General features: G+C 39.3%; 1 protein-coding gene across 1 annotated transcript; it reads right to left on the bottom strand.

The window, feature by feature from the left end:
• Positions 1-35,120: 35,120 nt before the first annotated feature.
• Positions 35,121-69,821, bottom strand: LOC149284810 (ectonucleotide pyrophosphatase/phosphodiesterase family member 1-like). The gene is made up of 25 exons (XM_089496222.1): positions 69,663-69,821; positions 68,275-68,347; positions 64,373-64,489; positions 61,378-61,503; positions 60,995-61,058; positions 58,851-58,948; positions 58,258-58,337; positions 55,503-55,622; positions 52,876-52,985; positions 52,357-52,422; positions 50,596-50,668; positions 49,308-49,416; positions 48,384-48,518; positions 47,767-47,798; positions 46,924-47,051; positions 44,863-44,932; positions 42,588-42,675; positions 42,319-42,491; positions 41,865-41,916; positions 40,569-40,741; positions 39,733-39,853; positions 38,184-38,270; positions 37,586-37,718; positions 35,831-35,987; positions 35,121-35,282 (listed from the first exon to the last, which is right to left on the bottom strand). The coding sequence occupies exons 1-25, from the start codon at positions 69,819-69,821 to the stop codon at positions 35,121-35,123; spliced, it is 2,706 nt and encodes a 901-aa protein (XP_089352348.1).
• Positions 69,822-72,089: the final 2,268 nt, after the last annotated feature.

Genomic DNA, 72,089 nt, shown 5'->3' with positions numbered 1-72,089 from the left:
GCCAAATACTCTAGGTGCGCCCCAGAACAGTGGTGCTTGTTATAGTAGGACCGATGAGATGTTATGGTAACACCCTGAGACTAAAGACACATGAGGGTAGGTTTAAATTTGGAGGGGTGCCTTGACAGATTCATGGGGAAACTCCTTCTCTGCTTGCCCAGTCCCCTCTTAGGTCTAAGTCATTCTGTGTTCAGTAGGTGGCACAGGGTGACCAGTAAACACAGTCTGGTCTGCCCTTATGAGACCTACTTCTACTAGGCAGTTATGGGGAGTCTTCATGGCCAGAAGCACTCTGTGCACCTGACTGGGATAAACAAAGAGAGTCTGTGGAACTCCTGAGCGGATTGGAAGTGTGCCACAACCCGCTGGAACTTTAACCAGATCACTCCGGATCACGGCGCTTTGTGGACAGTTAACAGAGGGGGTCCAGAGCTTTCGGGTGACACTTGGCTTGTGGAGGAGCTACACAGGGAACCCCAGGAATTGTACCTTTTTTTGGCCCAGGGTTCAATTGCCCTGGACCTCCTCATTGGGTGCTTCTCCATCTGCACCTGGTAAATCTTTAAAGAGGTGTCGTTCAGGACTCCAACGCCCAATTAGAGGTAAACCACTTGTGTCTCTATTGACAGCCATGACTACCACTATCAGCAGAAGCAGGCATTCCTGACTTCCTGCCGACTAATCGTATAAAATGGCATAAGGAATCGCAAGATCAGGCATTCCTTTCCAGAAGGCGCCCACTAGAAGGTCACTGGTGTACAGGAGAGACCCTACTGCTCCCCCTGCTGGCTGATCATTTGCATCTTGGAGACCTGCTTGCTGATAACTGTGTAATCAGTGCAGGGGAGATTGGAGGGAAGAGAGTATGGAAAAAGTAAAAATATGTTTTTAAAACATTTAAACAAACAAAAAAAAAATTGAAGAAATAAACAAACAATACAGTGAGCTCAGTGATGTCATTGTGACATAAATAAGATCTATGAGAGCTCCCTAAAGGACTCTCTATCCATATTGGGCTGATAACTGTGCAAATTAATTAAACACATAAAAGTCCTGACATCCCAGCACTACATGTAAAAAAGTATGTACCACCATTTATTAGCCCCAAACCCAAGAAGTGTTAAAAATACTACCCTAAAAAGTTACCAAAAACAATCACCCCAATTCCCCGGTGACCTGGGATTGTGCTAGACTTACATTTTTCGTCATAGCTAAGTCGTTCTTAGGCGGCTTTAATATGATTGTTTGCCAAATCTGCTTTTCATGCCAACAGATCATAAGATATCTGCAGCTTACAAATTCAGTTACGATTATAACTGAGTTTTCTTCTTGTTAGTGTTTTTGGGGTCTATTCTCTAAAAGCAGAGTTTGGATTTCAACTCACTGACTTCACAATACTTCATGAGTCCAACCCCAGTGAGCTTTTGCTGCAGAAATAACTTGGATGGCTCTTTATAACACAAACCAGAACTGATTTGAATTCTTCCAGAGAGTACCAATAATCAAATCATGGCAATCGCCCCATAATTGTTTTGAACTGTTATTGTTTTATCCTGTTCTATATAAAATGTATGAGTATATGTCAGGTCCAGATCTGGTACATCCGGCAAATGCCGGGTGGGCCACTGGCTAACGGAACCATACACTCACACTCCAGTGGCAAATTGGGTGCTGCAGTATGTGGCCAGCAGCTGGATATGCCCAGTAGAACGCTATGTGGGCATATAAGCATAGCATGCAACAGTGCATACCCAGCCGTCCGCTGCACTTATGCCATCAGACGGCCCTAGTCCGGCTCTGGTATATATGGGCCACAGCTGTTTCACAACACACAGGATATTGTACATGATGTACAAAATATTCAAAGGTGCCAATTATGTTGACTATAACTGTAGTTCAACCAGTGAATTATGCAAAGCCAACTTTGTATCATGAAATATCTTCATAATTTCCCTCTTCCCCCGGTTGCCTCTTCTTAAATCAGGAAAGATACAACTCATGCTTAATAGCACTAACATTGAAGTTAGTGGGAGCTGAGCTCTCAATGAAATCAATGATATTCAACTAGCATACATGTAGAATTAACCTCCCCCGGGTTAGCCCCCCCATATTAAATTTTTTTACAAAAGATCATGGCATTTGTTAGATCATTGTTAGATCAGGTTTGATCAACTGTTTTTTTCGTTAGATCTACTCTAAAATAGGCAATATTAACAATCTTTTTCAGGGGGGGCTAACCCGTAGCCAGCCCCCCCTCAACAAAAATTTCAACAAAATGTTACTGATTATGATAGCTCTACGTTAGATCAGGTTTGATCAGACAAAATTTTTGTTAGATCTAGTCTAATTACTGAGATATTGCATATTTAATGAGGGGGGGCTGGCCCCCCCTCAACTGAAATTTTGATTTTTTTTAATGGATCTTGGTAGATATTCGTTAGATCAGGTTAGATCAACAGTTTTTTTCGTTAGATCTACCACGCAGGAGGCGGTATTCACAATCCTATTTTGTGTGCGGGGGATGGGTACACATACGGTCTGGCCCCCCCTCAACTGAAATTTGGATTTTTTTTAATGGATCTTGGTAGATATTCGTTAGATCAGGTTAGATCAACTGTTTTTTTCGTTAGATCTACCACGCAGGAGGCGGTATTCACAATCCTATTTTGTGTGCGGGGGATGGGTATACATACGGTCTGGCCCCCCCTCAACTGAAATTTGGATTTTTTTTAATGGATCTTGGTAGATATTCGTTAGATCAGGTTAGATCAACTGTTTTTTTCGTTAGATCTACCACGCAGGAGGCGGTATTCACAATCCTATTTTGTGTGCGGGGGATGGGTACACATACGGTCTGGCCCCCCCTCAACTGAAATTTGGATTTTTTTTAATGGATCTTGGTAGATATTCGTTAGATCAGGTTAGATCAACAGTTTTTTTCGTTAGATCTACCACGCAGGAGGCGGTATTCACAATCCTATTTTGTGTGCGGGGGATGGGTACACATACGGTCTGGCCCCCCCTCAACTGAAATTTGGATTTTTTTTAATGGATCTTGGTAGATATTCGTTAGATCAGGTTAGATCAACAGTTTTTTTCGTTAGATCTACCACGCAGGAGGCGGTATTCACAATCCTATTTTGTGTGCGGGGGATGGGTATACATACGGTCTGGCCCCCCCTCAACTGAAATTTGGATTTTTTTTAATGGATCTTGGTAGATATTCGTTAGATCAGGTTAGATCAACTGTTTTTTTCGTTAGATCTACCACGCAGGAGGCGGTATTCACAATCCTATTTTGTGTGCGGGGGATGGGTACACATACGGTCTGGCCCCCCCTCAACTGAAATTTTGATTTTTTTTAATGGATCTTGGTAGATATTCGTTAGATCAGGTTAGATCAACTGTTTTTTTCGTTAGATCTACCACGCAGGAGGCGGTATTCACAATCCTATTTTGTGTGCGGGGGGTGGGTACACATACGGTCTGGCCCCCCCTCAACTGAAATTTTGATTTTTTTTTTAATGGATCTTGGTAGATATTCGTTAGATCAGGTTAGATCAACAGTTTTTTTCGTTAGATCTATCACACAGGAGGCGATATTCACAATCCTATTTTGTGTGCGGGGGATGGGTATACATAGGGGCTGGCCCCCCCTCAACTGAAATTTGGATTTTTTTTAATGGATCTTGGTAGATATTCGTTAGATCAGGTTAGATCAACAGTTTTTTTCGTTAGATCTACCACGCAGGAGGCGGTATTCACAATCCTATTTTGTGTACGGGGGATGGGTATACATACGAGTTGGCCCCCCCAACTGAAATTTGGATTTTTTTTAATGGATTTTGGTAGATATTCGTTAGATCCGGTTAGATCAACTGTTTTTTTCGTTAGATCTATCACACAGGAGGCGGTAATTACAATCCTATTTTATGTGCAGGGGATGGGTATACATACGGGCTGGCCCCCCCTTAACTGAAATTTGGAAAAACAATTATGGATTTTGGTAGATATTCGTTAGATCTGGTTAGATCAACAGTTTGTTTCGGTTGGAGGGACAACCCATATGTATTCCCATCCCCCCGCACACTATATAGGATTGTCAATACCCCCTCTTGTGTGATAGATCTAACAAAAAAAACAGTTGATCTAACCGGATCTAATGAATATCTACCAAAATACATGAAAAAAATTCCAAATTTCAGTTGAGGGGGGGCCAACCCGTATGTATACCCACCCCCCGCACAAAAAATAGGATTGTGAATATCGCCTCCTGTGTGATAGATCTAACGAAAAAAACTGTTGATCTAACCTGATCTAACGAATATCTACCAAGATCCATTAAAAAAAAAATCCAAATTTCAGTTGAGGGGGGGCCAGACCGTATGTGTACCCATCCCCCGCACACAAAATAGGATTGTGAATACCGCCTCCTGCGTGGTAGATCTAACGAAAAAAACAGTTGATCTAACCTGATCTAACGAATATCTACCAAGATCCATTAAAAAAAATCAAAATTTCAGTTGAGGGGGGGCCAGACCGTATGTGTACCCATCCCCCGCACACAAAATAGGATTGTGAATACCGCCTCCTGCGTGGTAGATCTAACGAAAAAAACAGTTGATCTAACCTGATCTAACGAATATCTACCAAGATCCATTAAAAAAAATCCAAATTTCAGTTGAGGGGGGGCCAGACCGTATGTATACCCATCCCCCGCACACAAAATAGGATTGTGAATACCGCCTCCTGCGTGGTAGATCTAACGAAAAAAACAGTTGATCTAACCTGATCTAACGAATATCTACCAAGATCCATTAAAAAAAATCCAAATTTCAGTTGAGGGGGGGCCAGACCGTATGTGTACCCATCCCCCGCACACAAAATAGGATTGTGAATACCGCCTCCTGCGTGGTAGATCTAACGAAAAAAACTGTTGATCTAACCTGATCTAACGAATATCTACCAAGATCCATTAAAAAAAATCCAAATTTCAGTTGAGGGGGGGCCAGCCCCCCCTCATTAAATATGCAATATCTCAGTAATTAGACTAGATCTAACAAAAATTTTGTCTGATCAAACCTGATCTAACGTAGAGCTATCATAATCAGTAACATTTTGTTGAAATTTTTGTTGAGGGGGGGCTGGCTACGGGTTAGCCCCCCCTGAAAAAGATTGTTAATATTGCCTATTTTAGAGTAGATCTAACGAAAAAAACTGTTGATCAAACCTGATCTAACAATGATCTAACAAATGCCATGATCTTTTGTAAAAAAATTTAATATGGGGGGGCTAACCCGGGGGAGGTGTAGAATTACATGTGCTGCCTGCTTTTAGAGATATGAGGCAGACGTTTCATTTTGTAACGTCGTTAATTTAAGAATGCAGGCACTAATTTGCATGCAGTAAAACACATGGAGTCCATGCAATCTTTGCAATCTCATTCTTTGTTGTCATCTACCGTAAACAATCTATTTGTATGTAATAGGTTAATAGTAGATAAAGTACCAAAAGTATTCTTCTATATAGTACCAATGTATTGGTACAGATTTACAGATGCAGTTAGTCAATACAACTTTTGCATCTGTATGAACTGAAGAATCACAAAAAAAGATTGAATACTGCAGAACCTGGCCCATTACATTGACACTTTTAGTTGGAAACTACAATATTATATTTGTGATGATTAATGATTATGAAGCTGGGGTTGTTGTGATGGAACTATCCGAAAGTCAGTCACGTATGAGTTTTTTTGACACATACACATTTATATAAATATATTTATTTTGAAAATTGAAAAAAATCAGACACATGAACACTTGTGGACTACTAACCCTGTGACCCTCTGTCAACTGGACCAATCAAGCCAAGACACTAATTGCAATGAGCTTATGGAATTAATTTGCAATTGTTATTGTATTAGGAATAATAATAAATAGGAGTACATCTCCTTTGATCATCATTGTGGCTAGATTACATTCCTGTGGTATAATTATGACCCCCATCCTATGTGTGTGATGTAAAGTATCTACATGGGCTTTGTGTGAAATCCAACTGTATGTAGAAATATGTATATTTAATAGATTTACTAAGGGACTCTGGGTTTTTGAGGATAATATTTCGTTTTTGTTACTTATTTCACTATTGAGTTTAGCATATATTGGAGAAATACAGTGAATGTTTTATGGTCATTTGTATTGTTGTTGCATTTGTATTATTATATAAAGCAATGTAAGATTGCCCCTACTTAAATTTAGGCTGGGGGTGCTATCCGTAACCAACCTACCAGCCATTTGCCTGCTACACCTGGCAGCCATTATGTACCAGTGTTCATCTCAGAAATGTCATAGAGTACTTTGGGAAAAGAAAATGAAATGTAATTATAAATATGTTGTTTGGTTTGGTTTAACAAATGTGTCCAAAAATCATAGCTCATTACTTGTTTACTCTGTGGCAAGATGAAGGTTTAATCTGTCACTATTATAGCAATGAGCAAGAAAACAATATAGGATTATTACACAGCAAGTAAGAAGTGTGAAGTGCTTAATGGTTTGCTTACGCATTTTGATGAAAGCAGCAACTGTATTAGGCTTGCTATTTGGCTGTCAAAAGGTTAAAACCAGCTCAGACACAGCTTAACTTGTTCTGTAAGACTGGTATGTACTGACGTAAACATCGAAAAAGCTATATAACACTAACCTGAAACTTAATTCAGAAATAATCACGTCAACCCATGGGCAGGAATAGCTAACACTGAATTGAAATCTTATGTGCATAACTCTTAAGCAGTAAAACAGGACATAATATAGTGACTGTTGACTTGAATGGGGTCCAAAGACTTAAATGGGGCTCATTCAAGTCAATAAAGGATTCAATGGATGGTCCCTTTCTTTTGGCCATGATGGGAACACAAGGGATTGCTGGATGGAGCCTGAAAAGGTGAGTAAATTCAGTGTTGCCCACAGATAGACAGATAAGGGGATAGACAGTGATCTTCTGATGCTCCCAAAGGTTTATAAAATTATTTTTAACCTCCTCGTTCCACCCAGAATGGGATGGGGATGAGGGGAAGGCTCAGGATGGGGACCCTGCCTCATATAGAGTAATTATCATTAAATCTTACTGAGTATAAAACATAACTATCCATACCTGCATAGCAGTTAAGAAATTAATAGCCAAAGAGTGGAAACAAAATAGATATTTTAATCTGTCCCAAGTGGTAAACCAAATTAGGGCTGCAACTAACGATTATTTTCATAATCGATTAGTTGGCCGATTATTTTTTCGATTAATCGATTAATCGGGTAAAAAAAAAAATATGCAAATATGTAATATGTAAATAAAAAAAAAACACAAATGCACATAATTAATAGATCCCGCAAAAATTCTACCTGCCCCACCAGGGGTTAATATATCAACAGAAGAAACACAGGGCAAATGAGCATAAAAATAAAGATAATACTTACCCAGTGCTGCTTACTTGTCCTGTTTTTCTTCTGTTGATATATTAACCCCTGGTGGGGCAGGTGGAAGTGGCAGCGAGATGAAGTACCGGAGGTTGCGCACATCGCCCACTTAAATCCAAATCCCCTGCAGGCGCTGCAGCGGGACCTGGATCCTCTCCAGCAGCCGGTAGGGGTCTGTGTGATGCGCGCAGACAGCCGCTTCTCCCCTCCGCTTCCGTTGGGGCTGCCGTCGGGGCTTCCATGATGGAAGCCGCACCGGAAGGTCACATGACGCCGGGTTCAGTAATAGAAGCCCCGGCGGAAGTGGAGGGGAGAAGCGGAAGGGGAGAAGCGGAGGATGTCTGTGTGTTTTGCACAGACCCTCACCGGGTGGCAGAGAGGATCCAGGTCTCCTGCAGCTTTGCGGGGGGTCTGGATTCTACAGTTATAATCCGATCTCTGTTTGAGATCGGATTATAGAAGGACGGGAGTTTTTCAGAGCGTTTGCTCTGAAAAACATAATTTTATAAATCGATAAAAATCGATTCAACTAATCGATTATGAAAATCGTTGACAACGATTTTCATAATCGATTATTATCGATTTTATCGATTCGTTGTTGCAGCCCTAAACCAAATTAAGTTCCAGATCACAATGGAGAGGGAAGTATCTCGTATAAATCATATGTCTTTCAAAAAAACACAAATATGGGAAACAATATAAGTTTACTTAGCAGTAATAACCAGTGAGTCCCGTCTCGTAATACCTTCCTCCCCAGCTCCATCTCGGATTCTATGATGTTTTATGTAGATTATGTATTTTTTTGGGGGGGGGGGGTTTCCTTTCTTTTTGTCTAACGCCTACTATATGAGGAAAGCAAGAAATATATGAAATTGATTATTTTCTGCTGTATTGTAGAACTCATATATGTTGAATATCTACTTATTTATTTTTATTGTTGTGTCGATATAATGTTCATACGTAATATTAATGTTTGTCTAATGAAAACGTAAATAAAGATTATATAAAAAAAAAATAAATCTTACTGAGTATCAGGTGCAGGTTATACTTGAGCCTTATAAACCATTGATTTTACCACCCCTTCCCACTACCACACAGAGACAAGGAGAAGGGGCGATCATCAACCCACTTTTTTACTATGGCGTTCTAGGGATCTCCAGTTTAATTTGTTTAACAATTTATTAGTCAAGACATATTTATATGGAGGGAGGAACTAGGGGGTTTTGCATGCCACATTTGCATTTTCTTGGGTTCCTACCAAAAGTTCCAACTTACGTTGGCAACAGATCAATTTGACTGCAGTCAAGTGTATGAGAGCGATTTTTGCAGGTGTGAGTTGGCTTTAGTTAATGATTTTGAGTTTTGTCCAACTTGTACAAATTTGCTGCTCCATACTCACTTTTTTGCCATTCGCGTGTATTTCCTGTTTATTGAACAGACCAACCTAATTGAAAGATTTACAAAATGAATCATGTATCTTATTTACACAATTTATACTTATTCACTATTTATTTACACAATTTAAACATCTTTACTGTATTGTGACTTTTGGGGCTACAGAAGAATGCAAATCAATTATACACAGCAAACATGACTGCTTAGGCCCAGAATCCTATTTCTCAACCCCTTATCCCAACCACAATAAATAAACACAGGAGCCATCAATATTGGTAAGGGAGTTGGCCACAGCTTTATTAACTCACCATGCCAGCACAGCTATAAAATGACACATTAACCAATAATAGCCCACCAGTTATTAGACCTAGGCCCAACAACCGGTTCTAAAACCATTAACACCAATAGTTCTGGCCCAGCGTCTGTCATCAGCTGCCCGCTAAGCGCTCCTTCCCAAGCCAGTACAGTCACTGCATCTAGGTACCATCACTTCTCCACTGGTCAAAGTGGGGAATTTTCCACCCCTATGACTATAAAAACCATAGCAATCATATTCCCCTTTTCCTAAAGTCCAGGTGGGCCTTTCTGAGCTCCTAGAAAAGATGAACTGAGGTATTTAAAATGTCACTTTTAAACAGGGACATGTGGGAGATATGTATGTTTGTAAGGAGAGGAAAGGGCCTTGAGGTTCCTGATATATACATTCAGCCCTAGTAAAAATTTAACATGCAACTTCCACCATTCATGCCCCCCCACACTTTAAAACTGCATAGCTTCTATAGTTAGGCAAACATTGACAGGGGTACAGCATAACTGTTATCATTATATACTGAAGCATACATTGACGTGGTACAGCATAACAACCTATCACTATATACTGAGGCAAACATTGACAGTGGTACCGCATAACACCTATCACTATACATTGAGCCAGACATTGACAATAATGCAGCATAACTATGACTATATACTAAGCCAAACATTGATGTGGTGTAGGCCTACCATATATAGTAGGGATGCACCAAAATGAAAATTCTGGACCGAAACAGAAAATTCAGCATTCACTTGGCTGAAAATGACACCCCCACCTTTAAAAACAAAAACAAAAAAAACCTTTATTAACCCCTTAATGACAGCCCGTACATGTACGGGCTCAAAATACATTGTTTTCAATGGGTTTAGCAACCGCCCATTGTCCTTAAGGGTTTAAAAGTAACACACTAAGATTAGACAAAAAAATCAATAACAATATAAATATTAGACTTGTACATTCGTCTTCGGGTGAACATGAAAACAAAGAGTGCGTTTTCGTGTTCGACACGCTGAAGAGAAAACAGCGGCGGTAAAACGTAGGCGAAGACGAAGACACACACCACGAAGATCTTCGTGATCGTCTTCGTCTACCATTCCCCCCCCCCCCCTTCTAACTTACCTTGGCTTTGCGGCAGTTCCCGGAAGTGGAAATCCGCATGTTCGCTGTCACGGGTTATAGGGCAGTGCGAATGAGCCTATTGGTCACCTACAGGGACCTCCTCTGGCATCAACCAATTGGTTAATGCCAGAGGAAGACCCTGCAGGTGACAAATAGGCTCATCCCACTGGTCTCCCTCCCTGTTCAATTAGTTAAATGTCATTTAACTAATTGAACAGGGAGGGAGACGAGTGGGATGTGCTGGGTAAGTTACGGCACCAGGAGTTAACAGTCTGTACGAGTGACCCTATTGGTCGCCAGCAGGGGGCTCGTCTGCCATCAACCAATGGCAGACGAGCCCCCTGCTGACGACCAATAGAGTTGCTCATACGTACATTTAAACTCCTGGCGACAGAGCTGCGTTAACCCCGTATTAACCCCTTAACCGGGGAAACAAAGAAAAACCGAACATGAAGAATGTCCACTAATATTCGCCCGAAGAGGGGAACGGGCGAATATTCGCGGAATACGAAGATTTTTTTCCCCCCGAAGACGAACACAAAGACGAACACAAAGAGCCCCCTGGTGCCCAAGTCTAATAAATATATATATATATATATATATCTATATATGATTGTTAACAGCAATCACTATCCTACCATGCCGAGGCATACCCACATTCCAGCATGTACTGGCGCTGACTTAGCATGATAGAAGTATGATTGCTGTTAGCAATCTTATATATATATATATATATGTTGAATTTTTCTGTCCAATTTTGGTGTGTTACTTACTTTTAATAAAAGTGTGGTTAACACACCGAAATTGGACAAAAAAAATCAACTATATATATATATATATATATATATATATATATATATATATATATATATATATATGATTGTTAACAGCAATCACAATCCTATCATGCCCAGGCATACCCAGATTCTAGCATGCACTGGCTGACTTAGCATGATAGGAGTGTGATTACTAACAGCAATAACACTCCTATCATGCCCAGGCAGCCGGTACATGCTGGAACCTGTGCATGATAGGAATGTGATTACAGCCTCCCTATGCCATATACTATCCCCCCCCACATACTTACACATCCATGCTATCACACACACACACTGATTCACAAACATTCATTCATTCACAAACATTCAGTATACACTACAGCGTAACACCCATCACACTCACACACCAACTAATAAGACATCAAATCCCGACGCACAGCATAGTGCAGCCCCCCCCCCCCCCTGCTGGGTACGCTACTGCATATGAGGCAACTCAATTCAGCACTGGTTAGTGTTGCACCATAGTGCAAAGTCCAGGTAAAGTTTCCAACTGCAAACAAAAAAAATCAATACATGTTCAGTAACATACTCCAAGCAAAGTTTTGTTAAGCTTCTTGGAAGGTAAGGAGCAAAATTGGCAACAAGCTTGTGTTGTTTTTTTTAAACTTTTGCTGCAACAGGGTGGTATTTTGTATATGATTTTAGGTTTTTAGGGGAGGGGTACAGGGTTTTATGATTATTTTGTGAAATTTTTTTACACTTTGTTATTTTTACTGCAGAAAAACAGTTGCACGAGGTTTTAGTATATGCAAAAGTACATATATCTAAAAAAAATACATTTACATGACTGTTTAATTATGCTTATATCAGACATTTCTAGTATTTCTAGGTATTTACAGAGGAAGGTCAACAAGGGACATGGAAGACAATATGGCACTTGTTTAGATGATGCTGAAAAGAAGCCTAATTTGAAGGAGGGATGATAAAAAGCAGTGAAATGGCTCAATACTTGCAAAATGCAATTATGATTGGCAGCATCACACATGAATTGCATTTTGTAATTATTTACTTTGGAAGGGACATTGTACAAAAACCTGGAATGAGGTCATAGAGCCTGTGGAGAGGTTGGAAAACACAGGACTTATCTTAGTATAAATGTCACTGGTATTTCTAAAAGCCAGTGTTGATGAAATGCAATGTGGGAAAACATAAAATATCCACTGGTATATGATAATGATTTAGATATTTTGGGCTATATATATACACAAGCAAAAATGTATTGTAACTATAAATGTAGATAAACGGTTTTATTTTAAATTTCCATAGGGTTTTAATAGCAATTTCTGGGTAGCTGGGCTGATTCTCGGGACCACGCAGTTGGGAGCTGACAATTTAATTTAATTTGAGCAATTTTACCCCCCTTCGGCATTTCAGATGTCCAAATGGGGATGTTTGTCAAGATGCAGGTATCCTCACAAGTATTGGCTTCAGAGCATCAAGAGTAGGTTACTTGGAAATTGTAAAGGAGGTCTTGGCTGCAACAGCATAGACCTTCATTGAATGTACAACTCCCTGGGCTAGTTAGATGAGATTAGAAGATCTCTGCAATTGATCCTTGACACCTAGGGAAACCAGGACTGTTTGGAGGTATGTTTAACTGGAGTTCTTCTCACTAATATGTCACATTTTGAATAGATATGTTCACTATTTGAATAAAGGTGACATATTCAGAATAGGTTTAGCTCCTGAAGTAATGGTTTTAATAAGGCATGGGAAATTTTGGTTGCACCCATGCCTGAGTCACAAGAAAAGATTTGTGATAGCTTTTAAGGGGCTAGTATTTGCCAAGTCTCAGGACTAATTTTTCTATGACGTTCCTAATTATGGTTTTACCATACCCAATGTAGTACAGTATCATAAATTTCTACTTAAGTAGATTAAGTATATGGAAACACTTTATTTACATTACATATAATGAAGAATATTACCCAGGTTTTTCACAGGTTGAAAAATAACTTAAAAGGCAGCGTCTGGGATCTGAATGTACTTTGGCCAGAACAAGAACTGTGTGGAGAAACATGCCAGGATACATCCGTGTACATGACGTAGATACAGAAGCAGACAATACAATCATTGTAAGTGTAAACATTCAGGCTAAAAACTGACTGTTGGAAAAATCTACAAAGGAAAATAAATAACACAGGAGAATACAAATCAGGGGAAGTTTTTAGAAGCATGAAAATAATTTCTTGCTTGAAAATACACTCAACTTAACATGCCAAACATGAAATCATTTTGCACAGGCACCTCATTTATAAGAACTGGAGTCAAGCTATCAGACACTTTCAAATCAGTGGTCATGCCATCAGACGCTTTTTCATTACATTAGCAAAAGGTGCATTAGACCTGGAAATGTGATAATAATCATATAATGTTACAATTTTTATTGGATTTTGCAGAGTTCTCACACAAATATATCTCCCTGCAAAATTAGATACGTTTATTAAACAAATTAAAGGTAAATATCCGCTCATATCTAGCAAATTACCTTTTATAACATTTCTGCATATATTACAAAATTCCACCATTGGACCAACATATTTACACTGCACATATCTCACACACACACCCCTATATAATATCTTACAATATGGTGCATTTTTACTGTGGAAATTTAAAGATATAGCACCCCAATTACCAGCGCAGTACTTGATCAATGCCATATTTCAACATTCTACATGGGTTTAAAAAAAAATCCCCCATTGGACCAATACAGTTACACAGCACATATCTCAAACACATGCCCCTCTATTATTTCTGAGAATATGGTGCATTTTTACTGTGGAAATTTAAAGCTATAGTGCCCAAAATATCAGCCCAGTACACAGCAACCGTCATTTTTCAACATTCTACATGGGGTTAAAAAAAATTCCCCCATTGGACCAATACAGTTACACTGTATATATCTCAAACACATAACCCTCTATTATTTCGGAGAATATGGTGCATTTTTACTGTGGACATTTAAAGCTATAGGGCCCCAAATATCAGCCCAGTAGACAGCAACCGTCATTTTTCAACATTCTACAGGGGGTTAAAAAAAAATTCCCCCATTGGACCAATACAGTTACACTGCAGATATCTCAAACGCATGCCCCTCTATTATTTCTGAGAATATGGTGCATTTTTACTGTGGAAATTTAAAGCTATAGGGCCCCAAATATCAGCCGAGTAGACAGCAACCGTCATTTTTCAACATTCTACAAGGGGTTAAAAAAAATTCCCCCATTGGACCAATACAGTTACACTGTAGATATCTCAAACACATAACCTTCTATTATTTCTGAGAATATGGTGCATTTTTACTGTGGAAATTTAAAGCTATAGGGCCCCAAATATCAGCCCAGTAGACAGCAACCGTCATTTTTCAACATTCTACAAGGGGTTAAAAAAATGTCCCCATTGTACCAGTACAGTTACACTGCAGATATCTCAAACACATGCCCCTCTATTATTTCTGAGAATATGGTGCATTTTTACTGTGGAAATTTAAAGCTATAGTGCCCCAAATATCAGCCCAGTACACAGCAACCGTCATTTTTCAACATTCTACATGGGGTTAAAAAAAATTCCCCCATTGGACCAATACAGTTACACTGTATATATCTCAAACACATGCCCCTCTATTATTTCTGAGAATATGGTGCATTTTTACTGTGGAAATTTAAAGGTATAGTGCCCCAAATATCAGCCCAGTACACAGTAACCGTCATTTTTCAACATTCTACATGGGGTTTAAAAAAATTCCCCTATTGGACCAATACAGTTACACTGTATATATCTCAAACACATGCCCCTCTATTATTTCTGAGAATATGGTGCATTTTTAATGTGGAAATTTAAAGGTATAGTGCCCCAAATATCAGCCCAGTACACAGTAACCGTCATTTTTCAACATTCTACATGGGGTTTAAAAAAATTCCCCTATTGGACCAATACAGTTACACTGTATATATCTCAAACACATGCCCCTCTATTATTTCTGAGAATATGGTGCATTTTTACTGTGGAAATTTAAAGCTATAGTGCCCCAAATATCAGCCCAGTACACAGCAACCGTCATTTTTCAACATTCTACATGGGGTTAAAAAAAATTCCCCCATTGGACCAATACAGTTACACTGCAGATATCTCAAACACATGCCCCTCTATTATTTCTGGTATAATATGGTGCATTTTTACTGTGTTTGAGATATCTGCAGTGTAACTGTATTGGTCCAATGGGGAATTTTTTTTTTAACCCTCTGTAGAATGCTGAAAAATGCCAGTTGCTGTCTAGTGGGATGATATTTGGGGCGCTATAGCTTTAAATTTCCACAGTAAAAATGCACCATATTCTCAGAAATAATAGAGGGGCATGTGTTTGAGATATGTGCAGTGTAACTGTATTGGTCCAATGGGGAATTTTTTTTTAACCCTCTATAGAATGCTGAAAAATGCCAGTTGCTGTCTCCTGGGATGATATTTGGGGTGCTATAGCTTTAAATTTCCACAGTAAAAATGCACCATATTCTCAGAAATAATAGAGGGGCATATGTTTGAGATATCTGCAGTGTAACTGTATTGGTCCAATGGGGGATTTTTTTTTAACCCTCTGTAGAATGCTGAAAAATGCCAGTTGCTGTCTACTGGGATGATATTTGGGGCACTATAGCTTTAAATTTCTACAGTAAAAATGCACCATATTCTCAGAAATAATAGAGGGGGTTGTGTTTGAGATATGTGCAGTGTAACTGTATTGGTCCAATGGGGATTTTTTTTTTAACCCTCTGTAGAATGCTGAAAAATGCCAGTTGCTGTCTACTGGGATGATATTTGGGGCGCTATAGCTTTAAATTTCCACAGTAAAAATGCACCATATTCTCAGAAATAATAGAGGGGGTTGTGTTTGAGATATCTGCAGTGTAACTGTATTGGTCCAATGGGGGAATTTTTTTTAATTCCATGTAGAATGTTGAAATATGACATTTATCAAGTACTGCACTGCTATTTGGGGTGCTATATCTTTAAATTTCCACAGTAAAAATGCACCATATTGTAAGATATTATATAGGGGTGTGTGTGTGAGATATGTGCAGTGTAAATGTGTTGGTCCAACGGTGGAATTTTGTAATATATGCAGAAATGTTATAAAAGGTAATTTGCTAGAAATGAGCGGATATTTACCTTTAATTTGTTTAATAAACGTATCTAATTTTGCAGGGAGATATATTTGTGTGAGAACTCTGCAAAATCCACTAAAAATTGTAACATTATATGATTATTATCACATTTCCAGGTCTAAGGCACCTTTTGCTAATCTTAAGAAAAAGCGTCTGATGGCATGACCACTGATTTGAAACTGTCTGATAGCTTGACTCCAATCATGAAATACAAGCTGCGGCATCTAAATTACATATTACATTCACGTTGACACATCTTTAACTTTTATATATCTTTCAACAAAAATTCTGCAAAGCATGGGTAGGTTGGGGGCTATTTGAAAACAAAATGCATGAGAGTTCCTTTAAAAGGTTAAAAACAAAGATAAGCATAATAGAAACATTGACAAAATAGCAATGTTAGTGATATCAAATGTATGTTGTGATGTAGAGACTTCTAATTAATGGCACTGACAAAAACTGTCCCATCTGCAATATCTGGGTTTTTTTTTTAAAAGAAAGGAAAAAAAAAAAGAGAACGGTAATGCCTCATTTATATGAAATGGAAAACCCCTAAAACATCAACTTCAATAAAAAACAACAATAGACCTTTTAAAGACTAAGCAAAAAATAAGAAGGTAAAAGCGCTAAGAACAGTAAAAACAGCAATAAAATGTCCGTAAGTACACTTGGACAAAATAAAATGTCCTAAAATGCACTTTGTTGAAATCAAAGTCCTATAAATAGCAGCAGCCAAGGTTACTTCTTCTTGGCTTGATAAATATCTTGGAGGTCACAGGGGATAGTGGTTGCGCATAGACGAGAATAAAGTCACAGTAGTATAATATGTGGCTGGCACCATGTGGTAAAGAGTTAAAGAATGGGTACTCACATTTTTCGGAGGACTTTAGCAATTAGTCCCACACTTGCATGGGCGATACAATACTCGCCTGGGGATGTCTTTAACAGCAGTCTTGTGTCGTTCTTTCTTTCGCTCTCAGGATAAGGTGCACATGAAAAGTTAAACAGAAATAGACATAGTGCTTTCTGTATATGTAAAATAAATAAAACAACACTTTGAGGAAGCCTATTTAGTAGGTGAAACGCGTATGTGCTAATTTTATATATTTTTACTGACCTTTTAATGGTTTTTAATCAGAAAGCTCCAACATCTGACCTGCGACCACTATATCCTTGGTGGGGATCATTCCACCTACGCCAGAAGGTGTGAGCAATCCATTTATTGCTCACCATATTGTGTGTACATAGTGAACTGTTTTCATTTGTTTTATTCATTTTGCATATACAGAAAGCACCATGTCTATTCTTTAACTCTTTACCACACGGTGCCAGCCACATATTATACTACTGTGACTTTCTTCTCATCTATGCGCAACCACTATCCCCTGTGACCTCCCTTTTAAAGACTAAACTTGACAAGGTAGTTTGTTTGTTATAATAACACATTTAATCCCCATGACTTGGTTTTCATTTCTTCAACACCTGGACAATGATAAAATATATATATCCTGTAGCATGAGACATTACACAGAAAACCATACGTTCAAGCAAGTGATATGTAAGAAATTCAGCTGCTACTTTTACAAAACAAGAGCCTTGGAGAATACAGATACAATGTCATAAAGGGGATTAGAGGGTATATTCACTTTTACAACGGAATTTTTATTACTGTACTGTAATTCTGTACTGTTTCTCCTTTGAACATAGTCTGAAAATGCAATGATTTCACACGGTTTCTTGTAATGTTTGAATAATTTGGGCCCGATGTAAGTGAATAATACATGGTTTTGCAATTCAGGGAGCACTACTCACACAAAACAACATAAATCACTATCCTTTTGGGTGCAATGACTAGCAACCAGTACAGTGAATCCACCTACTATGTAATCAAAGGGGAACCATAATTTAACATGCACTCCAAAATAGCACTAGTGTCATATAAATTATATTAATTCATCATAAAGCTGAGCCCACATTATAAGGTAATAATCTTCTGTCCCCGTTACTGAAACGCCGTTAGCAACTGCCTGCTGGCACAGCAGGAGGAGCAAGGCAGAGGATCAAGGCCAGTTGAGAAGATCATAGATCTCCCTCTAAGTGGCCCAAAATAAAAAGAGCGTGAGAAGCACACTGGTCATTATTGCTGATCAGCACTGGAGCCTTGTGAACTGAGGCAGAGCAGTATATGTACAGACCTTGCACTTGCACCACAGAACCTAAGAAAGGTAAGGAAAGGAGAGAGATAATGAGGTGTATAGAGTAAGGGGAGAGATAGAGAAAAGAAGGATGAGGGATGGGGGTACTTGCTGCCTGTCCGGCGTCTTCACAGCGTGGTCGGCCACGACAAACCAGTAACACAGCTGAAATTGCGCGTTCCATCAGGAACGCACTCTTATAACCTCTGGTGACCTCTACCTGCAAGAAACACCTCCATCTCTCCCTATTTATTACAATGAGAAGTGGGAGAGATAATGATAAAAGGGGGATGAGGAGAAAGGGGACAGATAAAGAGAAATGGAAGAGATGAGATATGAGTCATACAAAAAGGTAAGAGCATCAGAAAATGCTAGCAGAATTTCCAATTCTATAGGGAGAGGTATTAGCAGTAGAAAAAGGGAAGTGGTCATGCCTTTGTACAGAGCACTGGTGAGACCCCGATTGGAATATTGTGTACAGTACAGGAGACGCAGACAACCCCCGCTGCTCACCGCACCTCCTCCCGGCTGCAGCGGAAGTTGTGTACGCGAATCGCGTAGAGCTCTACACGCTGCCCGGACTAAGCACCGGGGACTCAGAAGTACCGGTAAGTGTGTGTGTGTGTGTGTGGGGGGGGGAGACAGGAGGATCCAGATCCCCTGCATCGCAGTCTCATAGTCAGACCTAGTTGAGGTCTGATTATAAAACGACCCCGATTATTTGCTCTGGAAAAAACCTCGTCTTGTAATCGAGCAAATACGGTAATATACTGATATTGTGAGTTATGCTGTACCACCGTCAGTGTCTGGCTCAGTATATAGTGATGGGAGATATGCAGTACCGCTGTCTGCATCTATCTTGCAATAATGATAGGACATACACTGTACCACCCATTAGTGTCTGGATCACTATATAACGATAGGAGTTATACTGTTGTGGTGATGGAAGTTGTCGTATATCACTGTCAGGCTCAGTATATATATTGATGGGAGTTATACTGTACCACAACCAGGCTCAGTATATATTGATGGGAGTTATGCTGTATCACCTTCAGTGTAAATAAATCACTGGGTTTGTGAAAATTTGTTTGGGGGGCAAATATATCACTGATGACCTGCTTGGGCACAAATGGCACTGACAAGCTGTTTGGGGACAAGGATAGCACTGTGGGAAGTGAGTGACATGTTACATGGTGAAATTAAAGGGACCAAAAAAATATCTGCACCCAGGCATCAGTGAAACTAGGCTTGGCCCTGCTCAAGAACTAAAATACACTTCACGCATGCATAATACCAGTATTAATGTTTCTTGTTTTCTTTTGTCCAAAAAGTTTTGTTGGTCATATGTGTGTGTGTTACTATACCAAATTACGATTTAATAGGAATTAGGAACAATATTTGAAACACTGGCTACTAAATACAATTTAAATTGAAAAATTTGCCCTAAAATAAATAAATCAATTAAATAAAAAGAAACCTTCTGCCTCAATCCCAGTAGATAAATAATGAACTATATGCAGCTCCGCCAATCCACAAAAATAATATTTACAGTATTGACATTTGCACTATGGTACATGAGCCTTTATCTCAGCCTCAATACTGTCACTGACTGTCTCACACTCCAACTTTCATCAGTCTATAATGGCTAATGACGAGTTAAAATGGCAGCACACATGTATGAATGCTTGACCCTTCCCCAGATTACTGAATTAGGCAGAAGTCTATGTGAAGAACAGGTTTGTGTTCGGAACCCTGTGTGAAGCGGGCAGACATAGATGTGCCAGGTTGCAGATAGCAGTTGGCTAAAACGTTAGGTTTCTTCCTAGACCCCATCTACAGGAACAGGACTGATGGACCAATGAACTAACAGATGACAGGGTCAGGAGACTGGCAGATGAACTGCAGAGTCTGGAGACTGGAAGACAAGATCAGACAAGCCAAGATTATACACAGCAAGGTGATATTGTGGTACACTGGGATGAGATACAGGCGTAAAATAAGAACAGTCCAAGGTCAAATAACCAGATGATCAATAATCCAATAATCCAAATCAGGAGACAGGGAAAAAAACTTCAGAAACAGGGGTCAAAACCAGAATGCACAGATCAAAAAAAAACATCGTAAACAATACTGCAGGGCCAGGAAGTGCAATGTTCCAGCAAGGGAAGCTGGGAGGAACACTGGTATATAAGGGCTACTGATAACAAGACTGACCAGAGATCTTTGTGTGAAGCACCGCTTCTCCAGTTCTCTGGGTCAACAACCGAATCCTCCGGGTCAACACCCGAATCCTCCGGGTCGCGGGGTCTTGACGCAGCCCACTCCCTGCCCATTTGCCCTTTAAATGGGGGTGTCAGCGGGAACTCCCACAGACGTTAGCAGGACTGACCACTGACATCATGGGACTGCCCGCTGACGTCAGTGGGCAGTCCCGGCCGCGTCCCGCAAGGGAAGGCTCTAGAGTAAAGAAGTTCCCAGGTATGTGTTACAGGGTCACCGTACCCAAGGCTGGTTACTCCTGTTAGAGGGCTGAGGAATCGCTAGACAATACCCTCATACGGATAGCTCCTGCTATCCACAGATCAGTCAGACCACAATTTGTGCAGTTAAACAATAACTATTTTTATTACAAACACATAGAATTTATATAGATTCTTAATTCTATCAACATTCCTTTAACAGACGTTCTAAATACACACAGAACCCAATCCAAATCCCATCAACTCAGGGAGTACACAGGCAATGGATAAAGTGAGGGGATTAAGGGATACAATGGGTTCCCCCCGCCAGTGTTATCCCCCCTGTAACGAGGCTGCCTTCTGGGCAAACAGGGCTGTGCTGGCCGATTAAGAGCTCCAGCCAGGTTACATGATTGTCCCTTTGAAGGGCTGGAGCTGCAGCCACATTCAGTCTCTGGGGCCGGTTATAACTTAACACACCTTATAAAATATTACCGGGTCATGGGATCAGAACCAGGACACAGACGCGCTCCATGACCGCACACAAATCCCCAGCAAAGACCTCCTAAACACCCTTACACAACTAAACACTTTGTGCAAACTGCCCCCAGACAACCTGACCCAGAGTTTCATGAAAACGTCTGTCTGCCCGGGGGCAGGAGGTCCCTAGTCCCTAGAGCCTCCTAGTGGCGACATAGGTAGGAAAATGGTCTCCCATGCATAGGTTCCCTGGTTTTAATCCTGAGGTTCCTGACATTCTACCTATCAATCATGTACCCTCCTACACATGGTCCCTTCCCCCTTTTCCTTGACCAAAACAGGTGCAAACACGGAATTTAATTTTTTTTTTGTTTTGCCATTCATTTTGTTTTTTTTTTATTTACAGAGATTCGTACAAACGCACAAAATTGGCAAATATCGGAAATAAACAAATACATGGACCAGGGCATATATGGGGTTAAATTGAAATAAAGGGACGAGAGCAAAAACTGGTCATTTAGCACAAACACGGTAAAAAAAACTATAGATATAAAATATTTCCAGTATTACTGGGGGAATATAAAAATTACAAAAGTATAGATTATACTTATAGTATTATAGTAATTATAGTATATGTAGAAATCGGGGCCATGTTTATTAGTAATATGTTACTTATATACCTACCCCCTAGTGGACATTCTTGATTATTACTAAATCATAGAAGCCTTATATTTACAAATCACACCACGTAAAACATCAAGGTTCAATCTGAATGATCTCATTATTTTAATAAACTTGTCTTCTCGTTAATGAGAGGTGCCAGAGCAGATATAGAGAAGGTAAATTAAAGATTTAAGGATCTACTAACACATTACATGGCTGCTTATCCAGAACAAGTGAATATATGCAATGAAAAGTGAGAATGTATAAGGACCTGATTTTTTATATTTAAAGATCAGTAAAGCCACGTTTTCATCACAATAACTATTTCTCAGATCGATATGGCGCGTTGTATACTAAACAACCTGTGTATACAATGTATTTGCAGCATGCTCACACTGTATTTGCAGCATGCTCACACTGTTTGGTAGGCCTTATATTATACATTTGTATTATTTGAGCCTGAGACTAGCTTAGCGCACCGACATTTTTTCTTTTCCCTGTTTGCACATAATTGAGGTTGTTGGCTCCTCATCAGTCTGGTTGCAGCTTGCTGTCCAGGGGTTAAATGGGAGGAGGTTTAATTGCACCTCCCCCAACTCATTAAAAAGGTTTTGGTAGCAGTATAAACTGCTTTGTGTGCCCACTATGTAGGAGGTGAGAGTAGGATCTCACCCTATTGAGAGTGTGCCTTGACGTGGCGGGTGAGCTTAATTATGCTTTGGCCAATTCATATAACCAAAACCTCTCATTTATATTATGTTTATATATTTGTTGCCAACTTTATTAGGGTGAGAAGCGCAGACAGTATTTTGTTTTTTGTATACATTGTACAGCCAACACACTGTATTTGCAGCATGCTCACACTGTTTGGTAGGCCTTATATTATACATTTGTATGATTTGAGCCTGAGACTAGCTTAGCGCACCGACATTTTTTATTTTCCCTGTATACAATGCAGGGTGCCAGTCCCAAGGTGTCATGACCAGGTGCAGGAAGAGCACAAGTAGCCTGTGCAAAGGGGGTCCAACATATTAGGGAAGGCTTGTATGGTCAAACACATAGCCACATGCTTCAGAATATAATTTATACTAAAATATGTGCAATGCATGTACGATGGCTTATGATGCTACTTGTATCCATAGAATGAAACATTAAAAACAAGATTTGCCCCTGAAGCCCAGATTACCCCATCAAGAAAAATTGTTCTTGGTGAGCATACCTAACACGTATTTTACATTCTGATGATGTTAGATCCGAATGACATCTGGCTAATGCAGTATAATCCGATCGCATATCGTTGATTATCTTTACAGAACTACTTGGGGGACAACCATTAAGTTTACTCTTATTGGGAGATATACACCTAAAGCAGAAACATAGAATTTAATAGCAGATAACATTTGGCACAACTAGTCTCCTAGGGAAGGAAGAAATGTCTCAAATGAAAGGGAAGGAAAAAATGATTTGATCCCTTGCTGATTTTGTATGTTTGCCCATTCAATTAGTAAAATGCAAATCAATTCATAACTTATTTGAAATGTCTTTGTCAGTGGGCAAATGTACAAAATCAGCAAGGGATCAAATAATTGTTCCTTCACTGTATATATTTTCACTTGCCTTGTAGCCCTTGCACCATGCAAGCGCTATCTTTAGTCTCTGGGTGTTATTTCTTGCAATTGCCTTGTCCTGGGTCCTGCAGTGGTTTCCAGTTCCTTGCCTTGCCTCAGAGTTTTTCTTATCCTGCTGTACCACCGCCATTGCTTCCTGAACAGTGTACCAGACCTCTGCCTTGCTTTGAGGTACTATGTTCCAGATCTGTGTACCAATTCTAAAACGGTTTTGACTACTCTGCTGAGCCCTGCTGTTCTGCCTAGAGTCCAGTTTTGCCCATCAGGTGAATCCACTCTGTGGATAGGAATAGCTGGTCCTAGTGGCCATCCTGAATCTTGGGGCTAATCCTCTGGGCGACTGCGGCTGTCTAGGTGAACCTTCCATAGGGAGAAGCAGCTTGGGATGTGAAAAGGCAGAGTATATTATCGGGGGCACTGTTATCTCAGTGACGACAGAAGAGGGGACTTGGAAGTAATTATTTCTGAGAACTTAAAGCCAAGCAGGTCGCTCTGTTGCTAAAGGCATTAATATTAAAGAGAGAGAGGTTGTTCAGCCAATTTATAGATCTCTGGTTTGACCTCACCTAGAGCATTGTGTACAGTTCTGGAGACGTCATCTACGGTTGGGTAATGAGTCCAGAAGAGGGCTACTAAAATGGCTGATGGCTTGCAGGATAAAAATTATCTTGAAAGACTAAGGGGCCTCATAATGTATACTATGAAAGAAGGAAGAGAAAGGGGTGTTTTCTTCAAAGGAGGAGATACGTTAAAATAAAGTCCTAATTTTAACCCCTTCAAGACCGGGACGTACCAGGTACGTCATGAATGATGCGCGATCCAGCGTCGCTATGAACGCTGGGTGTCCCAAGCAATCCGTAGCAGCCACTCCCCCTCAATTCCGTGCACGTGATCGCTTTGAAGCGAATCACGAGCACGGAATTTAAATATTTACAAAAAAACTGCGGCCTTCAAGGGAAGACCCAGTTTGCCAATGTCGGTCCTGAAGGGGTTAAACTAGAAGGTCAATTGTTTAGATGTAATGTAAGACAGTTTTCCTTTATTATGAGGGCGGTAGGTAAATGTAACCCAGCAAAAGTGTAAGCGGGTAATACAGTGAAGGAATTTAAGCATGCATTTATTAGACACAAAGTTATCTTAGTCTAAGACAAGAATATTAAAGATGGTCAAAATTGTATCAAATTCTACACGTCTATGTTCTGAAGTTTAGCTACCTCTCTCTCTGTGGCATTTTTAGATTTTTTTAAGTTGCAGGTACTCATGCGCTCTTGCATTTCTTAGTGGATTTGCAAGTTGCATCATGAATGTAACTTTCTGAAGTAGTGGATTTTTCCCGGTGATGACGTGAGGCGTTCACGGGGCGGAGCCCTGGAGCGCGCAAGATGAATGTTAGGAGATGGCGTCCTGCGTTCTGTCTTCCTGACATGTTCCGAGATCCTGCTGGTAAACCTATTATGTGGTTCCCCCCGACTGAGGTCTAAAAATTCTTCCAACCAGCTACACAAAAAGGTTTTTCGGATGCAGCTACCCGGGAGAGTACCCTGAGGTGTGTCTGCCTCCGACTGATGTCTCGTGTGAAGAAGCTGGCCAGGCTGCTGTTTGCTGGAAACAGGAGTGAGATCTGAGACCTGAGAAATTTACTACCTGTCTGCCTTACTGGCGGGGAAACGCGTTACAAATTTTTCTACGCCGAGGCTGTTGAGGCCGGCGTTTGAGTGGGATCTTCAGAGCTACCAGACTCGTCAAAAAGTATTTCTTATCTATTTATTTCCTTTCTAATCATGTCTACGAATTAGCATTTGAATCAACACTGTAACCTGTATACACTATAATCATTATAATCATGATGGCAGAGGACATGACAATTTGATTGATCTTGGCTCTTAGGAATCATGCTATTAATTTACAATATTTATACATGAATTCATATCTTGATGGATCTAAGTGACATTTCTAATCATGTGACACTGATTGCATCTCCTAATTATTAATTGATTAACAAAATCATGCTTATATTTAATTAACTCATTGAATCACTACAATCATGCTGGAAGTGACATTTCTATTGATTCAGTTCATTTCTAATCATGTGACACTGATTGCATCTCCTAATTATACAAAAATCATGCTTAGATTTAATTAACTCACTGAATCACTACAATCATGCTGGAAACGGACATTCTAATTTAATCAAGCTACGCAGGAGCTGGAAAACTGATTCGTTTTTGTGAATTTAATATTAACAATCAAGAAAGTGGATCTTGGTCTATACATTAATAACTAATTTTGGGATCAACCAATTTATCTTTGATTAGGTTTATTTGGACTCCTTTTCTTATACCTCTAAAATGTATTTATTCTTTTTTATTTCATGAATGAATTATATATTTAGATTTTTATCTCACTAATGAATTATATATTTTTTGATTATCACTTAATTTCTGAATTGTGGTTATAAAAAAGAAGAAAGGAGAAGGAAAAAAAAAAAAAGTAAAAAAAAAGATTTTAAAAAATAATAATCTTTTTTTGCTTATTTTGACATTTACATTTTTTGAAAGAATAGAGGACACGATGGCTTCAAAAAGAGAGGATCCAAAATCGATCCAAAAAAAAGAAAAAAAGATCCCCACGTTATTTTCACCCCAGGGGCATAGGAAAATGGAGGAATCAGTGTGTCTATCTGATTCCACTATAGATGAAACTGGAAGACATTCCCTAAGCCCTGGGGCACAACCCACTCAAATGATTACCAAAGAATACCTTCAATTATGTATGGAATCTCAGCTTAACTCATTTAAAGATTAATTTATGAAATTGAACATGGAGTGGAAAAGTGAATTAAAAAATATGCAAGAATGTCTGAATTTAATCATGCAAAAGAATGAGCATCTTGAATTAGAGTTAAAATCAATTAAAGATGACCTTAATCATAAAGCGAATATTATAAAAAATTTGGAACAAAAACTGAACGATGCCGAGGATCGCACGCGCAGGAAGAACTTAAGGATACGTGGCATTTCGGAGGATATTAAGCAGGACTCCATCAGAACTTTTTTGAAAGAATTGTTCTCAGATATGGGCATCCGTGACGTTGATAGAGATGATATAATTGAACGTGTACATAGAACACTAAAACCAAAGAATATTGCTGAAGGGAAACCCAGAGACATAATTATTCGCTTTTCAACATTTTTTATGTGACAGAAAATATTAATGGCAGCAAGTAATTATGTTCCGAAAGTAGATAAATTTCAAAATTTAATGTTTTTCCAAGATCTATCCTTACATACTAGACAAAAGAGATTTGAATTTAAAGAAGTGACTAAGAAATTGAGAGAGCAAAATATTAGATATTCTTGGGGATTCCCAGTAAAATTGATTATTATGTCGCTCAGCATCAACCAATTAAGTTATCAACGGTTGACGAAGCTAGAAGTTGGCTTAAAGAAAAAGCAGTACATGTTTTGTAATACTCTAAAGGATGTGTAACTTGATAAGAGTGGGAGGGTTTTTTTTTTGTTTTTTTTTCCAATATACTAGTACCATTCATTTAAAGAGAATATTATAATTTAAGATTAATTCGGTATGCATATGATTGATGGTTATAACTCCTTTTTCACTAATATATGGGCCTCAAAGGAGTATAGGAGGGGTATTCACCTGCTGATCTACGATAGTTGACAAATGAATTGCCGTCACTAATAAACTATAAGTATTGGGGGGTTAATGGAATTGTTGATGCCCATTTGAAGGGAATGCACACACATATTAATGTAATAATTTAAACAACACTTTGTTTATAAGGAGGTATGTTTATTTGATGATCGGCTGTAGCTGATAAAAGATTTGATTGAAACATATCCCAGTGTGCTGGCCGTTATAGAAATAAGGGGAGAAGGAGTAAAAAGGAAGAAATATATGTAACGGGTGGAAAACGATACTTTAGACGTCCACTAGTACTTTAATATTTCAACCTAATAACTAACGATTTTTTTATTTTTTATTTTTTCCCCCCTCCTGTTCATTTTTTATTCTTTCTTCTATATAGATATGTTCTCGCATAGCTCCTCAACAAGGTGGAGATACTATGTCCCCGGAGATTGTCGGGTTTTTTCTCCGGTGTTGCAATAGTATCCGGGTTTCCATTAATTTTTGTAAACTCTGTTATATGTGTGAGGATGTAGGGTGTATGGAATGCGTGTATGTAGTAGTAAGGTCATTACCAGTCAAGCTTTATCAGTTATATGTTATTAACAAAATCTATATGAAATATGGAAGAATTACTTAAGATTATTTCGTTGAATGTCCAAGGCTTAAATCTGCCTTAATAATCTTAATCTTATTAATTGAATAAGGAATATTTTTTATAAAGCTTAAATCTGCCTCATAAAAAATATTCCTTATTCAATTATATAAATAACCATCATATAGATGTATGCTGTATTCAAGAAACGCATTTGAAAAACGCAGACATCCATAGATTTAATAATAAAAGATATACTGTGTTTGAATATTCATCTTTACCCAGTAAAAAAAACGAGGAGTAGCTATTTTAATTTCTAATAAAATTAAAGCTGAGTTGATTTATAAGCAGAAGGATCCCCATGCTAGATACGCCTTCATTGTATGTAAATTAGACTAGAGAATTTTTTCTATTTTGAATATATACGCACCAAATTACAAACAGAATCATTTTTTAAATGGCACATTACAAAAAATTCAGAAATATATCCAGGGAACCTTTCTGTGTATGGGGGACTTTAATTGTGCTCCAGATGCAGAACTGGACAGCACTAGTCCCCGAGGAGGAACTTCCAACAGAAATCAAGTTACTTTATCTAAAGCCTTTAGTGCTACTCTTGGTAAATATAAACTTTATGATATTTGGAGGACGCTGAGACCGTCAGATAAAGATTATACGTTTTTTTCGGGTCAACACAAGACTTTTTCACGTATAGACTTAATATTAACTACTGCGAACGTGATCTCAGATTGTAAACGTATAAGAATAGGCAATGTACCTTGGTCAGATCATGATCCAGTTTGTTTGGAAATAGAAAAGAAATATCACTTAAGTCCACGTCCCTGGAGGATAAATGAATCATTATTAAGCTGTAAGGATTCCCTTGATTAAATTTCTCAGACGACTACCCAGTTTTTTCTGGAGAATTTGACGCATAATGTGAGTTTAGGTAATATTTGGTGTGCTTACAAATGTGTCCTGAGAGGATACTTAATTAAAAAAGAAGCATACAATAGGAAAAAAGGAAAAGAAAAATTGTCTGATTTATATATATAAGCAATTTCAATTTGAGCAATTTAAAAAGAAAGTGCGGCCAATCTCAAGAGGAACAAGATATTACGAACATGATTAAAATTAAAAAAGAAATTGCGGATTGTCTAATAAGTAAAGCAAATTATAATTTGATCAAGTTAAAGCAAAAATTTTACTATGTTGGGAATCGTGCAGAGAAACATCTTACCAATCAACTAAAAAATAGAAATTTAGAAAATAGAATCCTTAAACTTATAGAAGGGAACAGACATATCTTTAGCCCAGATGACATTGGGAATGCTTTTGGCAAGTATTATACAACTCTGTACAATATTGTAGGCCAATCCCAAAATGACATACAGATGAGACAATATTTGAAAGACTCCAGATTGACGAAATTATCTGACACATTGGCGGAACAATTGGACGCTCCTTTTTTGGAGAGCGAAGTAAGAGAGGCGATAAAAAAACTAAAAATACGTAAAGCCCCTGGTCCTGACGGATACACAGCACTGTTTTATAAAAAATTGTCTAAACTGGTAGTTCCGCATTTAACCAGCACGTTTAATGAAATTTGTGTAACTAAGTCTTTTCCTAATAGCATGTTGGAGGCTATTATTCTTCCTATACCTAAGGCTGGGAAAGATTGTACGAAAGTGTCCGATTATAGACCAATCTCCTTGATTAATTTGGATACAAAAATCTATTCTTCAATACTAGCAGCTTGTTTAAAACCATTATGTTCACAGCTAATTTATAGAGATCAGACCGGTTTTATAAAAGGAAGGCAATCTAGCGATAACGCCCGAAAGATTATCGACATAGTAGAGTATGTAACCACTCCTTCAATTTTTCTGGCCTTGGACGCAGAAAAGGCCTTTGACCGGGTTAACTGGACTTTTTTAGATCAGACACTGAGGTCCTATGGCTTCGGTGAAGGATTTATTCGAGCCGTTATGCCCCTGTATACAACACCAACTGCAATGGTAGTAGGCCAAGGCTTTAGATCGGAATGGTTCAGACTAAATAACGGGACCCCACAAGGCTGCCCATTGGCACCTTTACTATATATACTTACATTAGAACCATTAGCGTCTAGAATTAGGTCCAATAACAGAATTAAAGGAATAAGAATTGGTGATCTGGAAAATAAACTTTGTTTATACGCGGATGACATATTATTATCTTTGTATGATCCGTTAAACTCAGTTGATTGCTTGATGGCCGAAATTAATTTATTTAGCCGCTTCGAATTATAAATTGAACATTACAAAAACTCAAGCTGTAATGATGAACCTTTCGGCTTCATCAAAAGCTAGCATAGAGGAATCTTTTGAATTTTCCTGGGCGGCTGATAAGATCGACTACTTGGGGGTTGTAATCCCAATTAAGATTTCAGAAACTAATTTTAGCAAACTACGGGATGAATTGATTAAGCAAACTAAAGAGTGGAAAGGCCTTTTTATTTCTTGGCTTGGGAGGATGAATGTTATTAGATCTTACATAGTCCCAAAATGGTTATACCTTCTTCAAATGATTCCGGTTAGGCTCCCGCTGTTTTGGACTACAGTCTTTCAAAAAAATATCGATAATTTGATTTGGGCTGGTAATAGATCTAGAATAGCACGGAAAACATTAGTAGCTAGTAAAAGTAAGGGAGGACTTAATGTTCCATCACTAACCAGATATGCCCAAGCAAGTATGCTTTCGCATATTTTGAAATTACAATATAAGAACAATAACAACGTAGACTGGTTTGTGATAGAGCAAGAGCCGACAGGCCTCTCAAACCTAGAATGTATACTTTGGCTACAATACTCTAAGCTAAAATCAATTAGAAATAACCTACCAATTACTCTCCATAGTTCTATGGAGTTTTGGGAGTTTATTAAGCCTCGATTAGGCCTTCGTAATAAAATAGTTTCGACAGCTCCGCTTGAAACTCTTCAGTATAATATCTCCCAATTAAAACTGAGAAATTGGACTAATTTTAGGAACAAAAGGATTACAGATATTCTGGTCCAGGATAAAACAAAATCATTTCCCCAGCTCTCAGAGGAATTTGAATTCGGCAATCTGGAGACTCTCAATGTCTTTAGGATAGCCTTATATATTAGATCTCACTTGTTTGTGGAGACTTCATCCACTTTGAGCCAAAAGATCTGTGCCATGTTTTCTATGGAAATTATTTCAAAAAGCCTGAAAAAATTGTATATATTGCTTGAAGATATAGAAACTCCCTTTGTTTATACTGCATTAAAATCCTGGCAATCAGACTTAAAATGTCCGATCGATCTAAATATATGGACCAGTAGTCTATTAGAAATTAATAAAATCTCGCACTGTCTCAACATGATTGAACTGCATTATAAGATAATGTGGAGATGGTATATCATCATCTATTTCTTTTGATCATGTAGTGAATCAAATAAGCCATCAGTGTTTAATGGAACGTGTTTTTTTTCTATGTCATCAGCGTCTTCATAAATTCCATAATATTTGGAGACCTTGGCTGGTTCAGTATCCTGACATTCTTCCGTGAAAGTAAAAGACATAATATAACGTATAAACATATTAATTATTTAAAATCTGCTTGACAGTATGAATGAATTGTACGGATGGTTTGGAATGAATGAGTTTTTTGTGTGTCAGTATGTTAAGGTCCTGTGGGGTTTAGGCTGGGAAGTTTGTTGTAATCCCAGTCTAATTGTGTTTTATATTATGTATTCTCAGACGCGTCAATATATATATGTGAACCCGTGTATAAGCTTGGAAATATATATGTTGTCCTATTTATTGTTATTTTATCGAAACTGTGAATATGTATTTACATGTGAATTTACATGTTGTTTCACCTATTGTAAGCATATTTTGCTTATATACTTGTTTTTGTTGAAGCGATCTAACCTGTCATATAATAAAAAAAAATAAAGAATAAATGAATGTAACTTTCTGAGGAATTGCTACTGCATGTCTGTTATCTTCATGCTATTCATATTATTAATCGCATCAACTGCAGAAGACATAATGATTCCACTAGGATAAATATCAGTCACACTATGGGAAAAATCCAGCCTAGTTTATTTTAAACGTTACTTTTTTGGAAAACATGGTCAGAAAGTATGGAACAGGGTTAATTTAGGCATCACATAAACAAAAATTGTGGTGTTTTCTAGCAGACTGAAAAATATTTATAAGTTGGCTAGAACAGAAAAGGGAAAGAAGCTGGACTGTTGACAGAGTTCCATTGGAAAAGAAATCAAAAGTTCCCGCCAAGTTTACGGAGTAACTGGTAAAACTCCCTCAGCAAACAAATGTTTTAAAACTGTCTACGGAGCCAAACTATTTACTTACTGTGATGGCGAAGGAAACACATCTGTAATCAAATTTGTTATATCTTTATTATCACTCTTTTGTATTGATTTATATAGTGCGTTCATATCCTGCGGCAATGTACCATGAGCAAAACAAGACGTTACAAGTAGTACAACACATTACAAATCAACAACAAAAAATTAAGAAGCAAAAACTTTATTAACACATTGAAAAACATCAATTCATTATTAAATTAAAAAAAGATAATGAGGCCAGTCCCCAAAATAGAAGGACAATTTCCTGCCTAAAGAAAACAAAAATCGCCAAACAAAAAAATGAAACCTTTACCCACAATAAACTTTGATAGTATTGAGGAATAGACTTCCATAAATTATACTCACGGGCGTAGGAACCGGGGGGGACGGATCCCCCCCAGGAAATCATAAGGGGGGGACCGATAATATAGAAATCCCCCCCAGGGCTGTACGTGAGTCGAGTGCACTCACAGCTGCCCGATCAGCAGCTGCAGCCTGCAGGACTGGTTAGGGAAATCTGTGATCTCCCCAACCAGTCCTGCAGGCTGCAGCTGCATTAAGGTCACACTCACCAGCGTGCTGTCTGTAACTGAGCGCGGGGGCGACGGGATATGACGTTTATATCCAGCCCCGGCGCTCAGCATAAACAGCTGTGTGCAGCCGCACTGCACAGACTGCGAGCGGCAAAAAGGAAAGTTGGAAGAGAAATCAGAAAGGAGGAAGAGAAATCAGAAAGGAGGAAGCGAAAGCATAAAGGAGGAAGAGAAAGGTAAGAGATGTGGAAAACGAAGGTGGGGGGGTATGATGTGGAAAACGAAGGTGGGGGGGTATGATGTGGAAAACGAAGGTGGGTCAGGTGGGTAGGTGGGTATGATGTGGAAAACGAAGGTGGGTGGGGGGTTATGATGTGGAAAACGAAGGTGGGTGGGTATGATGTGGAAAACGAAGGTGGGTAGGTGGGTGGGTGTCTTGGGTATGATGTGGAAAACGAAGGTGGGTGGGTGGGGGGGTACGATGTGGAAAACGAAGGTGGGTGGGGGGGGGTATGATGTGGAAAACGGGTGGGGGGTCTGATGTGGAGAACAAAGGTTGTGGAGGGGGGTCTGATGTGGAGAACAAAGGTTTGGGGGGGTCTGATGTGGAGAACAAAGGTTTGGGGGGGGGCTGATGTGGAGAACAAAGGTGGGGGGTCTGATGGTAGATTTGTGTGTGCATATACGTATGGTGAGGCATGTGTATGGGTACTTGGGCAGGCATATGTGTTTGTGTATAGGGCAGCTGTGTATATGTGCATGTATGTGCATACGCGTGTATGGGCAGTGTATATGTGTACATCTGTATGGGCAGTTTATATGTGTACGTCTGTATGGGCAGTGTATATGTGTACGTCTGTATGGGCAGTGTATATGTGTACATCTGTATGGGCAGTGTATATGTGTACGTCTGTATGGGCAGTGCATACGTGTACGTCTGTATGGGCAGTGTATACGTGTACATCTGTATGGGCATTGTATACGTGTACGTCTGTATGGACATTGTATACGTGTACGTCTGTATGGGCAGTGTATATGTGTGTATATAAGGAGTGTATTTGTCTTATAGTGTATACGTCTGTGTAAGTATGTGCAAGGGCAGTGTATATTTATGGGGAGGCGTGTGTGTGTGAGCAGTTTATGTATGTTTGGGCATGCGTGTATAAGGGTAGTGCATTTGTGTGAGTACTGGCAAGTGTGTATCTGCAGGCAATTGCAGCGTATATGTGTTTTTGTGGGCAGGCATGCGTAAGAGCAGTGCATATGTGTGTATGAGCAGGCATGTCATACTTAAAGGGAAGATAATGATTCCCTGTAACACATGTTTAACCCATTGTGTGTGTGTATGTTAGTGTGTGCATGTGTGTGTATGTTATTCAAGTGTTTAAGCGTGTGGATATGTTCCTGTGTGCATGACGTGTTAGGAGTCTTAGATTGTTCCTTCAGTACATCATAGTAGTCTCTGTGGCCGTGTCCAGTGGGGTCCATCTGTGGTTGTAAGATTTTTCTCTGGGAATTTTCTCCCATTCATCTAGTAGAACGTTTTATGAGCTGAAGGGGATATACCAAGACATTTTAGACAACACTATGCTTTTAACTTTGTGAGAACAGTTTTGGGGAAGGTCCTTTTCTATTCTATCATGACTGTGCCCCAGTGTACAAAACAAGGTCCATAAAGGCATGGTTTGCAAAAATTCCCCACAGAAACACGCCAAAATCTTGTGGAAGTCGTTCCCAGAAGAGTGGAAGCCGTTATAGCTGCAAAGGGGGACCAACTACATATTAATGTCTATGTATTTATAATGCAATGTCATAAAAGTCCCTGTTGGTGAAATGGTCAGGTATACCCTACCAGTAAAAAAGCTATCCCCCCAGATTTTTAGGGGTTCCTACGCCCATGATTATACTGTATTAATATTGATCTTCACAGATGTCACTAAAACATTCTATTCCTTGTTTTATCATCAAGTATTCACTGTAGGAAACATATAAGTTTTGATAGTTCTAGACTTCCACCAGCCTGATGTTAATGCCAAGCGTTTCTTGCTATCTTGCATTAGAAATATGATTTAATAACATCACGTCCATTCTAGAAAGTCAAACAGGTATTAGTCTATGCACTAGAATATGGAAGGCAACCAGTTGAGAGAAAAAATAGATACTAGTTTTTACCACTTCATTGTCGGCATACACTAAACAATTATTCTGTACAGCTCACCAATATATTTTAAACAATCTTTCCTTCATAAAGAATTAGGTAGAAATGTTTTGAGTTGTAAAATGTCAGCAACGGAATTCTTTGTATTATGAAAAAAACTAAGTCCAGTCAGAAGTTCGATATCTCTCACTCGAGCTGCATGGAAATAAAATAACTTTTCGACCCATAAGGATTCATCTTTGTCACTCTGAAAATATTAAACAAAAGACCTTGAGAATTTTACATTTTTTTAATATGCAACTATAAATAAATGTATATATATATATATATATATATATATATATATATATGTAAAGACAAATTTTCTGTGGTAAGAAACACATTAGATTAGTCCAAGGGTGTTCTCGAAGAGTTTTTTTGTCAGGAAATATCTCAATCCATCCAGGATAGTGCTTGTTACTGTATAACCTCATATAGAATATTATAACCTTTAAAGAGTAGGTGCATGTTATACCCTGGTAAAAAAATAATATATGTATGCAAAGCTTTCCCAGAAGTGTAGTTGTAAATCAAGCTTCCATACTATGCATTGGTGCTAATTCACCCACATTTCTTTTTACATACCAGCACTTTAAACTTTCAGGATCATCAATAAGTAAGACTGCACTATAAAACAAATCACTTAATATCCATAGATCCATAGATTACTAATCAGTCGATCTGTCTATGGACGGTGCAAATCTGTTGATTGTTTCGGTGCAAACAGAAACCCCATTCCAAAACCACATAGCTCACCTCACAACTTTCGCTGTTGTCTTCCCTGTGTGGGACAACAAATGATAGGACTTCAAGTGGACCTTTGCATTCCAAAGGAGTTTGAGAAATGTTTTTGCAACTTGTGATTATGATGAAATAATGAGTCGGGATATACACACCACTGTCAGTTGTTGCTCTGGAAAAACAAGCAAGTGTTGGATGTAATTCCATATTTTATTCTTTTACTGTACACAAATATACTATTTGTCCATAAATTGACCAATGTAATTATGGAGATTAAGCAAAGCTAAACTAGAAGGCTTGTTAGCACCCACTATGTTATTATATAGTTTACTGTGAAGATTCTGCTCCCAATAAAATGTACAAAGTACAAAATAAAATGAAGAAAAAGTTGTGTATTTTCCAAAAGCCAGTATCCATCGATGCCTTTGTTATTTCACAAAGTCCACCAAATTAATGGTCATAAAGAAGATATCTATCAGTGAGCACCATTTATCATCATCCCTATTCATGTCAGATTAGATACTCCTTACACCCATAGCTTAAAACTTCCTAATTGACCTGTGAGACATTTCAAATATAATCCCTTTAAAAGCCCATCACAAATATTTATTTTTTTAGTGGTCCGCTAATGGTGGCAACCAAATGGTTTTAGTAATGGTTTTTATAAAAACCATGATACACCTCAGGAGGTAATTAAGTCTCATCTGTTCCAAAAGGGATTTCAATTGTGATATACTGTAGATACCAGTCAGAAAAGCGTAACTTGCAATGCTCAGACATAATTAAACCAGAGTAGTCTTTAAAGGTGTCAACTGTAGACTATGTAACTATGGTATCTATGCATATTCACTATATATATATATATATATATATATATATATATATATACACATACACACATACAGTGGCAGAACTACCGGGGTCGCAGGGGTCGCGACTGCGACCGGGCCCTGGAGTTCTGCCACTCAAGGGGGCCCAAGCAGGGCCGGACTGGCCCACCGGGATACCGGGAAATTTCCCGGTGGGCCCGCAGATTCGGCCGGCGGAGCGGGATTGGAAGCCGACTCCGGCGCCAGGGGCGGGCTGGGCAGGGGGACAATTGGCCCCCAGGCTGCCCGAAATCTAATCTAAGCGGCCGCTGATGCGGCGGGCCGGCGCTACTATAATACTATAGCCGCTGATGCGGCTGGTCCGGCTTGCCATATTAAATTTTAAAAATTTATTAAAGCAGCGCCGGTCGGCGGCATCAGCACCCAGCAGCCGTGTGCGATGGCCGCCTAGTGATGGGAGCAGCGTGAAGGGTGAAAGCTCCGCCCCCCTTGCACGGACCTTTCACCCCCTCATGCTGCTCCCATCACTACGCGGCCATCAGATTGCTGGGAATGTAATCTAAACGGCCGATGGTTGCTGATGCCGCTGGCCGGTTCTGCTTTAATACTTTTTTTTTTTACTTTATATACACCCTTAGATTTATGGGCATGCTTATACTTATGAGTAACTAGAATATTCCATATCTACAATGAATATGTCCTCCAGTGTATTCACTATATGGAGACATATATTTGCTATATTTAAATACAGTATCTGACATTTATGTTGCCCATTCTAGGTGTGTCACGTTTTTTTCATATAAACCCTACTGTATTCGCCTCCTTTTAATAAGCAAGGTATCTTCCCATAGTACTTGCACCTAACAAATATAAGTGCTTCAAGTCTTTGAGAAAACAAAATAAATGGGACAGAAGACAAGAATGTTAAAAAAAAACTTACTGTGAAATCTGTTCATCAGAGTCAGCAAGACCATCAAAATCATAATCGAATATGGGACCGCTTATAACCTGTATACCATTTTTCTTTTTGGCATACTTCCATAAGATAACAGTGTGTACATAATTCCATATTACTGCAAGTTAAATAACGTTAAATAACATTAGTATTGCCAGTGAAAGGTATATGAAATCATTTATTTTTAAATGCAAGTCAGCCTGTGCCAATAGGGCAGAGATGTTCCTGCTGCTACAAGAAAGTAACAATGTATGTTATAGTGGGCACAGCTTCCAAGGACATACTGGTACATCCTAAGGGGAGCAAAGAGTTTAAAAGGTGCTGGTCCACCTTTATTTTTAGCACATCTCCCAACAGCTTATTTGTATGAAAATACAAATAACTTTACATGATTAAATAATAATTTCTGTCTATCCAGCATTAAGTGGAATTATATTTCTAATGCTGCAATTAGTTCCAAATTTGTTTTATTTTGACAATAACAGCATCTCTAAAATAAATGCATATTCAATGTTTAATTATGACAATACATATATTTTCATTATATATGTAAATATAGAGATCAAGGACTAAATACACCTACCTTTAAATGCAGGATACATTGGAACAATATTGCTAGTGACACGACCAGCATAAGAGTTATTTCTAGAAGACACTTTGGGAGATAAAACTTATATTAAGGTTATTACACTTGCTATTTATCCCAACCACCCCTTAATCAACATAAGCCACCCTTCAAAAAAAGAAAAAAACTGTGCATTGGCAGTGATGAAAAAATCCCATGTTGTACTAAAAAGGGCCAGCATTTTGTAAAAGTCAGTTTTCATTCCTAATGCTATGGTCAGTTATCAAATACTCTACACACACATACCTCCCAACATTTCAAAATGTCAAAGAGGGACACTTTTTTTTAAATCACTCATCAATACAATTGCATTTTACAATGCCGCGCTTGCATCGCTACTTAAAACACGCTACATTTTTGTCAGCACAGTCACGCATATTAAAAATAAAGAACACATCCAATTCCCATGCGGCTCAACCAGACATACTACTTCCATGATGCTGGCTGAGCATCATGGGAAGTGCAGTTAACAGTAGATGTTAGCTGTGGACACCTGCTCAGCCAGTCAGGTGTCCACATGACTAGGCATCTTGGGAGTTTAAATTCACAGCTAACACCTGTCATAGCATCTGCTGTTAACTACAGTTCACATGAGGCTCAGCCAGACATACTGCTTCCATGATGCTGGCTGAGCATCATGGTTAGTGCAGTCAACAGTAAAGCTGCAGATGCTAGCTGTGAACTACAATTCCTATGATTCTCAGCCAGCCAGGTGTTCACCATAATGCTGACTGGGGAATAATGCTTAGTGGAAGAGTAGCCAACAACAGCAGAGATTTTTTTTAAATAAAAAAAAAGGCTAATGTTAGCCTCATTCCCAGGACCCTTACACACTGCCTTTACACACACCTGCCCATTAACACACATATACACATACACTGTTTTTACACACACACATATACATACACTGCCCTTACACACACATATACACATACACTGCCCTGACACACGCCCCTCCATACACACTGCCTTTACACACACCTGCCCATAAACATACATATACACGTACAGTGCCCTTACACACATACATATACACTGTAATTACACACACCTGCATATAAACACACACATATACACATACACTGTCCTTACACACACATAAACATATACTGCCCTTACACACAACTGCCTTTACACACACAGCTGTAAGTACACACAGCTTACAAATACCTATACTGCTCTTACACACACCTGTCCATACACACACACACAAGCTTACAAACACATACATTCATATACACTGCCATTACACCCCTTTCTCCCCATCTCTTACCTCTTCCACCATCCTTCATCCTCCATCCTGTGGTGGCAGCGCAAGGCCTGACACTTCAGACGCTTTACTGCTCCCACATCACTATGCGCCGGCTATTGCTGCAGAGCGCAGGGATAACGTCATATCCCCATGCTCTGCATTATTTGCCTGAAGACCTCACCCTCCCTAATGTTGAGCCGACTAGAGGGAGATCGTGAAATTTAACAGATAGATACACACTATGAGTTTACTTACCAAAAGGGAAAAGAAATCCATATTTCAGTGAATAATGGCTCTTGTAATACTGACAACTTTGACTATAAACAGAAGGGATCCGTATATCGACAAAAATACATAAAGTCTCATTTTCCACAGACTTGGCTGAATAGTCCTAGAAGTATTAAAAAAACTAAATTAGAAGAATAAAAACATACATTAGCCATAATAAGTATAGTTGAAATTTCCCATGGTAACATCACAATACAAAATGGCCCAAGACTGGATGTAAAAAACAGTGGTTCATATTATTTGCATACATTATTTAATAAATAAAGGAAAACTGTATCTTAAGATCAAGAAAAAGTAGTCACTTAAACTAAACTCAGATTTTTATAGACTTTAAAAAAAATAAACGCTTGTTCCTGTATATCCAGATCATCATGTATGATACTTTTAAAGTAAACAAATTATGAGGAAGACCTTAATGATAGAGAGTTCAGAATCCAACAGGGAAAGCAGACTGGATACACCAAATTATAATTAATATCTATTTATCTTTCATAAAAATAGTATTTATGCCAAGCGTTCCATGAGAAACTGGGCATGTGACCTCAAAGCTGAAAGAGCAGTTAATTGAGATGGTCTCACCTGTGTTGTATTACACACTAATGAAATGGATTACAAGATTGGTTAATAACAATGAGCCCCAAGCACATTTACTGTGTAATCCAGTGGTGCTTTATGAATTTGTAACAATTTACTCCCCACTACTCACGATCGTGAATGTTTTAAATCCCTTTAAAAACTCTTGAAATGGGATATGTATTACACTACTTTAAATACATGGTATTATTCTAAATTTATAAAATTACATAAAATTCATCGATACTTACATTTTTTCCTAATGTATATGCGTTCCACAGTGGCATATGAGTATCGTAGCTGTACCCGCTGATGTACTGGTCATGGTAAAGGATGCAATAGCTGCTATTCTGTAAAACTCTTGGCCTTCCAAACGGCAGGTTCTGTTTTGCTGTTTCAGCTTCTACATAGAATACAATGTAATAAATACAAACCATTTTTTTCAATGACTGAGTGGGAACTTAGAGGGAAAATGGTGTTTGCTAGCAAAGTACTGGAGGGCTCTCAAATTGTATAGTTTTAATATTAGAAGCTGATATACTTGGCAGCTATGAAAAATCAGTTGCAACATACCTATTGTACCCCAATCAATGTCTGTATGACTACTGTGTTTTTATGTGACAGCACTTATTGTACCTCTGGTTTGTTATACTATCAATAGCACTAAATATTTCTTAGTTATATAAGCAAAAGTATTCAACGATCAGCCATAACTTTATGACGGGTGAAGTGAATAACACTGATAATCTTGTTATCATGGCACCTGTCTGTGAGTGGGATACATTAGGCAGCAAGTGAACATTTTGTCCTCAAAGTTGATGTGTAAAGCAGCTCTTATGGGGTGTTCCCGGTCAAAAGTGGTCCAAGGAAGGAAAAGCGGTGAACTGGCAACAGGGTCATGGGTGGTCAAGGCTCACTTTTGCGGGTGGGGGGTGAAGGCTGGCCCGCCTGGTCAAATCCAACAGACGAGCTACTGTAGCTCAAATTGCTGAAAAGTTAATGCTGGTTATGATAGAAAGGTGTCAGAACACACAGTGCATTGCAGTTTGTTGCATAGACCAGTCAGGGTGCCCATGCTGACCCCTGTCCACTGCCGAAAGCACCTACAATGGGCACATGAGCATAAGAACTGGACCACAGAGCAATGGAAGAAGGTGGCCTGTTCTGATGAATCACATTTTCTTTTACATCACATGGATGGCCAGGTGCGTGTGCACCGCTTACCTGGAGAACACATGGCACCAGGATGTATCTATGGAGGCCCCCCTTGCAACTTACAGGACCTAAAGGACCTGTTGCAGATCTGGCACCAGCACACCTTCAGAGGTCTAGTGGAGTCCATGCCTCGACAGGTCAGGGCTGCTTTGGCAACACAAGGGGGGACCTAGGCAGGTGGTCATAATGCTATGGCTGATCGATGATTCATGCATTTGACATACTTTTCCATACTAATGTGCTTACACCATTATTAAAGCGAAGCAGATGAGAATTTTCATTAACCACATCTATTCATTAACAGCATTTACCTTCCAAAGAAGTAAGGATTATTTGTTTCTTAAACCCATCAACTGTCAGATCCTAAAAATAAATAAATATGTGAACATGAGTAACTGAATATGATATATCAATTGGCATTTACTCCACAATAACCCTGTATGATGTCAGGTTTATCAAGCAAGTTCTGAAGGCTTATGATTCATAATGACACTGTGTTAGTGGAGTTAAGCAGGTCTATGAAATCAAGCCTGAGCTTCCCAATCAAACCTAAAGACAGGCAAATCATTATTTCATTCACATCATATTTAAAAAAGTGTTTCGATTTGGACATGCAAAAAAGATTACGTAAGAAACAGTCAGCCATCTTCTACTTAATGGAACCAAATGGCTGCGATTTGTTTTCACCACTTAGAAAAAAGGTTTTTTCACAGCGAAAAAAATGGGACTCAAAGCTCAGAAAGAATCAAAATTCCATATACTTACAGATGAATCACAAGAGCAGCCAAGGCCATTATCCTGTGCATTCTTAATAAGTGGACACTGCAGGGGATCTGATACCTCTCTGGGCAAGGATGGCTTATAAACAGGTTGTTTCAAGATATGGTTAAGGCTGCCATGTGTTCCATTATTAGATGCAGGTACAAGGCCCAATAAGTCTAGAAGATTACGAAACAATAATAATATTAGGGATTTGGAAAGCACGTAACATGGAAAGCGCCATAAGAAAGACAAAACCCCCACAAAACTCTTACCACACATTACGTTATAGATTTCTATATTTTCAAAAGGTTCAACTTCGGTTTTAGTCTTGAATGCAGGCCCATAGCCAATAAAAAGTGCCTGTAATAACAATAGTACATAATATAACACATATTTATGTAATTTTTTTGTCTTCTAGAGTGTAAGCCTATTGGCGCAAGCCCTTCTCACCTTCACAAGATGGATTTTTATTACATTTTTTTTTAATTTGGCAGGCTTTTTTTTTTGTCTTATTTTGAGGAGTCAAAACTTTGCGTATTAATGCCAGATAGGCCTTAAAAAGGTAAGTGGTCCTTTTGGCAACCTCATGGCCATACCTGGGAACTTCTGGGCTCCAGCTACCCGGAGCCTGCCCTTGCGGGCCGCCCCACTGACTTCAACGGTCAGTCCCACTGACATCTAGGGATGGTCCTAAATGGGCAGGGAGTGGGGCCTGTCATGATGTGGGATATTTTTTTTATCCTGTTAAGTCCTGTTAGGACCTACCTTTATGTCCCAATTGTGTCAAGAAGCCTATTGACAGCATCACTGGATTTCTGTCTATGGATCGTGTGTAACTTGCCACGAGCTCTGGTACACCATCATTCAAGGAATGCCAGATCACGTTATCAAGCATTCGCTTCTGATAGTTGACACTCACCAGAAGTTCACTTGGGAAAAGAAGAGCCTCAGAAGGCCTTCTCTAGGCTCTACTGGGCGCTCCCATTGCTCCCCCTGCCGCCTAATTACAATTACCGTATTTGCTCGATTATAAGATAACCCCCCAAAATCTGAATATTAATTTAGGAAAAAAAAAAAGGCCGGAATATAAGACGACCCTATAGGAAAAAAGTTACCAGTAAATGTTAATTCATGTAAACTATTTTTTTTTAATAAAAGCTATGATTGAGAAAAATATTTTGTTTTTATTTTCGTTTTATTTTCCAACCTGCTCCCCCAGTTATGCACATCTGCCCCCACTCTGCCCCAGAAATGCCTTATACTCCCTACATGCCACTGTGCCCCATGATATGCCTTTTAACCCTCTATATGCCACTGTGCCCCATGATATTCCTTTTGACCCCCTATGTGCCACTCTGCCTCCAGAAATGCCTTATAACCCTATATGCCACTCTGGCATTTAGGGGGTTAAAAGGCATATTATGGGGCAGAGTGGCATATAGGGAGGTATAAGGCATTTCAGGAGGCAGAGTGGCGTATAGAGGGTTAAAAGGCATTTCTGGAGGCAGAGTGGCATTAAGGGGGTTAAAAGGCATTTCATAGAGCACTCTGCCTACAGAAAATGCCTTATGCCCCCCATTTAACCCCCCCCAAAACTTTCCGGTGCTGACTCCCGGTGTGTTGTCCGGGCAGCGTGTAGAGCTCTACGCGAATCGTGTAGGCAACTTCCGCTGCAGCTGGAAGGAGGTGCGGTTAGCAGCGGGGGTTGTCTGCGTCCATAGCTCAGACCTTCCCTGGCTGTCAGAGATCAGGGTTCCCCCACACCGGGCACGGGGGGATCCAGGCTTAGTCTCATAGTCAGACCTATTTGAGGTCTGATTATAAGACGACCCCGATTATAAGACGAGGGGTATTTTTCCGGAAAAACCCTCGTCTTATAATCGAGCAAATACGGTATTTTAATCGAGCCCTGGCTGCTGATCACATTTTGATCAGCACAAACAAATCAGGAGAGAGAGAAAAATCTTTCTCCTTCTTTAAAAAAAATAAGTTAAAAAAATTAAATGAAAGATAAAAATTTAAATATAAATGAAATAAGTAAAAAAAAAAAGTCCCTTAACACTATATGTAAAAAGAAAATCACTACTTCCAAACTTGTTAAGTCAATAGTATTAAACAAAATATGTAATACAGAGTGATATGTAAAGCACGGATGTGGTAGTGTGGCCTAGAAAAAATCCAGATCAAATACCCATTGATGTGGAAGACAGGGAGTGTTTGAATAAGGTCACTGCTGCTAAAGGTGCCGTAAACAGATTTTGATTCTTATTTAGCTATTGCTTTTTCACATGGGGTATATGGTGCTTTTATAAATGTGACTTAAGTATCAAATGTAAGCATTGTTTATTCACTTTATTCCCTTTTTTTCTAATAGGTTCTGGCTAAAGATCTAATAACCTACAATGCAACAATGCAGAAAATCAGACAGGGAGAATTTTTCTTTTCAAATCATGTGAACACTATGAGAGTCGTTTATGACAAAACATCTGTATGTTAACATAAATAGTGCTAACATTGTGGAAACCATATAAAGCTTATAGAACATACTTGCATGCTTTGAAAACGATTATCTGATCCGTGAAATCCACCATTGCAGTATTTTGCTTCACCTTTTGACCTATATATTACAAAATCATAGAAAACAAAGTTTTTCCCCAAATACATACCAAAAACATTTGGTTAACAAAAGTACACCTTAGGTGGTATACATTAAATAATAGGTGTTAAGCCTACAGGATGACCTCTCGTTGTTATAAAATTCTGTAATCTCTGAATAAAGAGTACTAATAATAATTTGGTATAGTTTCACCACATCATTTCACAACCACTTTGTGGGGAAAACACAGACTCTTTACCTAAAGCCAATGTTCTAAAGTCAAACATAAGATATTGATCTCAGAGAAGAAGCTTGTTATAGCCTTCTATTGAATACGATTTGGTCATATGCGATTTCAAGACCTCACAGGTCCCTTCTTCATTATTCTTATTACATTTGATAGGGGACCACCAAAATCATCTAAGCTTACAGTATGTGACTACTTCTTATTATATAAATATGTTGACTCACTGAAATGCTTTACAAAACAGCTCTTCTCTTAAATTAAAATCAGCATTTGGCTTAAACCAAAAAGTAGGGTTCCAAATAATACTAGCATACAATGATTTATAAAGGCGAATATTAGAGTGCAAACTTTCGAGACCTCTCAGGTCTTTTTGTTGTCTTCCTCTGGAGGTGTCAGAAGGTATTCACATTTCTAGTGGGGGTAGGTTTTCTGGACACATCCCTGTTCTGTAAACAGATTGACAAACAAATCTACCTAAAAAACTTAAGATACAACCACATCTATTCTGATACTGCAGACAAAAACAACTTATAGTAAGGAGTGCCCTGAGCAAAAACACATCAAAGTCCCTCTTCTGTTCCTACAAAGAAGGTATAAAACATGCCCACACATTTACAACACAGACAAGATCCCTATACCACACTCCCATCATAGGGTCACTTGCAAATCATCCAATGTACACGTTATCAGGTGCAACATTTCCTTATGTGGGTGAAAGAGGCCAACCATTAAATAAAAAAAATAATTTACACCTCCAATATCAATAACAAGAGGACATAAACATCGGTGACAGGACATTTCTCAATGCCACAATGGACACAGCGTCAGAGATATCAGACTGACTGTTTTAATGGGACTATCCCAAACTCAGAGGGAGAGGAAAATATGGGAAATTACACTATTGCTCAAATTCAATAGCTTCAATGATGGCCTCAAATGTGATTTAGAATTTATTTCCACTATCACATTGTAGACCACCCTGCAAACCAGAGCCCAAGACAACCTGGCCCCAGTATAAGAGTGAACACCTTCTGACATCTCCAAGGAAAAGGCTGTAATCAATTATACCACCACTGACTGATCAAGGAACTTCAATTTGATGTGTTTGTGTATTTAAGAAAGATACTTTTTTCACATTTATTTTGTATAATATGCATGAGGGAGAAACCTGAGGTCTCAAAAGCTTCCACTGTAAATCTACTCAGTTAGCCAATCAACTAACTCTACTAGGTTAATATTTCTTTAAAGCCTCCTCATCAATTGAATTATGCATTATACAGGGCTAACTCAGTCCTTCTTGCTAGTGAAGGAGTTAAAGGGGTTGAAATCACCGTACTGCTGCAATCAATATATTGAATATAGTCTTATGTGTATTTGCAAACTGTTTTCATAACAGGTCACTATGCTTTCAGTCACGTAGATTTCAGTCTGTTTGTTCCTAAAAGGTGTTGCTGAACTTTAGTAATTTTTCCTGTTTTAATTGTTTCACCCAAAGAACAAATGATCTGGCAAATCAAATATAAGCTATTAATAGACCATGAACAGTGGGCGCCAATAAGACCAAAAAACTATTGTTTCATAAGAAGATAATCATGAATTGTCTGTTTTTTTAGTTAAAGGTAATGTGTGCTGATCCAGAAACATTGAGAATATGGAAGAAAACAATCACTACTAATGGTTAAAAGATTTAGTCAGACAAATGACTTGGTAATAAGATTCTCACCATATGGTGCCAAGTAGAGAACCACAAGTTTATGTTACTTACAGAGCCACCTGCCATTTTGGTTCGGTGTAAATGTGAAGAGTTTCAATCCGGTCATTCTTGGCATAGTGAAAGCGTTTTGGCAAATGATGCTTAAGAAATGCTTTGAAAGGCTGGTCATTCCACCCGCACTAAAGGAAGAAGAAAAAATAGTAATATATAGCATTAACGTGTATTTGTTGTAATGGGTCAGGCACACGTGTTAAAACATTTATTTGTTTCGTAAAATACATAAAATAAAAAATATTTACAAACATAATGTACAAAACATATATGAATTCGGTGTCCATAAAAGTCCAAAATATTTATCAATAAAGGGAAGTAAAAGTTAACATTAAAAGGAAACCCTTGACTAACTTAACCTTCAGCACCATGCATTAAAGCTTTTTTTGGTTTTATAATATTTGATTTGTTATACAACTTTAAAGGTGCTATTGCAGTTAGACAAAGCTGCCCTGATGGTTTAATTCATATTTAAAAACAAACTCTTTATGATATTCATATCAGTAACCTGCTTGTATGATATGAGAACCAAGCATTCTATGGAAAATATGAATAAGACTAAACTTTAAATGATTATTTCTGGCTGAGGTGTGGGAACTAAACAACACTAGGAATGATCCTTCTAACACTTCATTTAGCAATGAATATGTTACATACATTTTAGACCACTTTGCCTACACAATAACGTCACTATTATAATTTTTACTCCGCCAAAACAAACATTTGTCAAGGCCAATTGACCTTCAAGCTGTAGTTTAATATGACAGAAGTTAATGCGTTGACATAATACACCATTAGTAACCTCCAAGGGATAGAGGAAAACCAATTATATTTTTCATTTACCGTAAGATTCCTAGCAACACCTTCGTAGTCAACTGGAAAAGCCACACGTGATAAATTAAAAACCTGAAGTTTAAGAAACGTAGTTAATGTAAAGTCTGAAAACCAGCTATATTTCATTAAATATACACTGTATACTGGTGTCATATTTAAAACCCAAATTAGCATTATTATAATGTGAGATAATGTTGCATTGTTAGAATAGATCATTAATACGTATGGTCTATATCTTATTGTGATTACGTTGAAAAGTGAAACACTCCAGATGCACTCAAGTGAAACCTATTTCAAGAATGCAGAGCAAATTATATATTTTGTATGGGATACAACACCATAACATCACACCAAAATATGGTAAATACTTTCTGGATTGAATAGCAGCAATCAGGAGAGTTAAATGAGACAGAAGTTAAATTTCTGTGTTAATTGATGACCTGCCTATGCCTGTGATAACAAGGCAATGAAAGAGTACACTTACCAACACTATGCTGTATTTACTTTGGTAGAAAATAACTTGTCAAATATATAAATATTTAGCAGAATAAGATTTTACACAGTTGTTTCTTACATCAAAATACATTCTAAAATGTCTGTCAATAATTTGCTAGGTATATACATACAAGTGAAATACTCATCTGGCAGGTTAGTAGGTCTCAGGCGGGCAGCTGGACCGGCAATCACTATATATTCTTTGGATGGCTTAAGATACGACGGTTGAAGAAACACAACATTTTCACAAAGGGATTCTTCCATGCCTGAAGAAAACATTGGTTACATGCAATAAATATGCACACAGGGTGAAGAAAACGGTAGTCCAGTGGCTAATTCTGGCCTAGGCTGGCAAGGCCTAAGATGGCAGCTGCTCAAAGAGAGATATTTGTACACAAAAGCTGTGAAATGAGTCGTAGGTGTGGACAAGCAATGGTTCCTTTTATGATGCAGGTTGTGAGTATTAGGAGTATATAACGGGATATATGTTTTTTAAAACTTGAATATGTAGGGGCAGCCAGGCAGAATGCAGTAGGGCTTTGTGGAGAACAGGTACAGGAGGGGCAAAATCCTGGATATGCGAATGGAAAGCAGCATCAACGGATGGAGCAAGACCCAAATCATGGGACATAGCAGACACAGTTGTATAAAAGTATCTGTTGGTTATATATATATATTCTGGAATATATGGAGAACCAGTGGAGGGACTGGCACAGTGGGTATGCAGATAAAGAGTGAGGAGAGGGGGAAAAGTATCCAGGTCAGATATTGAAATGGAATTAATTAGTAGTTAGCAGGACAAATTCAATATACATAGGTTGTTGTCAGAATTGAGGTGGTACTGGAATCCAAAAGAAAAGATTAGTCGTCCAATATAGGAGACAGAGAAGAACAGACACCCCACAACTGAATCCTAATGCACGCCAAAAGAGAGGTAGGAGCGAAGAACAAGCATCAGAGAAGGAGACAGGTACCGTGACAGATGTAGGATCTGTATGCATGCATAAAAAAACAGGAAAGGTGCTACAGATAAAATATTAATTTAAATGTATTACCATGATCTGACACAAGGAGGATGTTAATACATCTGTCTAGTTGCATCTGCTTCAGGCCATCCATTAGCATTCCAACTATGCGGTCTACATTCATTAGTGCTTTTATCACCTTTTGCACAAAGACACAGAAGTATAAAATACTTTTTTTAACAATAAACTTCAAATAATATAAATTATTACACACATCTATCTTAGCCAGTGTGGAGGACCTTTACGATATTAACTTTTAAATAGTACACAATAAATAGTATGCAAAGCACTCATTGGATTGAAGCTGTCATCAAGAAGTCTAAAAAATGAAATGAGTCACAAATTGGGTGATTCTGGTGCCCTAAATGTGAGCCTCAGGTTCAAACCAATAAGTGTTTCCAGGCATGTATATCATCTCTCATGCAAACATATTAAACATGTTTTTATGAGTTATCATAGCTAACCTCTGGTAATTTAAATGAAACATTTAATATTTTACTTTGAGCACATAGTGATGTACACAGGGACGTAGATTAGCACTGAAGGACACTTTGTTTTATTTTATTTTATTTCAATAAGCTTCATTTATCTGCACACCTGGAGGCTGATTTTGTTGTACTTGTAGCTCAATCACTAAAATTAGCTCAATATTTATTTTATTTGTTCTTCCATAGGCTTTCATCTGTCAATTTGGGAGATTAAGGCTATCTATTCTATTGTTTACCACAAGGCGGTATGAAAAGGAACCAGAGTTTTCACCTAGTAGATTGGGGTGATACAGAGATACAGCACATGCACATGGATAATATGCAGCTATCTGCATTATCTAAAACACTAGAACTGTTAAAAAAAAACAGCGCAACATTAAAAATTATTTTTAATCTCATACAAGTACAAAGTTGTGGCAATAGCCCTTTAAAAGGTTTGTCTTGTTGATGCCTTTTCTAATACTTAAGAGGGGTGGATTGCTATAGTTAACAGAGAAAAAAGTCACATAAAAATGACATAAGTATTTCTTTAAACTGTTATCTGAGAACTGAGAAAATTAATGTATTTGTTATTTGTTTAGCGATCTAGCCCCAGTGTATTCTCTCAAGTTAATCACAATCCTCAATAGAAAACATTAGTCATCTCTGTTGCTCACTCAGAAAGGTTTTATAATACTCAAGCTCCTACTGCCTACTTAACTTTGCATTATCTGAGATCAGATGCTCAATTCATCTATACGTGTACATTTTCAGAAATACATGTGAAGTAACGAATGACTAAATGATTGATGTTGGCATAAAAAAAATGTTGCAATCCTCCAAATGCTTACCTCACTACTCACTGGACCATGGCCATGCCCGGAGGAATCAGGTTCTTCTAAATACAGAGTGTAAAAGTGTGGTCTAAATCAAACGCACCAAGAATGACACACACTTGTCAATCATTTTGCATTAACATATTATATCACACTAGCATCAAGGATTCCCATAAACGGTTTCCACTTCAAGAAGTCAAAGTAATATTGTGCAAGCAACGCTCTCCATCTCAAAGTAAAAGGCATCTTTTTCATCTTAGTTGCCTTTGCATTATGAGAAGTGAAGCTATACTTGTAGGCCCTTGCAGAAGAAACACACAAGGGGAGCCCTTTCTAATCAATAATAACAACTTCAATTAGTTATAATGTTTCAAAACACAATTTTGTGAATAAACCCCTTTAATAAGATAGGCTTAAGTAGTGAAATCTCTGGACTAGTTTGTACTTTGCAACACTAGATATTTACTGTGCAACATACTAAATCAATATCAATAGAACAATCAACAGGTACAATATTATACATAACAATTTAAAACAAATAGTAAACAAAGGTAATGATATTGATTGTCATCTATTTCACAATAGTACTCTATTCATGAACCAGTTGTCCATTATATCAGTAATTAAACTGTTAATAAGGAATTCAGTATAGACCTGCGCCTGTTAAATAATAGAGGAAACATAAGCGTGTCCGTTCCAGGTGCACTCAAGTGAGTTCAATTGGTGATAGCGCTATTGAAAGTACTGGGCTGAGAGATCGGAATTAAGTTGATAAAAAATACAGTTTTAATTACAATGTACTGTATATATAAAACAATACATAAAATAGTGTATAATCATGAACTACTGTCTTTTATATCAACCTAATTCTGATCTCACAGCCCAGTACTTTCGATAGCGCCATCACCAATTTGTCTCCATCAGTAATCAAACTGTCTGCTCATAATACATGGAAAAAATCCACTAAGAAAAGGATAAACAATTATTGTATCCGTGACAGATGCTTTTTAAATAAACATACGGTTTGCAATATATGTTTTTCCTTATACGGACTGGAAAAGCCATATGACATAGCATTCTATTGTATACAGCATTTCCAATGAACAAACATATGCCTCATGTTACGGTTTTGTACTATTTTGCTTATCAAAGAGCAAACAGATTCATAAAAGCTTTTGCACCTGGTTTAGATTCCCTTCTGACCTTTACCCAGTAAAACACGGCGCATGGAGACCATTTCTGCACATACAATAAAACACTTATATACATGGAAGGGTTTTCCATCGCCTTTACCCCACCATAGCTTTTGTTCAGTACAAGCTATAACTTATTATTTATAAATCTTGAGGGGTCTTAAGGGAGTCACGCTTTTTTTCATAAAAATAATTGTTCTAATTTTGAAAATAGAACATTTAGCAAGAAAATATATATTTTTTTAATTGATGTCTCCTCAAAGACATATGTGCCCATGGACAGATACATTCTGAATCGATCCCAGTTGTACACATACACTAGGTGCCCATGTATGCCTGTGCACACGTGTGGCAGAACATGCATGACTAGCTACCCAACAATCTGAACTAGATCACAGACTAAGTAAAGTTTAACAAAAGGCGTTTTCAATTCCAAAATGTGTTTAAAAATGGATATTTACCATCACCTTTCATTAAGAAGCAGGGCATGGTGCTAGGTAAGCATGTTTTAGAGGTGGAAAGCATTTCTTTTAAAATTATGGTTCCATACTACATTTTAACATATTGTTAAATATATTTTTACCTTTCATTTTCAGGCAGCCGCAGCCATTTAAGAATAGTCATGACCCTATATTCAAATGGAATGGACCTATAGAAAGATTTGGAGTTATTACATATTCAAAATCATTACCAACAGCTTACATATGTTCAACTTCAATAGTTTAAAAGTAATGTGTGACAGTATTTTGTGGCCATACTATTTTGCTGCTACGTGTATTTGTGTCAACAAAAATAACAGATCTTCATTTATTTAAGTTGAATCGTGGATACAATGTCCAACCACAAAAACTCACACCGTGAGTTTTTATTAATCTGCCCTTAACATACAAAACTTTTTCTATTATGTCAATTATATTAGCTTTCTGAATCTACAAAAATGTACACAAAGGGTTCTAACTCATATTATTATAAGAACCCCCACCGACTGTTCCGGAAGTACACCTCTCATGCTGGATGAGCAAGAACAGATGGAAGGACACATGTTGCCCACCACTGACATAGGAACTATATCCACAAAGCAGAGTGTAAAATATATAGTTACCCATTATAAAGCTTATAGTAATTTGGATAGGATCCATTAATCTTCACATCAGACCCAGGCCAGAAAAACGTGGCCGTCTTTAATCCTTGATTCATTGCAGTTATCCATAGCTATAAAGATACAAGTTAATTTTAATTTAATCTGAACAGCCAATAATGTCACTCACCATTCATCTCTAAACATTCAATTAGTGATGTATGTGTTGTATTTGATACCTTAAACCTAAGCACTTAGCATCTAAAACAGTATATTGTCACGGTAAAAGAAAGTTTTTATTGGATACTCACACCAAATGGAGTTTTGATGTGATACATTTGTCAGATTATGACATATACAGCCAAAAAACAGGCCAAAAAACAAGCAAAAAAAAATAAAAATAGCACATGAATATATTCAAGTGCAATAACCATGTTGGATGTAGGTTACCAGTTACTGGCAACGTTCCATGGCTACAGTGGGTCCAGCTTCCTTGCGGTTGATAGAATAAAGGAACTTCCAGCCAGGAATGCCACAAAAAGCACCAGCTTCTGAACAGTGGAACCAACATCCACAATAACATAAAACGAAATAATTTATGCCACCTGCACCCTGATGCATTTTAACAGAGCGCTCCTGCGTTCCTCAACGGATGAGCAAAAGGTAACCTTCATCCAAAACGTTTACTGCACTTGAATTGGATTTCAACTATCACAGATTTACGCCATATTGGTTTCTGCCCCCCTCTCATATGTATACCTAAGTCTGGGTTAAGACTCCTAGTTCTAAGTCCATATTCTGTGATTTAATAGATGGTAAAATCATCATGGTAAAAAATCATAACCTATCATGACCTCATATTATGGCATTATTTCTGTGTTTGAATATATAGATACTATTTACACTATAGAGCTAAAAACTGTACCTGAATGTGAGATAGCATGTCTACTCCTATGGATTCTTAATTGAGTTGGATTCTGCTATGCTTTTTTTTTTATATAGAGTTTGGCACCAAAGCTTGCCTTTGGTGGGTGAATATACAATTATAAATTAAACATCTATGGAGACATGTGGGTTTATTCACTATAAGGAGGGTTTTTAAGAGGACAGTTTGCTGGACAGTTGTGCTTCAGCTCTTTCACTTCACTATACATTGTCACAGGACACAACAGTGTACTCAGTACTGATATTAGTTTATGATTGTTACAAAATCTGGACAACGTGGTTAGCAAATACATACCGTATTGGCTCGAATATAGGCCGCACTTTTTTCCCCCACTTTAAGTTTTTAAAGTGGGGGTGCGGCCTATATTCGGGGTCTAGCGCCCGACTGCATGTCCCGGGCGCCGGGCAGGCAGCGGGGTTTGGATACAGATCCCCCGCAGCGGTGCAGGGGACCTGCATCCTAATCCCCGATATGCTCAGACAGCCTCCCCTGCCAGCACTTCCCACGGGGGGGGGGGCGTCACGGGAGGTTGTCTAAGTGCATCGTGCGGACCGTCCGCACGATGCGTTTTACCTCTGCCCCCCCCGACTTACCGGAGCAGACTCCCGGGTGTCTTGCGGGGCCGGCGGGGGACATCTACGCAATACACGTATACAACTGCCGGCACCGGACCGGAAGTTGTATACGCGTATTGCGTAGATGTCCCCCGCCGGCCCCGCAAGACACCCGGGAGTCTGCTCCGGTAAGTGAGGAGGACAGTGGTAGCATATCTCGGGCAGGGAGGAGGACAGTGGTAGCATATCTCGGGGAGGGAGGACAGAGTGGACAGAAAAAAACTTTTTCTTTAAAAAAGCACCAAACTTTTAGGGGGCGGCCTATATACGGGGGCGGCCTATATCAGAGCCAATACGGTATTTATTTTTTGCTGTGAAATGCTGATTTTTGACAATGTTTGCTTGTTCACCATTTAAATGCCATGCACCGGAGGGGTTAATTCCCCAAAGTACTTTTGTAGAATGTGCCAATATATTTAACCCTTAAAATACTGTCCCAGAGCATTCTATTTGGCTCAGGTGAGAATTCCTAATATGTCCTTATTAATTTATAATGAATATAATCACACATCCAGTATTTAACAGTACAAGGAGTTAAGGATATTAATATATTATACATATTGCTGTTAACTGAGGTGTCTTGATGGATATTATATTTTCACAGCAAAAGCATAATATTTGTTTGTTTTATGGAAAAAAAAATCGCTGTTTGTTTTGAAGTCTCCCCGTTATATTGTTTATGGTTAAACTTTAAATAAATTAAAATAAAAACATGATTGGGGAAAAACCTGGCTCCTACATTTTTTGGCTGGCTCCCAAGTGTATGGACCCCTGCATTATAAAACACAAACTGGCCAAAGAGCTTGGCTTGCCCTGCACCATGTATAGTTAAAACAGTGATTTCTCCAGTCTCTACCTGGGCCTGCTCAAAGGTCAACACTAGAGAAACTTGCTAGTATTAGCCCTTCAAAATAAAGGGTGAAGTGAAACAGATGAAACCACAACTTTCCTGCTAGTTTTGGTACATATGCTGCGGATGCCACTTTAAAATATTTTAAGAAGCAATCAGAAAGTTTACATTAAGGGTACTTGATATTATGCATACTTGATAGCCAAAGGGATAAGGTACATGATTTTTTTAATACACTTACCGGTTCTCCTAGGTACCATGAAGGATTAGATTTCTCTATGTTACGCAATGTAAAAAGGGCATTTCTCTTGGGATCATACATTTTATTGTCAATTAGACCGTGGGATTCAGGATAAAGGCCCTGCAAAATGGATTTCACATTAATGCAATGCATTTACTAAAATGAATTATATTATTAATACATAATTCTCTAAAACAAAGATATGAGAACTTCTTTATTAGGTGCATAGAAACAGTGTATTTTTGATTTGCCCATTGACACATGCAGGTACCATGCGAGGTTGCCTATGTGTTTTAAACTAGAATAATCACCTCAATTAATGCCTTAAATCTGCTCCAGAGAACTCAGCACACCAGTGGCACCTGGGATCCTGCAGAGATCACTGGTGAGTAAACTATGAAGTTCAGCAGATGTATGAACCCAGGGCATTTCTGTACAATTTACTGGAAGTGTATACCACAAACTTCCATACAGAGCTTAACTTTGCAACAAATTTAATATTTTGGACCCAGGGAAGTATCCAGGTTGCTGTTTCCATGAAGGAGAGCCATGAGTAACTAATTGCCAGTGTAGATGTAGTGAGTTAACTCAGAAGTTGCTCAACTTTTGATGTGATTTAATTGTAGAAGCCGTGCTTTCTGTTTGAAGGTAGACGGTGACTGTGTGATTTAATGGTGACAGAGACTGAACTCTTCAAGGAGATGTGGGAGCCAAATGGTCAACCCATATGCCCACCAAAAAGAAGAGTCTTTGGGGACTGTGGCATATCCAGTGTGTGTGTGTTCTGCGTGCATAAACTCAATGAAGCCTTCCCTTTACCATTGTTGGTATCATAAAAATGTTTCCACCACCAACCAGCCACAGGCCAGGGTGATAAATATAAAGGGTACAAGAATCCATGATGCACTTCCCAGCCCTACCACAATGTGTCTATGTAACCCTTGCCCATAACACATGTGTGAGCGCCCAGGTGGATCGAACATGAGGCTCCATTAAGAAACTGCGGGCTTCCTGGATACTCAGCCTTAAGACCAGAAGATTAAGCTTTCCCTTTCTCACACATTTTTTTTCTGTTTCTCCATGAAGCCTGGAGTACTTATGCTCCTCAGTTGTCCGTTGAAAAAAAGGTAAACTGAGCTCCAGTGATAAGGCCACAGTGGCAACCGGGTCCCCAATCTTCCTTTTGAGGGACTGCACTCAACATCACCCACCATCCATGGGCCAAGAAATATTAATGTTAGGGTTAGATAAAAAAAATGTGCAGAAAAGAGTCTGCTTACCAACTCAAAGGTGAAGTGGACCCAGAGGACCAAACCAGGGGGCACCTAAAGGAATACCTCATGTTTTCTGTGCTTACTCAACCTTAAGGCCAGACAAACAAGCATTCCCTCTCTCACATGTACCTCAAGTTATAAAATCCTTGGAGTGCTCTGAGCAATTTCACAGAGCATGGTTCTTAACACTACTAAGATGCCACCCTGACCTTCCTTTATCTCTTAACCGCCCCCCCCCCGCCTCTCCCTATAGGATCTTTTAATTTTACCCTGATGGTTTACTTCTCAGTTTATTGCTAATAAAAAATAATTCTATCTCCTTAAGATAGCGGTGAATTATTTGAAAAGTTTGGCAGAATGTTATCATGTCTTGATAGTTACAGGATAAAAACCAACTGTTTTAGTTATTAACCTATTTTTGTTTTTTTGCATCGTTTGTTGTATTCTGTGGGAACTGTTTCATTAAGTTACATTTGCAGAGACTCCTGCTTTGCATATACCGTATTGGCTCGAATATAGGGGTCTAGCACCCGACGCCCAGGACATGCAGTCCCGGGCGCCGGACAGGCAGTAGGGTTAGGATACAGATCCCCCGCAGCGGTGCAGGGGACCTGCATCCTACTCTCGGATGTGCTCAGACAGCCTCCTCTGCCAGCACTTCCCACGGGGGGAGTGCCGGCACGGGAGATTGTCCAAGCGCATCGCGCAGACGTTCACCGGCAGCGGCGATGCGCGTAAACAGCCTCCGCTGCCGGCACGTCTGCACAATGTGCTTTAACAATCTCCCTTGCCGGGAATTCCCACGGGGGGAGTCCCGGCAAGGGAGATTTTTAAAGCACATCTTGCAGACCTGCCGGCAGCGGAGGTTGTTTCTGCTCGCATCGGCGCTGCCGGTAAACGTCTGCGTGAACAATCTTCCTTCCGCCGTGGGAAGTACCGGCCCTGGAAGTTGAAGTGTTATGTGTAGATGTCCCCCGCCGGCCCCTTGGAGTCTGCACCGGTAAGTCTGGTGGGGGGGGACATCTTGGGGACAGAGTGGCAGCATATCTCGGGGGGAGGAGTAGAGTGGCAGCATATCTGGGGGGGTAGAGTGGCAGCATATCTCGGGGGGGTAGAGTGGCAGCATATCTCGGGGGGGTAGAGTGGCAGCATATCTCGGGGGGATAGAGTGGCAGCATATCTCGGGGGGGATAGAGTGGCAGCATATCTCGGGGGGATAGAGTGGCAGCATATCTCGGGGGGGGTACATCTTCGGGACAGAGTGGCAGCATATCTCGGGGGGGGCAGAAACCTTTTTCATTAAAAAAGCACCTAACTTTTAGGGTGCGGCCTATATGCGAGTGCGGCCTATATCCGAGCCAATACGGTATATGTCCCATGGGTACATGGTTGAAAGTTCAGGAACTTGTTGGGAAATTTGTCTTTTCACAAACAGGTACATAAAGAAATTTGAAAGGTATTCTAACAAAAATAAAACTTACTGTTACTATACTGTAGTGATTGGGAAATGTTTTTGATGGATATACAGGCCTTAATGCACGGGTATATGTTCCGCATTTTCCTGCAAAATAAACCAAATGATTACATTTTATTATTAAAACACTATAAATCCATGTAAACCATGACAGAACAGACTAGAAAAAAAAACGAGTGAGATGATTTGTTATTTGAACTCAAGGGGTGGTTATCCCTTTTGTATTGGTTGTATATTGCTAAAGTGCATTTTAGCAATAGCCATTGTCGTAAAAGGAGGGTCTAGTCCCAAAATTACTACTTTCCATAAAGGAAGACACGATATAGGTATTATATCCATTTAAGTAAAATATATATTTTCATTCTAAGTAGTAGAACAAGAAGATTCTGACACATGAGTGAATAAAGTATTTAAAAAAAATTGTAAGATTCAATTTATGGCAAAGTAAATATGTCCCTGAGTAATAACATTAATAATATCTCCAAAATTATTCAACTGGTTTAAAAATAACAAAAGAAATTATTGTCCAGATAAGCGTTTACATCCTGCGGAATATTAGGTCTTTACTAGACTCATGACATACAATTATGCACTACTCACGCAGTTTGCTAATGACAGGAAGAAGTCCCTCCCATGTATGTAAGTATTCTGCCCTGAAGCCATCCAGTGAGAACAGGAGCACGGGGGGCTTTGAGAACCTGAAGAACATTAGAAATAAGAGTACTTTTACAGGACAACAAGGGACGATGATAGGTCAGCATTTTAATAGACAATATCTGTAATAATTAGAAAAACATATACAACATAATATGTTACGGACTTGGCAACCTTCAGTTAGAAAGTATATAAAGCCAGTTAAATGAGTAAACATGACAATTTTACTAAGGGATCAGTAAAATCCAAACAATGTTTTACAAGAGCATCACTTACCCAGCAGCTGCCGTTTGACATTGGGAGCATACGTTCAAGCACCCTAATGCATTTTTCGGTGGTTGCTGGATTCAAGATCAAATCCATTGACAAATCCTCTAAACCACTGATTCGAGCTATATCACTGAAAACAACTATAACTCTTTCATGGCCTAAGTTATTTTTGTACCCCAAAGCATAGTCTTTTTATCAGGATCCTGCTTCGCATGCTAAGGCTACACATACTTATTATGATATGATGTTTCTTCAGGGCAACTTGGACCATAATCATACATAACACAATAAGTAGTTGGACTAATACTTTTATATATATATATATATATATATATATATATATATATATATATATATATATATATATATATAAAATCAGGACACATTTCTTATAATTTTTACCTAGGACTTCTTCATAGTGATCCTGCTTTGCATACCCCATGGATCTCTCTAGAAACTAGAGGTTCCCTCTGATTTATGTTTGTTTTTTGCCATTTATGTAGAAATACATTTTCTTTAATTTACTCTCCTCCCCTCTGATTACACAATGATTAGGAAGTTTTCCTGACCACACTTTTATTATTAGCTTAAGGGTTCAAAGTACATGGACAGTCCTTCCTTTGGTATACGAACACGTAAAAGAATCCCAGCACACCAAACAGCTTCCAATCCTTAGGTTACTTTATTCAGAGAAAGCAAAACAAAAAAAAGCAACGTTTTGGCCAAACAGGGCCTTTGTCAAGCTAAGGTCCTGTTTGGCCGAAATGTTGCTTTTCTTGTTTTTTTTTGTTTTGCTTTCTCTGAGTAAAGTAACCTAAGGAATGGAAGCTGTTTGGGAGCTTCCTGGGAGTTGAGTGCTGGCATACATGATTCCCTACTCTTGTTGGCTAATCACGTGTGTGTGTGTATGTGAAGGTATGTTACTGTGTATCTGTAAGTGTTAATGTATGTGTTTGATAGAGCATAGATGCGTAGATATGTTACAGTATGTATGTTACAGTATGTTCCCATGTGTTTGTGTAAGTATGGTCAAGGTGTGTAAGTATCTGTGTGTAAATATGTGTGGAAGTATGCTAATTGACTCCCTCCTCTTATGCCACCAAAGATAGAAGTGTGTGTATGTAAGTACGTTTGTTTGTGTTACAGTATGTGTTTCATTGCATTTGTGTGTTTATATGTGTGTGTGTATGTAGAAGGGGCTAAATCTTGCAGGGAGGCCAGCTTCTTTGTTCACGCCACTGTGTGGTATCAGCACTGACACAGCAGGAAGGGAATACCCAAACCTTTGTATGGTCTTTTAAATCATTGTAAGTTTAATGACGCTTTCACCTAGCTCCATTACACTGAATCTGTCAGCACAGAGCCATCACACACCAGGCCAGACTGTCATGAGATATCTGTGCCAATGCAAAATAGAAGATAAGTAGTACCTTTTCATGATGTAATAGAAAAGAAAATAATAAGAAAATGGAATACTAAAACATTGTATTATAATCTGCAATCCCCACAGCTAACCCAAAGACCTCAATTGAAACTATTTTAAGAAGATATATTTTTTAACAGTGGTAGTATGACTAAACGTCCTAGACATCACCGATTTCTGTGCGACTTGCAGAAGCACACACAATGAACCACATTAGGGGTTTTTTTTCTTGCGAAAGTTGGGCTGGTTGATTTTTATATACTGATAATATGAAAATTATGCTTTTATAGTTACTCCAGCTCCTTATGCACCAAATTGAGGTTTGGGTCTTGCAGTTTTGGAAAATGACCTCCCCCATTGACTTTACTACTTTATTCTTATATATGCCTATACTGACCCTGGTGGACATTGTGGTGTTACAATATCTTCACATACGTCCACATTCACCCAACTTTGGTTTCCTGGAAGACAAAGGAAGGAGGTTTCATAGGTTTTCACGGACAAAATTATACCCATAAAGGCTTCTAAAAGTAAAAAAAAAAATGTATGAATAAAAGTACACTTTAATACCACCCCACACTATCTATTACTTAAACTGCAGATGGTGTAAATGGAAATTATATAATAACTCTCTCTACATTAAATCACCATAATAAATATGCTGTCTAGCAAAATGTCCTGAGCTACTCTGCTAGTAAATGGAAAGGAAAATGCTGAAAACTCAAGTAATCCGTATAGGTTACATATTAAGCATTAAAACACAGAAATGCTTTAGTTTACCTCTACAAAGAGAGTCATAATTAACACAGCAGTCCTGCATTTCTTTGCAATCATCTGAACAAGAGCACAGACTCCCTGCTAATCTTTTCTCGCCACATCTTAGCTTGTCACACATCCAAGTACGACCTGGAATAAAACATTATGTTATATAAAGATTATCTAGGAATTACATGGTAGCAGTTTTTAGCAAAGGGAAGAATTAAAACAAGAGTTTTACTGAGATGGCAACCTATGTTGAACTTTTAAATTTTCTCGGGAGATGAGAAGGACCTACCACCCACCAAGCATTTGTGCACTCTTCCCACAAAATGTATAGAACGGGGAATAGTGACCATAACATGGTTTCCTTTGAGATTAATTCCAAAAAGCAAATGGGTAACTACTCTACCAAAACACTTCATTTCAGAAGGGCAAACTCTGACAGGCTAAGGTCAACTATGGAATGTATAGACTGGGATGGATTGTTCTCTGGACTAAACACAGAGGACAAATGGAATACCTTTAAGTACACATTGCAAAATTACACATCCCAATATATACCTATGGGGAATAAATACAAAAGAAGCAAAACCAATGCGGTTTACCAGGAAAGTAAAGCAGGAAATAAGAAATAAACAATTGGCATTTAAGCATTATAAAAGCGAGGGATCAGTAGTATCATTTAAAAAAAGGCGATTAAAATGACTAAATTGGAAAATGAGAAACTAATTGCCAAGGAGAATGTTGGTCCTTTATTATCTGAAACCGGAAACTTGGTTAGTGAGGACAGAGAGAAAGCCGACATCTTAAATACGTTTTTTTTCTTCTGTTTATACCAAGGAAGAACCAATTACGGAGCCCCTGCTGGCTAATTTTAAGGAGCCATTACAGCCAACATGGGATTGGCTGACGCAAGAAAAAGTGCTCAAGCAATTAAATACTGTTAAGGTAGACAAGGCCCCTGGACCGGATGTTATACACCCAAGGGTACTTAAGGAGCTAAGCCTAATTCTGGCACAACCATTATTACTGATCTTTAGGGATTCTTTCAGTTCAGGCATAGTTCCATTAGATTGGTGCAAGGCAGATGTTGTGTCCATATTTAAAAAGGGATCAAAATCTCTAAGCTTAACATCTGTAGCGGGGAAATTATTTGAAGGGTTGCTAAATGTATACATTCAAGAACATATCTTGATCCATAATCCAATTAGAAGAAGTCAACATGGATTTATGAAAGACCGGTCTTGTCAAACCAACCTATAAGCATTCTATGAAGACGTTAGTAAAAATATAGATCTGGAGTGCCTCAGGGGTCTGTCCTAGGTCCTGTTCTTTTTAATTTATTTATAAATGATCCCCCAGGCTACATTGAGAGCTATGTCACAGTTTTTGCTGATGACACGAAATTAGGCAGGGTAATTCAGACCAATCTGGATGTCCAGTTGCTCTTATCCAACTGCTCCTTTGGCAATCACTAATGTCTGCCATATCTCCTTCTCTTACAGGTATGACTCACACCTTTCGCCTGAACCCCTCATTTCCTGCTGTTACCCCTGTTTTCCACCCTGTATGACTCACACCTTTCACCTGAACCCCTCATTTCCTGCAGTTACCCCTGTTTTCCACCCGGTATGTCTTTATCCTGCATGCTTCCATACCTTGCTGCTCTCGAAGGGTTACATTTGGTGCCCTCTAGTCTAGCTTAATTGCATTTGTTAGCCAAGGTGTGAAACATCTGCCTCCTGTATGCAATCACCTTGTCTGACCACTTGTGAGACAGCCCTATACATTCCTAGGTCTCACTTGGAAACAAGCTTGCTTGGAAATGTAGCTGCTGTGGCCTCTTCCCCAGTGGACTCTTCATAAGTGGGCAGTTAAGAGTTAGACTGGAGTTAAACTGTAGGGAAACGACATACTTGCGCCGCACCCCTCCTGTGAAATCCTCTTCCCCGTTCCATTCAGACTTTCTGACTCATACGCAACTTTCAAAACCTCTCTGGAAACCCACCTGTTCAGGGATGCATACAACATTCCTTCCCAGTACTCCCAAACATCATCATAATCAAGCCATCAACAGCTTCAACACATCGTCGGAATCAGATCAATTCATCTCCATCCAAGCAGTCCTCTCCTGTTGTCTCACTTCCCCCTCAACCACCGACTAGATTGTAAGCTCGCAAGAGCAGGGCCCTCCTCTCCTTTGCGCCAGTTTGTTATTGTATGTGTTTTTGCATGTGAAATTGTTCTACTGACTGTAACAGCGCTCCGGAATCTGCCGGCACCTTATAAATAAATGTAATGTTTCTTCTTTGCAGGAGGTTTTAGACAGAGTTAGGGACTGGCTGTGCAAGTGGCAGATGAGGTTCAACAAAGATAAATGCAAAGTTATGCATCATGGTAAAAATAATAAAATTGCAACCTATGCTATAAATGGAATATCCTTGGGGAAAACTACCAATGAGAAGTATTTAGGAATAATGGTAGACAATAGACTTGACAACAGTGCGCAATGCCAGCAAGCAGCTGCAAGGGCCCGGAACAGGCCTCCCAGTGCGTATTCCGTGTTGAGAAAGTGTGTTCATTGCTGCAGTTCAGTAAGACGTACTACAGACCTCACAAGGTGTATCCATTAAAGCAAAAGTTTACAGGTGGGTTGTACAATTCTCCTAGACTCTGCATTATAAATGGTAAAACTCAATGAGCTCCTTCTGAAAAGTGAAAGGCTGCATTCCCTGCATAATACATAGTTAAATTGCATAACATGTACATTACAAATAACCAGATTTTTTTTCCTTGCAGGAGAAGCTCACTCCTGTTGATTTTTTAAAATGCATTGCGATCATGTAAACATTTGCTTCATTTGCAAATGTCTTGTTTGGTAAATACAACTCTCACAAGGAAGAAAGGTCTAATCATTAATGCCATACTTGAAAATATTAATGGTGGCCTGTACTGAAAACGTAAAAGTTATTTATTTCCTTTGAAATGCCATTACCATAGAGTGTCTTTTTCTTACCTGGCTGTATGCAGACATCCTGATAATCTAAACAGCAGTTTCCAAGCTCCACACAACCAACATCACAACGGCAGCTTCCAAATTTTCTTTCAAAACATCGATTTTTGCAACTGTTTACTAGAATTGTAATAATGCTTGTTAATATGCATACTAACCAAACGGTTACATGTCTATACATCAATTGAAATGGGAACTATGATTTAATGAATATGCTTTTTTAAATGTATTTTATTTTAGTAGTGTTGGTGGTTGAACATCGTGGTGGTCCAGTGTTGATTTCCATTTAAAAAAGGCCACAAGCCTGTTTAGTCTGCGATGTCACTCACCAGCACAAGAGCCATTGTTTCTCGCATGATGTGTACCACAACATTGTGTGAGGCACCACAAGTGAGGTCTAATGTACAAAAACGTATGCACATTTCTAACAGGGTTGTGCTAACCTGCTAGAGGACAGCAGGTTAGCCTCTTCCTAAAAGAACCAGGTTTACCTGCCTAATGTGCTTTGTTATATTACTCCAAATATCCTGTAACTCATCACTGTCAGTGGTTACAATCTGCAACTACTGTAAGTCCATCAATTGACTTGAGCAAAAACCATACCTGGGAACTCCCCGGGTTTGAATCCTCCGGGTCGTGGGAGCGGGGTCTGTACACACGCCCCGCTCCCCGCCCATTTCCCCTTGAAATAGGGGTGTTTCCAGCAGATGTCAGCAGGAACACCCCTAACGTCAGATGGACCTCCTCCTGATGACAGGGGACCTCCCTTAGATGTCAGCGGGACCGCCCACCGACATCAGTGGGCAGTCCTGGCCACGTCCCGCAAGGGAAGGCTCCAGGTTAGCCTGAGGCCAAAAGTTCCCAGGTATGGCAATAATGCATACCAAATTGACCAAAATTTAACAGTTTTATTTAATGAAATTCCACATGACAAACCATTATGTCAAATGTGCAAAATTTTGTCATCTTATGATATGCTGCTTGGTCCTCAATTGCTTCAATGGTGTATGGCCTCACCATGTATGATGTTGCTATTTAGAATATTGGAGCATCAGAGGAAAAATCTTCATCCACATATCAGTCTGATCCTGTCTAAAAGGGCAGAACTAAAATGTAAGGCAAATTTTCTTCTACATGAGGGGACCAACAACCCCAGATGTACGTTTCAGCCTTCATTGGCCTTGTCAATGGGGTACGGCATGGGGCATGGAAGCTGTGTTTAGCCATTCCCCTTTCCACACCCTATTCCCCTTCTACTCCCAGAACATTTGAAGCTATCTGGAGCTAGCCATTCACATGTCTATGGCTGCCCTTGAGTATAGTTATCCCATTCTTTTGCAATGGCACTCCTTCTACAGAGGGACAGCTCCAGGTACCCTACCATTGGATGTTCCCAGGTATGGAGATTATTTTGGAGACTTAATGAGATTTTAAGTGTTTTAAAGGCACACTAAAGCCATCTTGTGCACTTTAATGTATACTATATAATAAAGCCTGATGTATCTCGGAAACAGTGGACTGGATGATAATTCTAACATGATAACATTTGGAGTATGAACTGTTTCACTTGAGGGTATCAAGCAACCCAGAGTGAGAAATAATTTTGACTTTGACTACCTTTTCAGCTGACATAAAATTGTCTATGATTTAATACTAGTTGGGACAAATATATTCCAACCTCACTTAAAGTCAGAGTTTTGTTTATGCTCATTGCAAAACTTAAATGTACTGAAAAATGAGGGTGCCAAATCGGCATGTATCTGTAAACAGCAGTGTCGTCAGTCACATGTTCTGTATCATTTAGATTTCCAGACATTTGCAATAATGCACTGCATGTACAGTGGTGAAAAAAAAAGTATACCCTCATTTTGGCTTTATTTTTGTTGAAAAAATCATGGCACAATGTAATATGTGCTGTTGTTCATCTGAGGTTTTAATTTCCTAATTTTTAGACCTGTAAAGGAACAGATGACTAGCCTAAGGGCAAACCGCGGTATAATGCCAGTAAAATTTGCTCTTCCTTTTGAAAACAATGCAGTGACATACTGCCTTTTTCCCCAGTGCAAATACATGTAGGTATTCACGAGAATCCACTGATTTCAATTTGTGCTCACCTCCAGTTACTTGTCTTGCGTGGAAACATTCAGCCAAATGCACCAACGCTTATCAGTATGCACATGCTTGCTATTCTTACCACCAGCCAGTGTCATCGCTGGTTTGATCAAGAGCTCCAAGGAGGTCTAACACGATCTCCAAAGTGAATGCACATAAAGCACTACAGGCTTCTTCTAAAGGTGAGTAGCTTTATTTTTTTCTTTACAAGTCAAGAATTTTAAAGTACTTACAAAGTAGTTAATGTACATTCTTCATTGGCAGTGCTGTATGAAATGCTAGACTTGCTGTCTCAAAACAATATTTTTAATGCAGGCTGATATTACTCTAATCCAGTGGTTCTCAACTCATGGGTCGCGACCCAAAAGTGGGTCGCGGCCCTGTCTTCAGTGGGTCGCAGAGGGTCAGGGCCGGACTGGAGGCATACCGGGAAAATTTCACTTTCCTGGGGCTGCCTTACACATTCTAGCGGCAATCCGCGAGCAGCAGGCTGTCAGGACCACGGCCGCAACAATCAGGGCCATCAGGCAGCCTCCGGTCCGGCATGTACTTTAGCATTACTCCCCAACCGCAAAGCAAGTTGCTTGATTGGTTTGCGGTCGCTGTCTGCTCCTAGTGGGAGGTGAATAAAGTTTTTCTCTTATTGCTCCTCCCTTCTTCCTGTTGCAGCCCGCGGACAGCCTTTCCACTCCCTCATCTTTTCTAAGGTTATTTTTGGGTCGCGTCTTAATGACCAAAGACAAATGTGGGTCCTGAGGATACACGGGTTGAGAACCACTGCTCTAATCCTTATAAGCATAGCTGGGGACTTTTGGGCTCCGGCTACCTGGAGCCTACCCCTACGGGGCATGTGGCCAGGGTTACCCCATGGCATCAGTGGGCATTCCTGACAAAGTCAGTGGCTCTCGAGAGCTGAAAGATTCAACTGTCTACCCAAAGAACCAGCTCTTTCCCCAGAGTTTCCTGGCGAAACCTGGAAAAATCCCAGGTATGCTTATAACCTCATTTTGCCTACATGTGTGTTCCCAAACTTTTCCATGCACACCTGTGATTCTGTGTGTCTGTAAAACCGTCTTTGTACATTTCTGCATGTATAGAAGGAGGCATCAACGGGGAAGTAAGTGCTGGGACTACAACCAGTGATCATACCTGAGGACTCTCTGGGTTTCAAGGGGGCATTGTGATACACCCCACCCCCATTTCCCCCTTAAACAGCATTGCGTCCGCCCATCAATGTCAGAGGGACTTCCTGCCTGTATCCCACAAGGTGCGGCTCCAGGTAGCGGGAGCCATAAAGTTCCCAGATATTGCCAGTGATTTAGTATTTATCTAGGGCTTCCCATCCAACGCCAGGTCTCACTTCTGGTTCCTACTTAGTACTGAGTACTTAGATACAACATTATATAGGAATGTGCAGTCTAGGGACAGTATGTTCCATAAGTTAAATGGGCCAGTTGGAGAGATTATGGAGCTGCACACCAGGGAGTTTGATCACTCAAAATTACAATCTATACCCAGTTTTACAGCAGTAGGACTTCCACCAGACTTAAGTGAATATGCCACTGGCTGCTAGCACTAATTTTGCCAGAAAGGCCATGTAATACCTGTTTGTAGAAGATACATTAAACTTTGCTATATAAACACTTATCATATTTTACTATAATTCACTGGTGAAAATATGAAAATATCAACTTCTCAGCAATTTGGCTTTATATGCTACGTCTTATTAATTTTAAGGCGCAAAACATAGTCATGGAAAATGCGATATTAATGTAAATAGCATTTTTGTTTACCTTCTTTTGAACAGCTTGGTTTAAGTCCGAATATACAGCCAAGGATTGCAGTTAACAAGCACACACAGATAACCTAAATTGAATAAAGGCAGATAGTGAGGATTTGCATGTAGTCATCACACAGATTACTAAAACATTTTAGCTACACAATATAAATTTATGTTAAAGGCAGCGTCTTATGGCAAAATAATTACTTTTCTTTGCTCCTTAAATACAGTACTGTATACAGTAATGAAGTTTAGCATTGATTTTCTTTTATTTTGTCCCAATAAACCTTGCAGACCAAGATGTTGCCATTGTTGTCAGTCATGCAATAACTTGAGTTACACTCCATGCTCAATCACCACACTGAGCTGTTTTTTTATGGCAATGCTAATAAAGCCCACTACAGTGACCTCCGTAGCCTTTAATTAGTCAGAGGGTCACACCGGTACTGCCTGAACACATACTCATGACAAAGATGCAGCTGTCTGAACATACTATATTCACTTTGTAGAAGAGGAGGAGAGGAGGTACCCCAGGTCAAGGAGAGGTCCTGAAAAGAGGATTCTTGAGGTTCAATTGAGGCATTACCTAATTGAGGCAGGGCATCTTAAATTAGTGGATGTTTAAGCTGGTGAGTATGGGCCAATGAAGTATAGGACAGGTGGAAGTTAGGCTTTTATGTCATTATTTTTTAAACATTTTTTTAAAGTGGTAGGTTCAGCCTCCAATTCTGTAACAGACTTGTTTGATTTGTACTAGCCGCAGCTGCACCAATGATGTCACATAAACTGTGCTACTTGTGAGTTCTGGATTAATGTGAGAAAGGAGTTCGTCTTCCCCAGTGCCCATCTGTTCCTAGGCAGCAAAGCCTAAACCCCTATTTTTCTTCTATAATAGAAGCCCTGTCTTGTAAAATGGATCTAACAAACACAAGACCTCAACATATTTGTGTGCTTCTGCAAAGGAAGCCTATTCTTATAACAACCTGAAACCTCAAATGTTGTTGTTTTCCTTGCAGGAAATTTCTGGGGAAGGAAACCCATAATTTCTTTGCCATCCGCTAATCTCTGGGTAGAACGTTGCTTTATATAAACTGCCAGAGTTTAAAATGGAACACAACAAATCTGTATAGATGGATGCCAATCCAGAATAAATAATTAATAACTAGAGCAGATATGATAATGTTATATAAGTATGTACAGGGCCCATACAAAGGGCTCTCTAAAGACCTGTTCATTAATAGAACATTACAAAGGACAAGAGGTCACACGCTAAGAAAGGAGATTTAGTCTACGACAGTGGAGGGGATTTTTTACAGTAAGGACAATAAAAATATGGAATTCACTGCCTGAAGAGGTGGTGCTAGCAAATACATTAGATGCCTTTAAAAGGGGCCTGGATACTTTTCTAATGAAAGTGGGGGTGCGCAATTTGTATCGCCCGCCGCCCGGGACATTCAGTTCCGGACGCTGGGCAGGTGATCCTCCTCTCTGACAGCCGGTGGACTTCTGCATGATGCGCGTAGACAACCTCCGCTGCTGCCGCCACTTCCGGCGGGGCATTTATAACGGAGCACCGGCGTGACATAGCCTTCTGGTGCTCCCCGGCGGAAGTGGCCAGCAGTGGCAGAGGTTGTCTACGCGCATTGCGCAGACGTCCACCGGCTGCCCCCGCTAGACACCAGGGAGTCTGGGGATGCATTGGTAAGTCGTGGGGGGGGGGTTGGGTGGCATATCTCAGGAGCATAGTCGCATATCTAGGGAGCAGAGAAGCATATCAGAGGGACATAAAGCATATCTGGGGGGTGGAATCGCATATCTAGGGGGGAGAGTGGCATATCTATAAGTAAGGTGCATTATGAATTAAGGGGGGTGCTTAAAATGGCTTTTTCCATATTTCTGTTAGATAGATACCAAAAATGTTAAAATACACGTATACCTGTTTATTAGATAAAAATACTGGTTTACCATACCACTAATGTGTATTTTTTCTTTAAAAATATTTTTTTTCTTTAAAATAGCACCAAACTTTAAGCCAATACGGTATATATACCACGAGATGTGGCGTAATTTTAAATCAGACATGGCTGACGCCTTGTCCAAACTTCACGTGGACCTCCAAGAACTTGGAACTCGCACGTCCCACTAAAATTGAAGAATTTTCCGCGGCCCATAATACAGTGGCTGATGCGTGCACCTCTCTACGAGATGAGATTGACACGCTTAAACACAAATTGGGCGACCTGGAAGACCGTTCCAGGCGCAATAATCTCCGCATTAGAGGCATCACTGAGGATATCACCACGGACAGACTGCGCAATTATAACACAACTTTAATTCAGACAATCCTGAATCTCCCGTCTTCTGAAGACATTCGAATCGACAGAATACACAGGCTACCTCGCCCGAAAATGGTGAAGGGGTCTCCACCTAGAGATGTGATACTACGCATTCATTTTTATGATTTGACGGAACAACTCATGTTGAAGGTGCGTCACAAGCAAGACCTTCCGGCCCAATACTCACATCTTCAATTCTTTCAAGATTTGTCACAGCACACACTACATCAAAGAAGATCCTTCTCCTCCATCACCTCCACTCTCCGATCGCACAAGATTCCCTACCGCTGGGGCTTCCCCACGCGCATCAACCTCTCCAAGGATGGAGTTGCTATTTCCATTACTTCACCGCTGGAAGGCCTGCAGCTTCTCTCGGACTGGGGACTTTCCGTCTCTTCACAGAATTCCTCATCACCTCACACCGCCAGGACCCGCTCACCTGTTCCTGCATCTTCTCCGAAACACCTCCAGCTGGAATGGGATACAGTCCCCACCAAGGCGCCTGTTACACTTACCTAATTTCAACAACGCCGTATCCTTTTTCTGGTAACTGCCTAGCTGTTCGATTCACACACCATTCATACACTGTTGACTCTCTTTTTTTTTTTTTTTACAACACGACATACATTGCCACTTTTGATTTATAATTTTTTTTATATATATATACATATTCCGCTCATTCACGTCTCAGCTTTTTGGAGTTGGGGTTCTCCTTTACTGTTTAAGGGATTATCCTTCCCCTTTCGGTGGGTACCATGTTACGGTACACCTGGACGTGGTTCCTTCCCCCTCGAGGCGCCCACACACGTTCTGGGCTGCCTACTGCTCTTTGGTTGCACATCACTTTTTTTTTCGGTTCACACGTTATATTTTTAGTTCTAATTGTTCATGTCCTGATGGCGGTACCTTTTCGTCTTAAGCTCATTTTGAGCCACAAACGTATAACCCTGTGGTCATGCTCTGGCGCATCGTCTCTACAGTCTGCACATATTTCAGCACAAATGTACCTTTTTCTTTATCACCATTGCATTCCCGTCATGTGGTAATTTATTATTGTTTATTTTGTTTTGGGCGCTGGACGCGGCTCTCCTATGTTGTGTTGCCTTCTCTGGGGGTCTCCGCCATCTTCCATCACACATCCCACGTACCCACTCTAACCTTCAATTTTTTTTACGCACTTACTTATTTTCACGTTAATGTCCTCTCTTAAGATATTGTCTATAAATGCCAATGGCCTCAACACTCCACATAAGAGGAGGATGTTACTCTCAGACACAAAAAAGGCCCAAGTCCAAATTCTATGTGTACAGGAGACCCATCTAAAACGTTCAAAACCGGCTCACATTTACTCTAAAGATTTTCCATAGCAATTTCATTCCATGGCCCCATCCTGTAGGGCTGGGGTCTCTATTCTAATCTCCCGGCATGTATGCTTTCAACTATTGGACCAGATGGTGGACCCCCGGGGACGGTTTTTGTTCCTCAACTGCAT

Source organism: Sceloporus occidentalis, unplaced genomic scaffold, assembly GCF_023333645.1.
Source record: "Sceloporus occidentalis isolate IW3139 unplaced genomic scaffold, rSceOcc1.0.p SCAF_88, whole genome shotgun sequence".
In the NCBI taxonomy this organism is placed as follows: domain Eukaryota; kingdom Metazoa; phylum Chordata; class Lepidosauria; order Squamata; family Phrynosomatidae; genus Sceloporus; species Sceloporus occidentalis.
This window is presented reverse-complemented; position numbering and strand designations above follow the sequence as displayed.

What these genes read in the sequence shown, in the direction of transcription:
- LOC149284810 (XM_089496222.1), bottom strand. Translation starts at nt 69,821, where the DNA reads ATGCCCCGCCGGAAGTGGCGGCAGCAGCGGAGGTTGTCTACGCGCATC. An exon ending in CCCCCACTTTCATTAGAAAA is followed by an intron (nt 68,348 to 69,662) that starts GTATCCAGGCCC and finishes TATTCAATTTAG; the next exon opens with GTTATCTGTGTGTGCTTGTT. An exon ending in GCCAGATGAGTATTTCACTT is followed by an intron (nt 47,799 to 48,383) that starts GTATGTATATAC and finishes TGGCTTTTCCAG; the next exon opens with TTGACTACGAAGGTGTTGCT.